The 72,089-nt window shown below is 31.7% G+C and overlaps 3 protein-coding genes across 3 annotated transcripts in view; all 3 read left to right on the top strand.

Annotated features, from left to right (window-relative positions):
• The first annotated feature begins 4,957 nt into the window (after window positions 1-4,957).
• LOC133694014 (FCS-Like Zinc finger 5-like) lies at window positions 4,958-6,344 on the top strand. The gene is made up of 2 exons (XM_062115428.1): window positions 4,958-5,366; window positions 5,901-6,344. The coding sequence occupies exons 1-2, from the start codon at window positions 5,077-5,079 to the stop codon at window positions 6,055-6,057; spliced, it is 447 nt and encodes a 148-aa protein (XP_061971412.1). The 5' UTR covers window positions 4,958-5,076; the 3' UTR covers window positions 6,058-6,344.
• A 31,424-nt stretch (window positions 6,345-37,768) lies between these two features.
• On the top strand, window positions 37,769-38,932 carry LOC133694349 (non-specific lipid transfer protein GPI-anchored 31-like). The gene is made up of 3 exons (XM_062115846.1): window positions 37,769-38,123; window positions 38,215-38,241; window positions 38,664-38,932. Exons 1-3 carry the CDS (start codon window positions 37,769-37,771, stop codon window positions 38,930-38,932), a joined length of 651 nt encoding a protein of 216 aa, XP_061971830.1.
• Window positions 38,933-61,525: 22,593 nt separating this feature from the next.
• The window catches only part of LOC133693583 (acetyl-CoA carboxylase 1-like), a 13,729-nt gene continuing 3,165 nt past the window's right edge, over window positions 61,526-72,089 (top strand). Inside the window, exons 1-28 of the mRNA XM_062114816.1 lie at window positions 61,526-61,907; window positions 62,582-62,960; window positions 63,380-63,586; window positions 63,667-63,828; window positions 64,029-64,121; window positions 64,218-64,313; window positions 64,484-64,657; window positions 65,048-65,141; window positions 65,241-65,428; window positions 65,515-65,565; window positions 65,665-65,704; window positions 66,163-66,287; window positions 66,402-66,518; window positions 66,617-66,691; window positions 66,790-66,846; window positions 66,984-67,088; window positions 67,241-67,519; window positions 67,592-67,780; window positions 67,974-68,084; window positions 68,184-68,270; window positions 68,364-68,540; window positions 69,154-69,231; window positions 69,329-69,451; window positions 69,647-69,916; window positions 70,005-70,345; window positions 70,736-70,973; window positions 71,066-71,418; window positions 71,515-71,728. Coding sequence (XP_061970800.1) covers window positions 62,583-62,960; window positions 63,380-63,586; window positions 63,667-63,828; window positions 64,029-64,121; window positions 64,218-64,313; window positions 64,484-64,657; window positions 65,048-65,141; window positions 65,241-65,428; window positions 65,515-65,565; window positions 65,665-65,704; window positions 66,163-66,287; window positions 66,402-66,518; window positions 66,617-66,691; window positions 66,790-66,846; window positions 66,984-67,088; window positions 67,241-67,519; window positions 67,592-67,780; window positions 67,974-68,084; window positions 68,184-68,270; window positions 68,364-68,540; window positions 69,154-69,231; window positions 69,329-69,451; window positions 69,647-69,916; window positions 70,005-70,345; window positions 70,736-70,973; window positions 71,066-71,418; window positions 71,515-71,728 — 4,422 coding nt within the window. The 5' untranslated portion in view covers window positions 61,526-61,907; window position 62,582. The remainder of the gene's footprint in view (window positions 61,908-62,581; window positions 62,961-63,379; window positions 63,587-63,666; window positions 63,829-64,028; window positions 64,122-64,217; window positions 64,314-64,483; window positions 64,658-65,047; window positions 65,142-65,240; window positions 65,429-65,514; window positions 65,566-65,664; window positions 65,705-66,162; window positions 66,288-66,401; window positions 66,519-66,616; window positions 66,692-66,789; window positions 66,847-66,983; window positions 67,089-67,240; window positions 67,520-67,591; window positions 67,781-67,973; window positions 68,085-68,183; window positions 68,271-68,363; window positions 68,541-69,153; window positions 69,232-69,328; window positions 69,452-69,646; window positions 69,917-70,004; window positions 70,346-70,735; window positions 70,974-71,065; window positions 71,419-71,514; window positions 71,729-72,089) is intronic.

Here is a 72,089-nt window from a genome sequence, read left to right as displayed (position 1 = left end):
TTAATAGACTACTGAATTAACATAATAAAAGAAAAAAAACTCTTTTAAGTTAATACTAACCTTAAAAACCTCACTCCATTGAAACAATGACACTTCCATTAACAATTTCATCCTTGATGTTATTGTTTGGGTAGCCTCAATAGATATAAACTTTAAATTTCATTCGTTAATTGAATTTAATTTTTTCTAAAATTATTATATATTCTTTATTTTTTAGTAGTGCATGAAAGGAAAACAAGTTTACATTAAGTAGTCGGGCATCCACTAGGTAAGGTACTTCATAGTAAATGGATCCCACTCTAAAGGACCCCTCTTAGTGTGGCAACATCGCAATCAATGAGCTCGCATCAAGAGAGGTTGTATGTGCTTCAGGTGCCTGTTCATGTTCGGCACCTAATAACTCTTGGTTATCAGAAGCACTATTAGAAAAAATAGCAGCAATCATGTCCATACAACGCACTACTGATTTTCCTTAGGCATCTATATAAATTAAAGGATTTAAAAAGGTAATAAGATTCATATTCTAAAAACAAATCCAACAATATCTCTCCTATAAGGGAGACTAACCAAAATTTTATTACCTACCTGTATATATAGTAAAAACAAATAAAACCACAAGTTAGTTGATTTTATTTATGACTAATATTTTACCCTTAATGTTGTTATCACCTAATCCTCAATCTAGTAAACTAGAAATTATCACGTAAAAATAACAAATTTGTTTACTTGTAAACATTAACCTATAACTAAACATTCTATTTCACATGAATCATAATCATGGTTAAACATAATTTCATCAGGATACCAATCCAATTTAAGCATAGTAACATCACTTAAACACTAAAACTTATACAATTCCATAGATTTCCATACTTTTCATTATTCCAAAATATACTAACAATAACTGGTTTTTAATTTTCTTCAATTAAGTCCTTAATCATGTCATCTAAACTCATAATTACATAACTTCACATTTCCAATCACAAAATACTTATAAATCCTAGAATTCACAAATTAGGGATTTATAATTCAACAATAAAACTTCATAAAAGCATCACAATCAATTCAAAAATCCAATAAAATAAATTCCAACAACAAAATTCAACAAAAATTAAAAAAAACAAATTTAATGCAAAACAAAACCCAAAAAGAGAGAAGAAAATGAAAAATCTTACATCTTAATCCAGATAAGTGAAGCTTGTACTAAGTTGGTAGACGAAACAACTCGATATGGATCAATAAACTCATTAAGTTTAAAGACATCAACTCTTGTAGTTACTTCATTATTACCATCCTCAAAAACTTGAACATGATCTTTGGGTTTCATTTTCACTATGGATAACCAATCAACTCTCGAACAATCTTTTTTAAAGGAAGGAGTTATATGCAATAAACTTATTGAAATTGTTTAGCAAAAAATAAAAAAGGTATCATTGATGTTACGTAGTCTAGCTTTTGTATTAATTTCAACCAAAACATGATGAGGATCTACTCTGATTCCTCTATCAGTGGCATCATACTAATGGCATTTGAATAAACAGATTTTATTATGCTCGCTATAATATTGCGATTAAATGATCTCTTCTAACTTCTCATAGTAGTCAACTTCAAACTCATTAAAACTCAATTCCTTAACACAAACTCTACTGTTATATGTCTTTCTATCCTAACCATACTATTTAGTATGAAAAACATGTCTATTGAAGAAATACTGGTTATAACACTTTACCTTTCTTTTACAACACAAATATAGTAGTTCAAAGTAATATTAGTATTCCCTTCCAGATAAACATGGTATAAAAGTTACAAACTTTAATAGTTAATGAGAAATGTGTACGAAATTAAGTATTCCAAGAGATAAGAATAATTAAACATTCCTTACAATTAACCACATGGAAAATTGTTCATTATGTAATCAAAAGATTTGAGATTTAGTTAGCTGTGAGTTTTGGGATAGTAAAAATTGACAATATTACTTACAAGAAATTATTAAATCTATCAGTTTATAATAGTTCGAGAGAAAAAATGTTTGAAATTAATGACATGTTAATTATTATACTTACTCAAGAAAAGGTCTTAGTTCATTACAGTTAAATAACACATAATTATGTGTATATCTAAACTCAATTTTTGTCAAGTATCTTCCACCACAATATTTTTTAGTTTAGGTCATTCAGGATGACAGAATATTGACAAGTTCCCACTCAAAAGTATTTCCTCACTGTCATCATGCCTTGAAACATGATTAATCTTTGTTATCAAGTGATGCTCGAAATAGTATGAGACAAATGTTAAGATCTCTTTAACAATATAAGCCTCATATATCAAAGCCTTAAAATGCATCTTGTTTTTTTTTTTACTTTTCTCTTAAGGTTGAACAAGTATCTGCATGGAATTAAATGAATGTTTTGAATTAAAAAAAACAATAGGAAATTTAATTGTGATGCATGTCTAATCTCTAACCTCTCAAATGGATATATCTATGTATATTAGTTGGGCTTTCAACTTTTATCTCAAATGGCAAATGTATGGGTAAATGCTCTATTGAATCGAAGAACGATAGAGAATATCATCTCAAGTTTGCATATTGTCTTGACGATATTCGTTTGAAGCATCTCTATATGTTGTGTATATAACTTATTGAAGTATATATCTCTAAAGAAGTGATTAATCTCCATGAGTGCATTCCATATCCTCTTTGGCAATAAATCCCAGAAAACTAGTGTAATGAGTGTTTGCATAAACACGTGGCAGTCGTGACTCTTCATTTCATACAATTTGCAAACCTTAAAATTCATCAATCTAGATATGTTCAAAGCATGTCCATCAGAAAAACACAAACTCTTAAGCCATTAGTAGACAATTAACTGGGTTTTGAGACTCGTAACCTATTATAATCAACTCTATATTTTTATGGTGACAAAACAAAGGTATATCCATTCTAGCCTTCATATTGTCCTTTATCTTTCCTTTCACGCCCATAACCATGTTAAAAATTTCTTTAAACATGTTCTTTTTAATATGTATGACATCGACGTAATGATAGAGAAAATTGATCTTCCTATAATGAAGCTCAAGAAAATATTTCGCTTTACTCAATTATGGGTCACACCAAAATCAAGAAACTTCTACTTACCGGATTGAAAATTAAACACAATGTCATCGTACTATGACACCACATCATATAATTCTTCATCCAATAGTAGCAGCGGTGCAACATCCCTTTCAATTCTACCAATAAAAAAGTCTTTTCTGTACTTGTAATTCATTGACAAGAACTGTTAGTGACAACAAAAAAAGAGATTTTACCACCATTTTCTAATATGAAGGCCTTGTTATTTTCCATACAGTATGGACATGCTAGTTTTTTATGCATGCTCCAACCATAAACCATTTTATACACGGGAAAATCATTGATAGTTTATATCAAATTTACCTTCATATGAAAACTTTGTTTCCTAGAGAAATCATAATTCAAAGTATTGGATGACCACAACTGCTTTAACTCATTAATCAATGGTCGAATATAGACATCTATATTTTGTCTTGAAATATTAGGACTAGGTATGACCGTAGATAAAAACATGAACTACAACCCTATACACACCTCAATAGAAAGTTGTAAATTGTAAATGGCTCAATAGATTGAATTCATCTGTATATAACCTAAGATATGTGTTTATTATCTCTATTGAAAATTGAGGATGCGCCATATTAGAATATTTCTAGGCTTTACCATCAAATAGGTGCACCATGACTCCATCCTTGCATCATGTGAATGATGCTATGCCATATACTCAACAGTCTATGAAGACATGAATAATCTTTTTAGTCTGGGAGTGATTGAGAAGTATCTAAGTTTTTTTATGTGGGACATGAGTCCATCCCTTGCCTGTTTTGAGTTTATAACGAGCATGCCCATATGTTCTACACCTAATCAACTTTATCTTTTCAAGATAGTACAACATATAGAAGTTTGGACATATATCAATTTTCTATTATCCTAAGATTAAGGGTTTCATAATGGATTTAATAACATATAAGTTCTCTTTCAGCCTATTCCTTTCACGCAAAATGCTTCCCGTCCATTTAATATTCTGTCATAACCGACCTTATTCAACCCATGATCTGACTTGATGGTGAACACCTCTGTAACGACCGATAATTCACTGTGATTTGTGCACCCATCCCATAATGGTTTGTCAGTCTTTAAAAAATTAAAAAAACTTACTTGCATCTGCATTTGATTCTTCATTTATAATTGAACATTCACCTGTTTAACCCTGATTCATTCTTATCACATTCATAATCATATTCCTATAAGGGTTACTATTATCATCTACAACTCCATACATGTTGCTAAAACTAGAAATTGACCCAACCATCTTTTCTATCATGGTCTCGTAAGGAATATATGGTTCTCCGTATGCAAATCAAGACAAGTGTTTCTCTATGAATTTTTTTTATAGAAGATGTATCATTACAACATTTGAATCAAGAAACTTTTTATTTTTACATTTTTTTTACGGACATCTAATACCATCTCTACTAATATTTTTTGGATTAGATCGTGTGTAATCCAAAAATAAATAAATTGAAGGATTTAAGTAGTTCAAAATTAGATATATGAGAATTGATTTGATCAAATTTATTACACGGGTTAATTTGACCCGATTCAGATAGTTGAGGACTTCCAGCTATGTTAAGCCAACACAAGGGGGAGGGGGGTCTATTACGTGGTAACATTTGAGCGGACACATAAACTTTCATAGATTTTTAACTGCTGTGATTGGACAATAAAAGAGTATCCGAAGTTAAGAAAACAAGAAAGAAACACCATGAGTGAAAGGGCCAACGACGTGGATTTGCCATGGTAACAAAACAGAAAATTCATCGAACGGCCCAGATTCGCTCCTCGGTTTCTGGCTCTTCTTTTATCTCCCCAATCCCCACTCCCCCTTCTTGTCTCCTCTCTCTCTCTCTCTCACCATTCCTATCTATATTTCCCTCACCGAGAGGAAACCCAAAAGCATGATATCTTGCAGTTTTTAAAGAAGTGCTTAGAGTATAACAAAGATGTTGCTGGGCAAGAGACCTCGTAATCCAATGAAAAGGACGACAAGCTTGACAGAGATCAAATTTGATCTAAACACTGCTAGTAGTGAGGCAGCCCCACCGTCAGATCATCCTCAAAAACAGGTGGGATATGGTGGAATGATAGATCAACGGTCCTCGGCTGCCACTGGATCACCAAGAACCAGCCATAGAAGGGCTTCTGCTGATTTCTTGGAGACTCCCAGCTTCTTGAGGGCTTGCTCTCTTTGCAAGCGCCGGTTGATCCCTGGCCGTGACATCTATATGTACAAGTAATTCTCCACCCCCCCCCCCCCCCCCCCGGCTATGTTAAGCTGTGTAGACTATACTACTACTACTTATTATTATTATTATTATTTTGACAATCTTATACCAACAATCAAATTACTCTATCGTTTTATAGAGTTCTTGTTGATTGTTGGTGTTTATCACTTTCAAACCCTTCATTTATCTCTGGAGATATTTTTGCTGGTTTCTTGGGATTTTCGGTTATAGTACACAAGAAAAGAGATAAGAGAATTAACCTTATTTCATTAACATACATGGTAAAAAGCTTGGTTTATTTATATGAGAATTCATTTGTTTTGTAAGAAATTACCACTCAAATTAATCCAACACATGCCATGAAATAATTTTTCTTGAGGGATCCAACCTTAGTTTAATCTCAACATCTGTCTTGTCAGAGGAAAAAAAAACGACTCTTCCTTAGATTATTTATTTTCTAATTAATTACTATGAATCCATACTGTGTAATAGTCATATAGCATCAACTTTGTTTTTAACGAAGTTAATTTGGCATCTTGTAGGGGTGATAGTGCTTTTTGCAGTCAAGAATGCAGGCAACAACAAATGAGCTTAGATGAGCGAAAAGAGAAACGCTCATTAGCATCCAAGAAAGAGGCTGTATCCTCCACCACCGCAACAGAAGTTTCCGCTAAAGGCGAGACCGTTGCCGCCTTGTAGAGTTAATTACTTGCGGTCCTTTGAAAAAGAACACTCGCTTATATATAAATATAATCCAAGTCTATATGAATGCGGGTTTTGATGCAGGCGTATATTTTGTATGCACATGGGCAAGTTTTGAAGCTCTTCTAATTTACGTGGATCCACTGCGCCTACAATTGAGTCAGCAAGCTAGAATTAATGAGTGTTGTCGTACTCCTTCCTAGTTTTTTTTTTCCTGTTTTTTCTATCGCCTTTTATTTTGTTTTGTTTTGCTAGTAATGGAAGAAAGTTGCAGATTCAGAAGATTTCCTTTTCTCAAATATCATTAATGTCATAATTATATACAGTATATCATATGTAGGTTCATGTGCGTATGTGAATGGTGGTAACATCGAGTGGGATGGTATTGATTTTGAACAAGATTCCCATCATTTTCACAATGGTACCACCTTCATCGAGTGGGAAGCGTGAGTTGCCTAATCAGGGAAATTTGCGTATGTAAACAGTAAAAATTCGTGACTAGCTAGCTAGTCTGTGGAGTGCGAGTTGATGTAGAGAACCCCTAGCAATTATTGTTTCAATCGCAATGGTTGGATGGTAAATGATTAAACAAAGACCAAAATGTTTGAATTGAATGGAGCATGAATAATCATGTTTTTCCACAATCAGTCGTCATTACTAATGCGAGGGTCGAAAAATATTTTGACATTGAATCAAATATTGATTTTGTAAACCAAAATTTTAGTTTTTCGTTAAAATACAAATTAAAAATACAACAAAAAAAATAGATCAATCTTGAAAATGCAGGGAAAACTTTATTTTGGTCTCTAAAATTTATGAATTTTACATTTTAGTCCTAAGCTTTTTTTCTTCACATTTTCTAAATTTTGAGAGAGAAGAGAGAAAGTTCCTGAAAATAAGAGAACAAAGGTCTGGCAAACTCTAGTAATGAAAAAAACGTATCTTTTATAACAATATATTTGTCTTTAAGAGATGAGTTGGAACGCGAGATAGACTGTTTTTGCAAGAGTCATATTCTTGGCCTAACTCAAACTCAAGATTCAACCCAAACCCAACCTAACTAACCTAGGTATTTAAAGAAAAAGTTTATAAGAGAATTGTTTTCTCTCTTTTCATCTTTTCATCCCCCTTCTATAACTTTCCTCTCCTATTTACAAGAGATTTTAGTTTTAAATTTAAGTTTTTGGTTCAAAAAAGGTTGAAAAAACAAATAAGTGATTTCCCTGATTTTTTATTTTTGATTAAGTATTGATTATGGAAGGTTTTAAGATGTGTTTAGGGTTTTTATATTGTTTTGATGATAGAATGATTTAGGGGATTGAATAGATGTTTTAGGGTGTTAGTTGGCCTTAAACGAACTAATTAGATGACTAGAATCATAGGTTGTTAAAGAACAGATTGTGTTATTGTATAATCTGCAGTTTTAAAGATTGGTAGATCGAGATTTTGGAAATCACGATCAACCAATTGGCTGAATCGGTCGATCGACCGACTTGTTGTTTTAAACCGGTTGATCAATTGGCTTGTTACTAATAGTCGAACCAGTTGACTGGTTGCTACCAGTTTACTGGTTGTTTTAAACCGATTGACTGGTTATTGACAGTCAACCGGTTGATCTAAAATGGTCGATCGGTTAGCTTGTGATAATGATTGATCGATTGATCATTCTGGTTGACCCGATAATAGATTTTTATCAGGTCTGTTAGGTTCGATCAGTTGTGTTATGTTCAAGATCGATCGAGTGAATCAGTTTAACTTCATATTTATGTTGTGGTCTTCACGTTTAGGTTTTTTAATCTCTTATGATACCTTGCTTTGAATTATATTTTAGTGTTTTTCGTATCCATTATAGGTTTTGCTAATGTTCATTCCAATGATTTTCAGTAGTCTCTAGTTCTGCATTCGTTTATCTTTTGCTTTCGTTTTCTGGGTGAGTGAGATAATCTTTAATATGCATGTAATATAAATAAATATGTATGTTGATTATATAATGAGTATAAATACTTAATTTCTTGAATATTTACATATGTTGCTTTATTTTTCGAGTACTCATCCATTCTTGAATTTGCACTCGTGTTCTATTGAACTAAATTCTATTTGATATGATATACAATGGTTGATAATTATACATGTATCTATTATATCTTGATATCGGTATACTTGTCAGTAACTCTATGTTAATGAAGAGTAGTTAGTTTATATACATATGATATTTTGTATACATAGCTGGTGAGAAAGAGGTAGCAGCTTGTGGCGACTGATCTTCCCACAGTGGTCACCTTTGAGTGTCATCTGGTCATATACGAGTGTCATCTGGTCACCTTCGGTGTCATCTGATCTTCGACATGTACTCCACTACATTATATTAATATGCTTAGTATGTATATTTATATCAAAATATAATGACTTTCAAATTATTAATATCTAATATGTATGTTAAATCTTATTTCCTTACTGAGTTGGTTGAACTCACCTCTTAATTTTAATATTATTTCAGGTTTTTAGTTTTGTTAGCAGGTGGACTTTGTTGAGTGTTCCTACTTCTTTAGTTTTGGTCAATATGTCTTGCTTGTTCTGCGAGGCTTTCCTTTTAGTCTTTGACTCGATGCCCTAGATGCTCTACTATTACATTGTTTTCATCAAGTTTAGATTTTTATTTCAAAGATTGGATTTTCTTCAATGTAATAAGTATTTGATTTATGAATTATTTTATTAGTTTTGAGGAATATTTGATAGATTACAAAATGTTGCGTAATTGTTTTTTATATTTTTATGATATGTATATTCTAAGACTTAGTGTAGTAGTGATGTCCTTACGATGCTGCTCTTGTGTTGCCAGTTATAGAACTTGTATTTAGGTTATGATAGTTTTGGGGTTAAAAATGAGTTTAATAAGATCCCTAAGATATTTTTTTAGGTATTTTAAAGTCAAAACAAGATGGAAAAAAGAAAAGACTTTTAGAGTCCAAAAACTCAGATATTAAACTTTTAGGTCTTGGTTTTCCAAGCTCACATGCTTCTTATCTTTTTATTTTTAGTTAGACATGACCTGTCTTTCTAGGCCCAAAGCATGCCTGACATCTTTTTAAATAGTCTTAGCCTTGAAAGGTTTTGAAAGTCAAGATAAAGCTTATTGGACTAAGAAAATGTCACATACTTTTTGTGATATTTGTATTAAAGTTCATTTTGATAAAGTAGATTGATTATGCTTTCACCAAGGCACAACTTAAGAACAAATAGGATGGTTGCCAAAAGAATTGGAGGACATGGAAAAAAGTAAATTTTTGAAAATGGTGTTGGTTGGAGTAGTGAATTGAAAATTATTTTAGCTAATAGTGGGTGTTGGTAGGCTAAAATCCAGGTTATTTTTTAGGAACTTTATCTTTTTACTTTTCTTGGTCTATTTTTTGTAGTATATAAATTGATTAAGTTTCATTAATTATATTAAATATTTTGTATATAAGAAAACATAGGAGCCAAAAAAGTTTAGGCATGCTGGAATTGAGCTAAGTTTATATGGAGAACTTGATATAATATTCAGCAACTTAGTCGCTATTAGACAGTATGTTTGGACTCCCTCATCAGGAATGTTGTATGGTGATGACGGTAGGGATTGTATAGAAGGAAAGGGTGATACTGATGAGGATTCTATTTATAATTTTGAAGATATTGTGAGTAACATGGTTGTTGAATGTAATGTTGCTAATAATAATAGTACAGGTAGTAGTGACAAGAGAAAATCTAGACAACAATCTACACATCAATATGTAAACAAAAAATAAAAGGGTTCTAGAATGAGAGCATAATTATTTTCACATTTGGATAAGCTTGTTAATTGTTTTTTGACCAATTATGGTAGCACCACTAGTAGTAGGATAAAAAAGGATTTAACATTGTCAAGGTGATGAAAAAGCTTCATTATATTCATGGAATTACCTTTGATAATGACTTATATATGTTTACTACTAAGTTATCTCGTTTAAGAAGTAAGAGAGAGATGTGGCCAACAATAAGAAGATATTGATAGAAAGCTTCACTGACTAAAACATATGTATGATCAAGTTCCAAAGCCTTAGACCAAAAAGTGCGTTGCAATTCTAATAAGTTATTCTATATTCATGTTTCATTAAAAGTTTGACATTTGAGATGCACTATGTAATGTGTTGTTACCATGTTTTCTATATGTACATGTTTTTTTTTTTTACATTGGATTGTGAATGAATAAATTAATTGAAGTTGTGTAAGGTGCAATGGATTTAATTCATTGAAATTTTAGTTGAGGTTTTCTTTAATTCATATTATGGTTTACCAAGTTATCTTATATTTACATGGAAAAAAGATAGTTAAGTTTAGCTATTATTTGCACATTGCATACTTTAAATGTTGTTGTACAAATGTTTTTATATGATGTATCATGAATAAATAGTCTATGTAGTTAATGTGCTTATTTTTGTTTTGCACTATATTTGAATGTTAATTTTTATTTTAGTAGCTTAGATGACCAATGTTATTGTTTTCTACTGGAAATATGCATGTGCTGGAAGAGTTAAGGATGAGACACATCACTTTGACCTTAGATCTTTGTACTGCTTCAAAATATTATATCTTTAGACCCTCTATTAACTTTTTATTTTTTCTAGCTATGTCTGTTTTTTATTGCGTTGATTGTACTTTGATTGTCATTAATACTATTACTTTAAGAGACATTTAACTTGTATTGTTATGTGATTGTATGGAAACCTTTTATATGTGCATTATGTTTGTATTATCATTTATAATGCAACTCTATCTAACTTTATATGAGGAAAAATAGATGAGACCTTTAGGTTAGAAGAATAGGTTTGGAAAGGTAGTTTGGCAAATTAACTAACCAATTTTCAGCATTTGAAATATTAACTATACTTGCATCCTTTCCTATATAAATATTGTGTATTGGTGAATATAATGTCACTTTCAATATTAACAAAGAATAGTTATAAAATAGAGTAACAATTTTAAAGGTATTATTCACACACACACATACATATATGTTTTCTTAAATTAACTTTTTATTGTTATAGTTAAACAATAGTTTTACAATTTCAAACTCAGTGCCAATGTTAGAATATGCTCATTAGTGTTAAAATATATCAAACCAGATTGTGATACAAGTTTTACATTTTAATTTCTCATTTGGAGAACTACATATTTAACCATAGTTTGAAATCCTGTTTGAAATCCTATTGTGGTAGGCCATGAGATGTTATAAAATTACAATTTGTTGGATTTTTTTAAAACTTCTTCTAGCCAAGGCTAATACAAAATGAAAGTAGATGACTCTTTTATATATATTTCCTTTTTTTTTAATGACTTTGGATTCCAATTGTTTTCGTACATAATGAAAAAGCCTTGTTAAATAGTCAAAACATTCATGATTTATGTGATTAAATCCATAAAAAATAATAAGAAATCTTAAAGTAAAAATTTGTATTTTTAACTTAAAGTAGTAGTTCGAGTATTTGGATCAAGTATGTAAAATCTTTGGCAATTGAAATCGGCTTGTTCCCCTAGTTTAAAACATAAAAACCAGCCTCATGCAGCTCCTACCTACTCTAGCAATTCCAGTCCATGCGCAGAGACAACAGCTGTTGAGAAGCAGCAGCCATATAATGCAGTCTCTCCTCCAGTTCCCCTAGTTGATCCTATGTTCACTGAAGCTGCCGCAGCTGGTGAACCGAGGCCTACATCTCCTGGTTGTAAAAGGACCAAAATTGCTAAGACAGAGCATTTAGGTTCTAAGCAATTTGCTACCCCTAAAGTTGTACACATTACTGAAAAAGGTGATGTTGATGTAGAGCCTCCCAAGAGGCAGTATTTAACTAGAAGCAGAGCTACTGCCACCTCTAGATTTAGTCAGCAGGAGAAGCAAAAGTGTAAGGCCCTTGTCATGCTGGCATGGATTTGATTCCAGAGCTTTTGCTTGCTTCTGGTTTGTAGTTGTTTTGGCTGCTGCTTGTGCTACTGCATGTGTCTGTTGTTGGGTAGCTGAGGCTCTACTGGCTACCTGTATAGTTTTGTGTATTGTCCTTCTGGTTTTTCAGGTTCATCAGACTTTCTCTCGGCTACTGAGTTATTAGCAGTCGTGGTTTGGCAATTGCTTGCTTTTTGGATTGCTGGTGTTGTGGGTTCATGCTCTCCAGCTAAATTGCAGCTTCTGGTTGCTCTTGGCGCTTCTGCACTGGGTTTTGCTACCTTGGTAGTTGTGGTTTTCCTTGTAGTTTTGATGTTTTGTTTAGCATGTTGATGGTGCTAATTTGGTTGTTTGTCGGTTCAAGGGAGCTTGTTCCCTTTGTTCACTGTATGTACATGCCTGTATATTTTGACTTGCTGGTTTCCAGCTGTGTTTCACTTTGATCTATACATGTTGTTACATTTGAAAAAAAAAAGTATGTAAAATCTTTGTATCTTATATGAATTAAATAGTATGTGTGTCTGTGTATAATTGGAAGTAAATTTAAATCTTCTATTATGTGGATTTATTGAGTGCATTGTGAGTGATAAAACTAAATTAAATGAAACCTAGCCCATTTAATACTACTTTTTCCATTTTATTTATTTTTCCATGTGAATGGATGTCCCATAATATTTATATGTCATTATAGATATGAATTGAATGATTTAATGCTCTATTCAAAGATACATTTGATTGGGACTATAATGATGTAATGAATTGTATTTTTTTTATCATCAAAATGTAAGTATATTAATAGATCAAAATTTTACAATGCCGGAGAACCAGCAAGTTCGTAAACATTGATTTACAAAAGCAGGGAACAAACTCCCTAATAGAACCATACAACAAAGCCGAAGCTATAAAGCTAGGATTTGCAAACAATGGTTATGTGGGGAACCATAAATACAAGGTTCTCAACCTAACACAAAGCAAAAGAATAGTCAAATAGGCATCGTGGGCGCCAATTGGAGCAGGAAACACAAAAGCGTATGCATAATTACATGAGCACCATGTAACACAGCAAATCTACGAGTGAAGCAACAATAAAAGGAACCAACAAGAAACAAATGCAATGCGGCTTGAAGGACTGCAAACTAAAGAGAAGACAACATCCCAAAAAAATTTCATCCAGGACAACCACCAATACAGTCAACTGACAGTAATTTGAGGGTGATTGCGTTCATGAAAGTGCAATATCATGAAGAATAAAACCTGAAATCTCTGAAATAGAGGGTCGACCAGAGTGCAAGAGTTATCAAAGACTCTTCTATTCCTTTCTTCCTAAATCAAGTATATAACAATGCTGAAAGAGACCCTTTTCATTCTGGCAACAACGTTTTTCCCCTTGAAATTAATGCCACGAACAACACTACTAATGGAGGACATATTCCTACAGAGCCGAAGCCAAGACTTAACCTTTGACCACAAGAGGGATGTCCAACTGCAAGCAAAAAATCGATGACTATGGCTTTCGTCATAATCCTGATAGAATAGCTAACATCAGTATCAACAAAGTGAAGCCAGTCTCGAGTTCTTAGCCTCCCAAGCAGAGCAAGCCAAAAATGAAACTATGCCTTGGTAAACACCAAGGATCCCAATCAACCTTAACCCACGACATCGGGGTTCCTCTGAATCTCAAAAACTCATAAGCATGACCTATGAAAGGCCCAAAAGATTGTCCCAACTTTGCATCATGGTGATCATTTCTGATTGCCCCCCATAATCTGCAAGAAGCTGATCTCGAAGAGCTAGAACGGGCTTCCATAAGGGAGATGAGGTTCTCTTAAAAGGAACCAACCAGATAGTGTTATCTTGCAAGTAAAAATAGTGCACCTATCTAATCCAAATAGAGTCGGGTTTTTTTTTAAAATATTCCATAGCTTTTTTGCAATGAAACAGTTGTTCCTTGCCTTGGTGTCATATAGCCCAAGCCGCTTTCACTCTTAGGCAAACAGATGTGCTTTCAGACCATTAGGGAAAATTTGCTTCTGACTGTGATACCAATCCATAAAAAGTTCCTGCAAATGCATATAATTTGGTTTATAACAGTACCTGACATGGGAAAAATGCTGAGCCAAAATTACACTATTGCAAATAGAATAGATCTAATTAATTCCAACCGCCTAACATAAGATAAGTGTTTGCCCATCCAGTCTTGAATAACAGATTCAAGTTGATGCTGGAGGGGGGAAAACTGGTTAGCTAAGAGCTTGTGGGGGTTGAAGGGGAAGCTACCTTTAGAAAAACAAGAATCTTGAAGGATACACTGCTTCACGTTGTCGCTAACTCCACCAAAGAAAACAAAAGATTTCCCTGCATTAATATGTAACCCTAAGGTCTGGCCAAAGACATGCAGCTGCTCCAGCAGAATTCAAATAGAAGATCTATCTCCCCAACATAACAGATTAATATCATCAGCAAAAGCAAAGTCACAAATACGATGAAATGCACACTTTGAGTGATAGTGGAAGTCTGGTTGTTGAGATGCTATCTTTAGCATGCAGGAGAGATAGTCCATGCAGATTAGAAAAAAGATAGGGAGAAAGAGGGTCACCCTACCGAACTCCACACTTCCCTAGGAAGAAACCATATAGGCTGCCATTGATAGCAACAGAGAAAGAAGAAGTTTCCACACACAGTATTACAAGATGGACAAAACACTGAGGGAAACTCAGCAGATGAAGAAACTCTCTAAAAAAGGGTTATGGCATTGAATCAAAGGCTTTCCTGAAATTAACTTTTATGAGGCATCGGGGGGAGGTTCTCTTCCTGCCATAATGCCTGAGAAATTCTTGAGCCAGATTGATGTTATCTATCATATTCCTCCCTCCAAAAAAAGCATTCTGAGTTGGCCCAATGATGTCTTGGAGGGCACGGCTGAGCCTTACAGCAAGAATCTTGGAGATCACTTTGTAGACCACATTACAACATGAGATTGGCTTGAATTCATTGGCAGAGTTAACATTAGCAGATTTCAAGACCAGAGCAATAATGGAATGATTAATTTGCTTAAGAATCTTTCCAGAGGAAAAGAAATCCTGAACTGCCGCACAGAAATCAACCCCAACAATGTCCTAAGACTTCTTGAAGAAAAGAGATGACTATACATCAGGACCATGAGCTTTGTAATGAATTGTATTGTTGATTGTATTACTGGTGGTGGTTGTGGAGGGGTGATAATGGCAATGTTGGCGATACGGGTGATGATGATGATAATGATAACAATAATAATAGTGATGAGGATGGTGAATCATTCTAGCAATGAGAGTTTGATTGTCATAAACTAGTATCATATACAATTGAGCTCTCTCCAAGTATTATAATAATTATATGTAAAACAACCCTTGTATGATTTCATACAACACAAGTATGAGATGGTTTAATGAAATTTCACAAATACATTGGAAATGATGTGTGAACATGTTTAGGATGGAAGCAACAACATTGCAAAGCTTGTGTTATGATTTAAAAATACAACATGGCTTAAAAGCTTTAAAAAGGATGAGTGTTATTAAAAAGATGACAATGTTTTTGTATATATTAGCATTAGGTGCTTCAAATAGGGAGGTTCAAGAAAGATTTCAGCATTTAGGTCAAACTATTAATATATACTTTAATGAAGTTATGAAAATAATTTTTTTACTTGCAATAATTATTATAAAATCAGAAGACCCTGAATTTAGAAATACATCATGGAAAATTGCAATGAATTCAAGATTTATGCCTCATTTCAAGGTAACACTAATATACTTGTTTATTATTGATGGTAAATATAAATTATTTGGATCTTTTTTTCAATCATTGAAAAAGTGAAGTATTTTTTTTTTCATGTAGAATTGTGTAGGAGCTATCAAAGACACATGTTTATGTGCTTGTGTATTTGAAAAAAAAAATTCTATTTATCGACAAAAAAGATGTATTGACTTAAAACATAATGGTTATGTATAGCTTTGACATGTAATTCACATTTGTTTGTGTTAGATGGGAAGACAATACTCATGACACATGTTTTTTTCTTGAGGCAATTGACAATCCCAATATTAAACTTCTAAAGCCATCGAAAGGTAATATCATTAAAAAAATAAATCCAAATTATTTTATGAGGAAACTTTAATGTTTTTGTAACCATTATTATGATTAATCTTTCATTGAAAAATAACTTACAAAATTCATTATTGTGAGAAATATATTTAGTAGATTATGGATATCTAAATAAGTATGAATATTTAAATCCATATAAAGATAAAAGATATCACTTGTCAAATTTTTATAGGTAGGGACAACCAAAAGGTCATGATAAAGTATTCAATGATGCATACTCAACAAAACACTGTGTGATAGAACGTACATTTAAAATATAAAAAAAAGGTAGAGAACTTTGCATAATATGTTCGTGTATCCTTACAAAATACAAGTTCATATTATAGTGGCATCAATGACATTATATGCATTAATAATAATAATAATAAAAGATCAAGATATTTTTCTTATATTATAAAAAAAATTATAATACATTAATAATATCCTTACTCAATGTGTTTAAATTTTTTTCTTACTAGAAAATACATTAATAATATCAAGATATTTTTTTTATATTATAAAAAAAATTATCTAACCTACAACATAATAAGGGTTAATAATGTAATATACACTATTACTTGCCGGGGGGATGATTGACCACTCTATTTTTTAGTAGGAGGGGTAATTAATCAAATTAACCTCCATTCAACTTTGTTAAATTTTTTTCTTGTCGTTTGTAAAATAAGATATCCAAAGGCGAGGTCTAAGAATACAAAATAAAAAAAGTGTCAATATTAATTTAACTAGAGAATTTTAATTTTAATAAAAATAGAAAAATGGAACCCATTAAATTTAAATACAATATCCAATTATTATAATCATTTGGCATTATAGCAATACTTAAGAAAGTGAACAGTTAATATTTCAATTTTTTTATCTTTTGATTTGATAAAAATGTACTCTTAAGAGATTAAATTATTTTTTCAAGGAATTTTAAAACTGTTGAAGCACTTGCTAATGCATATTAAACACATTGAGTATCCTTTTCAATATTTTATTATTATTATTATTATTATTATTATTTACCAACGGGAAAATCTACAATATTATAAGAAGTCACAAGAAGATATGGCATTTGTAAAATTTGATCGTCATCCAAATTTTGTTTTCATTTTTTAACTAATTTTATTCCACATTCATAAAGTCATGGATATTAGAGGCTTTCTCAAATAGATTATGTTCATGATGAAATTACAACTAATTTAATGGGACAATAAAAGTAAGATTGTAATGTTCCATTGTTGTATTTATAATTTATTAATAATGTAATAGCAAACTAAGAAATTCATACATGTCATTTTTAGTCATTTTACTAGTAACATCACTTTTAACTTTAATTTTGACCAAACACTTATGAAAAACTTTTTATTTAATAATAATTTCAACCATAATTTTAATCAAACACATATTTTAATCTAATCAATTATAACTAAAAATGATTTTTCTAAACTAATTTTTTTCAAACTGCAACAGTAAAAATTATCATAATACCAAACATACTCTAAAAAAAATTGAATATCAATATCCCCACTCTTTTTTGTTAATGGGCTCTAACATGATTTATGATTTCTTATTTACAATGTCTCCTTTTGAGTAGTCATAATTGTGGGAATAACCATTTAGCCATAATTGTGGCTATGACATTTAAGTATTTAGTAGTACTTTAAAAATTAATATCATAGCACTATGTATTATTTTCATAAGTTATAATTTATAATTTTTCATTATGTCTTTGTTGAGTTTGGAGAACATTGTTAGAATGTTAATATTTAAGTTCAATTGAAATAATTTTTTTAGCAATATATTTTTATTGTGTTTAGTTTGTATTCGGAAATTCATATGTAATTATTATTTTATTTTTAAGAATTAAAATATATACACTTTATAGTTCATAGTATTTGTTAAATTTTGTTTTGCATATATGCATCCACATACAATTGAAACGGATGCAATTATAACTTAATTCAACAATTTTCCGTATAGAGTAGATCATACAACCATTTCTATTAACAAAATGAAATATTAGTAATAAAATCAATTGAGGTTTTAACCATAATTTTAAAACCTGGCCCGACCCAGCACGTCAATCCGGGACTTGGCCGATCCGAGGCTAGAACTGGGCCGGGTTCAAAAAAAAATAGAATAGGAAAAAACCCGGTGTGACACGGTTAACCCAGCAAGATCCGGTCAGAAACCTGATTGCAACCTGTTAAATTTTGATTTTTTTATTAAAACGATGTCGTTTGTAACAAGTGTTTTAACAAGTGTTTGTAATTTTGACTTCACAGGGAGAAAATAAATATTAAAAAGGATAGAGAAACCGTGATTGTTTTGAAATTAATTACAGCATAAAATATCAAAGATAGAGATGCTCACAGATTCTGTTCAAGTGAAGCATTTGGTAAACAACTCTTATTAAAATCAGTGTACTAAATACTAATGGCGAATTTCTTCCGAAGGGTCCCACTTGAACAACCATTTAATTTACCCAATTGCAGGACAGGATTACGGCATCGAATAATTACGGGTTTTTTTTTTTTCCTTATAGAATCTTTGATTGTTCTTTCTTTCCTTGTACTCGCCATAAGACCCATACGTTCACGCTTTCCCCCTCCTTCCTTTGAGTTCTCTCTCTATAATTCTTTTCTTTTTCTTGTAATATACTTTTCTACACACGTATATTATTGAATGCGTGCGGTACAATGATGAGTATCTTTTTGAATTAAGATTCTTTTGTGCAGTTAGAAAAAACGAAGAATTTTTATTTTTTATTAGTTAAAAAAATTTAGAGTCTTCCCTTGGTATTTCAGTTACTAAAAATCCTAATTAATTTTTAGAGTTTGGATAAAAAAATTGAGTGTGTATGAGAAGGATAATATCACCCCTATGACACCCTATCTAAGATAAATTGCATTGTATATTTGTCTAAATATTACTAAGGTATTATTGTATTTTTTTTCTAACTGTTGCTCCGTTTATTGGTTAAAGCAAGTTCACCCCAGTAGAGTAAACCATATCTTTATAGGTTAAACCTAGCTATTCTAGGGCCACAACATATTTTCTACATTTTGTTCTTTTAATATTGAGAATACAACTTACGTATAAGTTGATATTGAAATAACAAAATTATTTTGTTTTTGTGTTGTTGAAATTTAGATCAAGTCCTCGTGACTTAAATAAATTTGTTATCAAATATACGATGCATGCAAAATATAAAAAGTATTTTTATTTTTCTTTATATTTCCAAGAAATGTTAAATCATTAAATGTATTTTTTTTTCTTTTGTATTTTTTGTATTACAATGCAAATATGATTTTTTAGAGAAATTTGATCAAGTGCAATTTAAATCATAAATGTAATTTTGATAGAATGATTATTTTGTTGTTATATATATAAAAAAAAACTAGTCTATTTAATCTTTAGAAATCACCTCATATATAAGGTCACAATCTCAATATTAAATAAAAAAGAGATATAGAGAAATGAGATTCATACTTAATTATGGACTTAACTTGCTTTTCTCAATATTTGAAATGCATCTTATCTGTAAGTTTATAATTTCTGATATTAAAAATAAACAAAAAGAAAAGAGATGATGGGATTTTTATTATAGGTTTAATATTTTTTTTTCAACACTGGAGATACATCTTATGTGTAAGTTCGTAAATCCTGTTATTAAAAATAAACAAATTATTTTATTTTGTGTGTTTAAAGGATGGGCGTTAGACCAAGAATTTTCAATAAAAAAAATACACACAGATCATCCGCCTTCCATTTTGAAAATCGCAATTTGACTATTAACTTCAAACTCACTATCATTACCCATTTTGAGGTTCTTCCTCTAAATTTATCTTTTTCCTTTCAAAATAAAAAAAATAAAAGCAATAATAACAAGAACACTAACAACTTGGAAAAAAAACAGCTTAAAGAAGGTTTTAGATATGTAGAAAAATCAAGTTGAAATTTTGGATATAATTATGAGCCTAATCATACCCCATTGTACTCAAGAATAAATAAAAAATTCAGATTCAATGTCAAATTAAATGATTATTCGACAAATTTGCATAAAACATTTAAGTCCATAAACTTAATTAGATTTTTAATAGGTCAATTTGATTTAATAATGGGCCAAATTAAAAGTTTAATTATTTTTAAGAATTAATTTGGGTCAAATTAAAATATTTAATTAGGTGTAAGGACTTAATTATACTTTTAATTGGTCAAGTTAATTTTATTAGGGACTTAATTGGTGAACAATTAAGTTTGCAAGCCCAATTTGGGCTTAATCGAGAAGATTTGAATTTTAAAGGACCAAACTTAATTTTTACGAAGTCAATTGAATGAAATTAGGGACAAAATTGCAAGAAAATCAAAGTTTAGGGTCAATTAAGGGTTAAATTGAAGAGATATATAACCAAGAACCTTTTGAAAAAAATGTTAAACTTCAAGGACTCAATTTGTTTGAAAATAGGGGTCAAATTAAAGTAAATTTAAAGTTTAATGATCCATCGAGGGTTAATTTGCATAAATTCAAATCCAAGGAAAAGACATTGAAATTCAGTGTTGGTATTTGAGTTTGGCGAGGATAAAATCGCATAAAATTAAAAGTTCGAGATCAATTAGGGATGCAATTAAAAAAAATCAAAAGTCGAAGAAATAAATTGAATTTTACTCAAATCCCTATTTAAAACCCTATAAAAATCAAAACGACGCTGTTTCACTTAAATGAAACTGTGCGTTTTGACCAAAATGATTTATTTTGGTAAAAATTGACGTTGTTTTGACCAACACAGAAACAAAAAAAAAACATAGAGATGTCGGATGACTTGTCGTCTAACTAGCTACTGTTCATCATCTTTAACCTTTCATACCCAAAAAACTACTCAAGTGGCCACTTTTCCAAAGTATTTAATGCTTCATCTCTTAGCCAAACCAGACAAACCATACACCACTATGATGACCTTATATTGTACTATACCCCAACATAATTCTTGATGGCTGACTGTCCCTACAACCAATGTGACGCCGCCCCAAAGATGCTAACTTGATCAGCCTTTAGCAGCCAAATTTACCAACTCATGATGATGACTTTGAGTCAATGGTTGAGATTCTTTCTAATTGAATCAAGGGCCAAGATTGGTCCCTAATAAAGACAATATATCTCTCTTTCCCCCTATAAATAGAAGTGGATTTTAGGCATTAAAGGGCAAGAGAGAAGACTGCAAAGTGAGCAAAAAAATCATCTTTTTTAGCATTTTTAACATTGTTTTTTTCTCTCTCTCTGTCGTCGCTGTAACCATGTTCTTCGTTGTGAATCTCAGCACCTTTCCATTTCATCATCTCACCGGCAACAGAAACAATCTTCCTGATGCAAACCTCTTCTTCTAACAACGCCAGCCACTTCAAACAAGCCTTTTCGTCGCCAACTTCTCCGTCAACAACTCCATCTTGAGCCGCCAGCACCACCCCATCCAGCCTAGGTAAGCTTCTTCTTCTTTCCTCCACCTGGATTTTCTTTCTTGCCTACATGCAAGACATGAATTAATTCATGTCCTTCAACTGTTGGCTTTCGCCAGCGGATGTATACTAGGTTGGCCACGTTTTAGCCCAGCCTATTTTTTTTTTAAAAAAAGAAAGGATTGTTGGTCCTACAGTCCGCCCAACCCAATATATATATATATATATATATATATATATGGAAAAATTTTAAATTTTTCAAATACCATTTCAAAATTATTTGTGGGTTTGTTGTGTGTTTTTCTAACAATTTTGTCTAATATCGGGCCGTAGACTTACATATAAGATACGGACCCGGAATAAAAACATCTGATTTTTACCCAAAAAAATCCAAAAATTCTTTATTTCCAAAAAAGAAAAAGAGAAGATGTTTTGTTTTCGTGCATATGACCAAATCTTAAAGTTTTTTCATGCATAATTACTAAAAAGGATAAAATCATTTCTATCATGTTTTAAATGTGAGATGGATATCGTAACAAGTTTATAATTATCCATTATGTTTTGGCAAAAATATCAAAAATCCCATAATAATTAGTTTGTTATTTGGAACGTTACAAACTAACTATATCTAAGAAATAAATGTGATCTTAGATATGGACCTTAGAATAGTTAGGACATAATCCAATAAGATAGAGACTTCCTCATGAAGAAAGATCTACCTGAACATTTAGACGAGACCAACAGATAGAAACACGACCTAAAAAAACAATCAACAAGCAATGCAACTTATCTTAGGTCAGTTGTACTGAGGGTGATTCGTCTTCCCCTTACATAACTAATCCCCTTACTTAAACTCTCGTAGATCATTATGTTTCCTAGTGACTAAATACCAGGTAGCGACTCCTGAACCCCACAATCATAACTTTATGATTAAACCTAAAACCTCCTTTAATTTCTAGGAGGTGGCTCCGCCATTCGACGTTATGCATGTTACAACACTCATAATATATTCAAATATTTTAGATTTATCAATCTAGCCAACATCTTTATAGATCTAAAAATCTGATAACATTATCATGATCATAAACAATATTGCTTCAAGATAATGTTTTCAAACATTCAAATCCACAACATTAATCACTCGAAATAAAAAAAAATTAACAATGTCAACAATTTAAAATTTCACAATTATCAACATACAATCCTATACATTCTCAAAAATCCTAAAAACTCAAATTTTTGCAACAAATCACAAATTAGAATAAACCAACACAACCATTTTTTCACAAATATATTCAAGCAAATAAACTACTCCATTACCATTAAATTATTAATTAATCATAAAATTAATCACAAGAAATCAAGTAATTCAAAATTAATCACAATAAATCAATAATTCATCATAATTTTTAACTCAAATTAAACTCATGCTAAATGGTATTTTGAAATAACATTTGAGGTTTGCGTTGACCTTTAATAGCTACTGAGCCTTTTGGAATGGTGTTGGATTTTCTAAAAACATGGTGGCGTGTGAGTTCTGCACACCACCATCATTGACAACGCATGGGCTCACGTGCCATTACCGATTGAAGAAAGAAATTAGGTGGGTCTGAAGTGACTCCTTCTCCTCTTTCTTCTTACACTAGCGATAAAGTTCACTATCACCTGTAAATACAGTAAAATCCATAAGCAAAGTTTCATCTCTCTCTCTCTCTCTCTCTCTCTCTCTCTCTCTCTCTCTCTTATCTTGTTTTCCCTATTCATAAAGACATAGTTGTTGCTAAAATGGATGAGACCTTATGTGTTCTCGAGGAGGAGTTTAGGTTGATGTGTGATTAGAGCAGCTGCTGCTGGTGACTCTTTTTTATATGTTGGCCAATGTTATAGTAAGGAAAGAAGTTGTTAGCAGCCTATGGGGGTGCTGACACTACCAGTGGACTCTACAAGTGACTGGTCAACCGTTGGCATAATGGTGCTTAATGGCGACTAGTGATGAGAACGATGGCAATGTCATGGATGAAAGAGAAGAGATTATTTTCAACAAAGAAAAAGAGAGGGATAGATTGTTGGAAAAAAAGGGATGCAATTTTTTCTTTATTATGCCAGTGATGTTAGTAAAAAAAATGAGAGCGAGAACAAGTGAAATATTCAAAACTTATGTTTTTATGAATCATTAACTAGGAAATGTAACTACATGTGATTATACATACAACTACAATATGTCCTACTAGACATGGGACACGAGCATATTTTTCATTTTTTATTTCTTGGTTCAAAATAGTTTGGTCACCTCAAAATGAAAATTTCTTGAATGATTAGTTTTTCACCTTATAGAAAGGTGTCTAAACATTGTTTTAAACAAATAACACATTATTTTTTAAAATCAAACAGCAAATTCAAATTTTCAAGATTATTTTGGCAAAGAGGGTTTTTTTACAAAAACTTATTTGGTCATAATACTTTGAATAGAGCCATGAGATCAATTATGAGGGTCAAAAGAGTAAGAATGGCCTTTTAATGTTTTTACATGGCACATCTTGGGTTTCGACCAGTTTTACCATTATACTTATACAATCAGAACAACAACAACAATAATAAAATGTTAAATATTACTTTTATAAAAATATCTCTTGATTTCAAAACAACAAAAGGATAAAGAAAAGATATATTTCATTAAAAAGATGTGATGCAATCTCAACACACATAGAAAACATACTTAAACATAAAAATAACAAAGTTATATAACAAAAGATTGACAATGCAACACTCTTTCTTAAGTCAACTTTTCCATTAACATATATGTCTTATCAGTGTTTTTCAATCACTTTTTATGTTGATTATGGTCTAGTAACAATATAGTAGATACCATTACCCTTCACAAACTCAACTTGTCCTTTACTCTTCAGCTTCTAGACTTGATACTTTAAATTCTAGCAATTTTCAATTGAGTGTCCGAGGATCCCATCATGATATTCACATTTCTCATTTAGATTGTACCACTTAGGGAATGATGGTTGTATGGAATCTGATGGAGTTAAGGTAATAATCTTTTATAAACTTTAACTTGTACTTTGCTCACCATCTTCCAGACTTGATATTTGAAATTCTTATAATTTTTAATTGAGTGGCCGAGGATCCCTTTATGATATTTACATTTATCATTTGGATTGTACCACCTAGGAAATGGTGGTTGTATGAGATATGATGGAGTTGAGGTAATATGTCTAGTGTTTAGAAAATGCTGGTAAATATATTTGAGTTATAAAGGCATTTTAATCTTTGAAATTGGCACTTGAGCGTCAATGACACAATGAGATCCAATTGGACAATATTTCCAATCTAAGAGCCAATTCTTAATTCATATTCCATCATGACTTTAGAGTTCATAGCTGGACCTTTGATTTTTCCTACTTTGAAAGCTTGTTAAATCTTTTCACCATAATCATTAGGTCTGTAAAGTGTTAGTTGTATTTCCAATTAGGAACTCAAAGTAGGGTTTCTTAAAAGTGTTAGTAAACAAACTGGCCATCTACTTTCTAGCAATAAAGGATTCACTTGAGTACCTACTCCATGCCACTTCTGGGGGTATTCCTTAAAAGATTCCCTATCACTCATTTCCATATCTTGTAGGCTAGATCTAATAAAATTTTTCTACCCTAAAATCTCTGAATTGTCGAGCCTTATATACCAAGTCATGGCGATGTCACTAAGGCTGTCTTGAAAAAGTGAGCAAGAAGTTTCTCATTGCTGACAACTTTTACCATCTTATTACAATATATCTTTCAGTGAATTAATGATCATTGAGTTTCCATGTATTTGACAAACTTGGGCACTCAAAATTCTTTTGGCTCTGCAATGTTTAGGAGTAGGTCATATAGTTTAGACTCCTCAATCACCCTTATTTTTTCCTCCAAAGCTTTCTACTTGTCACAAGCTTTTTCCATAGGTTTTTCTCTTGGAATATCTTCTCAAATCAAGTTTACCTCATGGCGTACCCTTATAAGGCTAGTAGGTTGAATATACGAGTAGTGGCATATGAATTGGGATTCCAAAGATGTTCCACTAGGGCCCGAATTCTATTGATGGAAGGGAGTCATAATTACTAGTTGCGTGGTAATTACTAGTTTAGTAATTGGGGCTTCTACATATGTTTCCCTTAATACCAACTCAAGTAGGTTGGTGAGCCTTATTACATCCTCTTTACAACTTTCCATCCTTTTCTAATGTTCAACCTCTTGATAAGTTTGTTCCTTATTTTCCATCGGTTTCTTTTAGGATTTGGAGTTATAAGTTCACTTTCAAAAGAGGATTTATATTTCAAACTTTCAAATGAAAATCAAGCAAGTTTACAAAGAAAATAAATATGAGATGCTTGCAGAAAGAAAAAGGTAAATTGAATAAAGGCTCACCCTTAAGGGATGACAATGGTTGTCATCTGGTGTCATTATTACATTAACGGAGAAATCCATATTCCTTAGTCAATTTGTAATGGCTCAAACTCTTATATATATATATATATATATATATATATATATATATATATATATATATATATATATAATGACCATTTACCATATATAAGTTCTGGAATTCAAGATGCTACATGTTGGGCTTTCCATGGTACAATTTACAAATAGGACATATATCCTAAGGATAAGTTTTATTCATTAAGTAAGCATGTGTAGTTTTTTTACTTGGTATAAAAAAGATCTCAGATCTGCATAGTAACACTCCTTATAAGGAATAGTATGAGGGAAGTGCAAGAAATGGTAAAGGCATGTATGTTTACCATTACCAAATAGACACTCAGATCTAAGTTGGGTGTTTCGTTAGCCTAAACCCCAACCAATAGTCCCCTAATTCCCCACTGATCTAAAAGCTTGTGTGTGCTCTAAAAAAAATTAAAGCATATGAAGCATGGGGTATTATTCCATATCCAATATACAAATATTTGAGCAATATGTATAAAAATGTATGTTGATAATAAATGTATAGACTAACCAAAATAAAACACAATAATCAGACAAACAACAAAGCTTACTCCATGGGAAAGTCCTAAAGGAGTTGCTATTTTGTTGCACGTGTGTTTTGTCGCGATGATCATCCTCCTAGATTAGGATTTTTATGTGTAGGTGGAGAACAAGGAGTTCTTGTTTTTTATCAGTTAAAAAGGTTTAGAGTCGCCACCTAATATCACTATGAACCCTAATTAATCTTCAGAGTCTAGATAAAGGGATTGGTTTTGCATAAAGAGGATAATTTCACCCCTAGTACACCCTACCTAAGGTAAGCTGCATTGCTTATTCGTTTAAATATTACAAAGGCACTGTTATGTTTTTTTTCTAACCATTGGTCTATCTATTAGTTAAAGTAGGTCCACCCCAATACAGTGGACCATGATTTTAAAGGTTAAACCTAACAATTCTAGAGCCAAAACATAGTTTTTGAATTTGTTTATATATATATATATATATATATATATATATATATATATATGGAATACATTTTATGTATAAGTTTATAATTCTTGATATTATAATAAACAACCCCAAAATTTCCAGCAATATATTTTGAAAATTTATGATTTTTTTTTCAAACATTTTGGCAGGGTTTCCTTTAATTTAGCCTATCCCAAGTTATCGACAAAATCAACATCAGTCCCTAATCAACCATTTCCACAATTCAATGTTTTTATTATACTCCAATATATCTCAATCAACAATATTTCACTTTCTCTAACATATCAACTCAAAGAATAATTATTTTGCTAAAATGAAGAAAGAATTATCTTAACCATGATACACAAACCATAGATTATAGACTTAATATAATATTCAAATATAGAGAAACTAATTAATGTTATTATCAACAATTTACATATCCAAAAGATTCGCTGGTAATAGAAGTAAACTCTAAAACTACTAGGAGGCACGGTATTGAGATGAACCTACATAATGATTTAAAAGATAATCATGGTCAATTAGAGCATTTTACATTTGCATTAATATATAAATATATACATTAGTTACTCACAAAAAAATTTCCACATTTACTATCATCTTCCAAGTACTATTCATAAATCAATAATCCAAAATCTAAACATGTTCACACATAGAACTTCAGTTCCAAACCAGTACAGCTGGACCACCAGTACCAGCACCAGTTCCATACCAGCACCAGTTCCATACCAGGATAACTGGTCCATCAGCTGCCCATTCACAGGGCACCAGTACCATACCAGGATAACTGGTCCACAAACTGCCCATTCATAGGACACCAATTCCATTCCAAGATAACTGGCTCACAAGTCTTCCATTTTCAGAATAAATTATCATGGGAAAATCTACCAACATTCCACATAAAATTTCATTGATCGAGGGAAATTTAAATATCTAAAGTTCAAAGAAAGAAAAAAAATATTCAAGGTATTAAACACCTACCTAGTGTTTGCGTCGTGCTAGCTGAACCTGTCTACTGAGTGGTTCTTGTAGCCACATCCAGTCCTGCAGGTTCATTTCATTACCAATTAAATTTTATTTCAACAAAATCAACTTGTCATTAATTTAATTATTTCATCAACAACATTACCACAAACCCACTTTATTTATCAAACCAGCAAAACAACTCATTGTTAATTTATATACTTCGTTAACACATTACCACATAATTCATTTAATTTTCAACAACAATATCAACTCATCACTAACATAATTTCTTCATCATCAATATTACCACATAACTCATTTAATTATCAATCGACAATATTAACTCATCACTAATAAAATTTTATCATCAATATTACCACATAACTCATTTAACTATCCAACAACAATATCAACTCATCACTAATATAATTCCTTCATCATCAATATTACCACATAACTCATTTAATTATCACTCAACAATATTAACTCATCACTAATATAATTCCTTCATCATCAATATTACCACATAACTCACTTAATTATCACTCAACAATATTAACTCATCATTAATATAATTCCTTCATTCTCAATATTACCACATAACTCATTTAATTATCATTCAACAGTATTAATTATTGATTCAATATTTTCATTCATTTTTCTTTCTCTAGGCTGAAACCTCTTCTCAAAAGAACCTATAATTATTTTTTCTTCAATTTCACAAATTGAAACATTATCCACTATTATTTCATTTATTTAAACATTAATTCATCATAATTTCATAGATTAACCCATTCAACCCCACAACTCATACCATAATTATACACTAATACAATTGAATAAAATCTTAACATACTAAATATATCAATTTAATTGAGAGGAAAATATTTGTTACCTTTTAATTCAAAGAAATAAGAGATGGAAAGCTTGAAATCACCATACAAATTTCTTTCCTCCTTCCCCCTTTATTTTCCTCTCAATGCCTCCCCTCTTTAATAAGAATCCTTTGTTCCCCTTTTGAGATTTTCTTGTTCAAACCCTTCCTAATAAACTTTAATCACTAGTTCTATCTCCTTCTTTTTTATTTTTTGTGAATTTATTTTGGATGAAACTTGATAAATTTCACTCAATTGTTCTCCCTTTCAAGCCCTAACATGGCCAGCCACATGCTCCTTATATTCCACTCCCCACTTGTTTATATATTTATAAGTTCTCCCTTTTTTTCATTTAAGTCCTTCCTTGTTTTATTTTAAAATCATTTGGCCCAAAAATTTGACTTATTCAATTTAATCCTTGTCCCACATTCACCTTATTAGATAATAATTTCCACTACATTAACTTCTATATATATATTTTCCCTTACTTTTTGTAAATCAAAATACAAGAATTTACCCGGGAGTTACATTTCTTCCCTTCTAAAAATAAAATTTTGTCCCCGAAATTAAATTTCTTACCAGATTTTAAGAACAATCCTGGGTATTTGCTCCTCATTTCTTCTTCTCACTCCCAGGATTCTTCTTCCATTTGTGAACCCCTCCACAACACCTTGACCAGGGAAATCTTTTTATTTGAGCACTTTTTTTATTTGATCAAGAATTCTCACTGGTTTGACTTCCATAGTTAATCCTTCATTAACTTCTATTGAAATTTGTGATAGCACCCGGATTGGATCTATTTCAGCTTTTCTTAGCATTGATACATGAAACACATCATGTATTTTGACCAAATACTGAGGCAAGGCTAGTTGATAAGCTACTAGGCCGATTCTTTTCACGATTTCATAGGGCTCGATGTATCTTGGCGCTAACTTCCTTTTCATACCAAATCTTAACAAGTGTTTCCAAGGAGCAACCTTCAAGTACACCTTATCCCCCATATTAAACTCAAGAGGTCTTCTTCGTCTATCAGCATAACGTTTTTGTCTATCTTGAGCTGCTTTCATTTGATCCGTTATAATTCTAATCTTCTCTTATGTATCCTAGACAAACTCGAGCCCCATTAAATTCTGATCCCCTACTTCTTCCGAACATACTAGAGTCCAACATTTTCTGCCATACAAGGCTTTATATGGAGCCATCCTTATAGTAGCCTAATAGCTATTGTTATATGTGAACTCCACGAGAGGTAAGTGATCCTCCCAATTTCCACCAAACTCCATAGCACATGCCCTCAATAAATCTTCTAGGGTTTGAATTGTCCTTTCAGATTGTCCGTCAATCTGAAGATGAAAAGTTGTACTCATATTCAGTTTCGACCCTAATGCACGCTGTATGCCAGGCCATAACCGAAAAGTAAATCGAGGATCTCAGTCCGATACTATTAACAAAGGCACCCAATGTAATCTCACTACTTCATTGACATATAATCTAGCCAATTTATCAACTGGGTCGGTCATCTTCATTGGTAAGAAAAGAGCAGACTTGGTCAGTCGGTCTACTATCACCCAGATAGCGTCATTACCCTTCTTCCCTCTAGGTAACCCAGATACAAAATCCATTGTAATGTCTTCCCATTTCCACTATGGTATTAACAACGACTGTAAGGGCTCTGTTGGCTTCTGATGTTCCACTTTCACTTGTTGGCATACAAGACAACTGGCTACAAAATCTGTTATCTGTTTCTTCATATTTGACCACCAATAGAATTCCTTTAGGTCATTGTACATTTTTGTACTCTCAGGGTGTATATTGAGTCTTTTTTCATGAGCCTCTTTCAATAATTCCCCTTTCAAAACTTGGTCTCCCGGTAAATACATCCATTTTCCCATTAATACCATCCCATCATCCAAGACCCAGAAAGTAGTCTCAATACCCAGTTTAATGTTCTCCTTTACTTTATCAACTTTTATATCATTTTGTTGCGCCTCCAACACTTTCTCTCGAAATGTCGATTTTACCCTCAATTGAGCCAATAAGGAACCTTCTGGTCCAACCTCCACCTTGGCATCAATTTTTCTTAATTCTATTAGTTCTTTTTCATCATAATCATTTAGTGTCTGTTTGGGAACGGTGCAAACCGCGTTCCCAAAAAATATAAATTTTTTTTTTAAAAAAATAAATTTTTTGTATGTTTTGGATTGTTTTAACATGCTGATCTAAAAAATAATTTTTAAAAAATAAAAAAAAATCATTTTGATACATTTCAGCATGAAAAGTTATTTGAAAAGTAACTGCAACCATACTCCCAAACACCCGTGCATCTGCTACCACATTAGCTCTTCTTGGGTGATAATCTATTATACAGTCATAATCTTTAATTAGCTCCACCCATTGTCTTCGTCGCATGTTTAACTCATTTTGAGTCATCAAGTATCGTAAACCCGTGACCCGTACAAATAATGTCTCCAAACCCGTAAAGCAAAAATTACTGCAACCAATTCTAAATCATGGGTTAGACAATTTGTTTCATGAGTTTTCAACTGTCTTGAGGCATAAGCAATTACCCTCCCGTGTTGCATCAACACGCATCCCAAACCCTTCTTGGATGCATCATTATATATGACAAACCTTTCCATTCCAGAGGGTAAAGTTAACACTGAAGCAGTGGTGAGTCTTCTTTTTAGCTCTTAAAAACTACTTTCACATTATGATGTCCATTCCCACTTCATTTCTTTCCGGGTCAAACGGGTCATTAGAGCCGCTATTGTAGAGAACCCCTCGATAAACCTCCAATAATATCCTGCTAGCCTGAGAAAACTACGTATCTTTGTCACATTTATGGGCCTTTCCCATTTTAACACAGCTTCCACTTTCCTTGGATCCACCAAGATTCCTTCAACTAAGATAACATGCCCCAAGAAAGTCACTTATTTTAACTAGAATTCAAATTTATTCAACTTGGCATATAGTCGATGATGCTCTCTTAGAGTCTGTAGTACCTCTCTCAAAAGTTTTTCATGTTCTATATATGAACTGGAATACACCAAGATATCATCAATAAACACCACAACTGACCTGTCTAAATAGGGCCGGAAGACCCTATTCATTAAATCCATAAATACCGCAGGAGTATTTGTGTGTTGATTTCAAACTTTCCATCTCTTATTTATTTGAATTAAAAGGTAACAAATCTTTCCATATTTTTATTATCATTGCATGATTACATTAAAAAAATAGATTAAAAACATTAGTGTTATTCATTTAGTTTTTAATACATATGCGGCATAATAATGAAAAAAATTATTTCTTTTATTGAAATTTACTTTTATGACTCTAAAATATTTTTACTTCAAAAAATAAACATTATAATAAACAAATTACTAAAAAATAAATCACATTAATAGGATAAAGATATTTTAATTAAAAAAATACCTTTTATATCTTTATTTTAGATCGTCCAAAGTTTTTTATTGTTATTATTCTATTAATCACCTTCAATTTTTATTAAATAAAGTACATTGCTAAAAACAAATTGAGAAAAATAGATTAATTAGAAAAAGAAGATTATACTTGCCAATTATTTCTTTTCTTAAAAAATAATTATTTAAGCTAAAAAAGGCATTAATATTGCTCATACCTCCTCCTCCTCCTTCTTCTTCGTTAAAAATAATTTTTATTTCGATCTACAGTAAATGCGGACAAGTTGACTAGTTGTAATAGATGATGTGATTGAGTGATTTTTCCCTTGGTATCGATGGTCTAGCGAGCTAGCAGCAAGTGCTTGACATAATATATCAATTAAAACGTTATTTATTTGTCACGAGATGGGATTTTGATGATATTCTTATAGCTAATTAAGAGCAATAATTTGAAGATATTTTAGTAATGCCAATGCTCTTGGCCTGCCGACATGCTTACAAAGTCTAACAGGTTCAGTATACTTGTTTTGACAGGCTAACTTGTTTTGATTCAAAACTTATATAGAATAAGAAGTTAAAACAACAGGATAAACGAGTTATATTGAATCATCTCCAACCAAGTTTAATTTGAAATCAGGCTAGGCAAAGGCCTGAGTAGCTGTTATTAGATTAATTGAAATTCATTGTAATAAACTAATTAAAATATATTTTAATTATTATTTTATTAAAAAAATAAAATTATACCATTTCTTTGTAGTATTAATTAGTTTCATACTCGCCTCGCCCTACACTGGAAGTTAGATCAAAAGAAATTTGAACCTAAAAATAAATATCTAAGTGATGGGGAACTCTTCGGCATTGTTTTTAAACTCGACCTAGCTGGTCAATTCTAAAAACTCTCCTCGACTCCTTTCTTATCCCAGATTTTAGATTAAATTGTGTGAGAGTACAACCTGGATGATTAGTAATTAAAAAGCATGGTTTGGCTTTAAAATAATTTCAAGATAACATTTCTTTTTTAATATTGAGATAACAACATATTAAATCAACTCGGACTGTGTGGCTTAACCGAACCTACGACTCGAATCATGGACTTCACTAGGTTTAACAACTTTTTTCTTAACATGATAACAAAAATAGACATTTGCAAAATTAAGCATTAATCGAATGTCATGATGTTTTTTAGGCTATGATAATCTAATGGAAAACAAATTGAAACAAATTATGAATACTAATTCAAAATCATCAAATATTGAATGATAAAATTGAAAAAAAAAAGGTCATAAAGATTCATTTGAAAGAAAAAAAAATGAAAGATGCAATTTAAAAATAAGAAAAGTATTTAGCATTGTTATTAAACCCAACCTAGAGGGTCAACCTTGAAGTCCTTCGACCCGACTCTTTTTATAGCTCAAGTTTAAAATTAACACTCATGGAAGCTCACTCTACGTGATTTAGTTACTTGAAGAGTCCAAAAGCAAAACCAGAAGACCAGTAAAAATAGGGTTTGGCTTTTAAAAAAAATTCAAAATGATATCTTTTGTTTTGAATATTGAGACAACAACATATTGGATTAATCTAGACTTTGCGACTTAACTCATAAAATCTACAACTCGGATCATGAACTCCACTCGGTTTAAAATTTTATTTTTTAAAATATTTTTGTATTTAATAATATGATAACAAAAATAGACACTTGTAAAAATTGAATATCAACCAAAAGCTAGGATATTTGTTGGAAAAATTAAGAATGCGATAACCTTATAGAAAGTAAATCAAAATAAATTATGATGATCAATTCAAAGTCAATAAAATATTGAAGAATGAAATTAAAAGAAATAAATTTGCAAGTTAGAATTAAAAAAAAAACATAAAAAAAGGTGAATAATGAAGCACTATCAACCTGTTCAATTATTTTCAGGGGGTAGTAGTAATAAACTCTCCTTTTTTACAACCCTTCATGATTATTTTTCTATTGTTTCTTTAATTTTATTAGATTATTTTCCTACACATGTGTATATATATTATTATATAATCAAATAAAAAATATATTTCAAAAAAATAAAATTATCAAACCTAATTGAATTCATGACCCAGGCCAAAAGTTTGGTGAGTTAATCCAGGTTGACCTTGATGGATCCAAAACATTGTAATCTCAGTATTAAAAAAAAAATTAAAATGACATCATCTTGAAATTTTTTAAGTCAAATAAGTTTTGATTGGGTTGTTCATAACACGCTTGGGCCTATATCAATCGAGTCACATCATATTAGCTTCAACCTGATTTAGTTTACATCATATTAGCTTCAACCTGATTTAGTTTGAGACCTGGTGCAGGTTGGTCTGCCGAGATAGGCTTAGTATGATAATACAACCCAAATATCTTAGTGTCAACGAACGAGCAGTATTTTAATACAATTGTGTTAAAATTATTAAAACATATACTTTTTTTTATTTGAACTTGCTTTTATAATTGGTAGGAAATATTGTCCAAAAAACAAATATTCTAGTGAAAAAAATGTTGGGAAAAAGAATGTGTGTTAATAAAATAAAAGGGTTTTAACTAAAAAGATATATATTTTTTTATCATTATTTCCTTTTTTTTATTAAATAAGGAATTTCTTTTGATATTTGTTATAATTTTTTTTTCTAAATCTCTTTTGATATCTGTTCTAATTTTTTTTCTTGTTTTTATTAAATAAAGAACACAAAACAAAAAAAAATGTATGATATTTTGATAAAAGAAAAAACAGCTTAATTAGTAAATGAGGGATTATATCAACAAATTATTTTTCTTATATTGAATTTAAATTGTTAGTTTTCTTAAAAATATATTGACATATAAGTGAGTAAAATATTTGAATGGTTCATTGTGATACGAGATCTGATATCTTAATTTATATTTATTTCTTAACTTCTTGATTTAATTTTTTTTATTGGTAATAACTTTTTTTTAACATTTATTGAATCATATAATCATGAATTTATTTTATTAAATTCAAGCATCCAATTTTAAGCTAACTGTTTAATTTTTTTATGCTAAAAAACGTTGCTCTTGTATATGTTTTTTTTTTTTTGTGAAAATTTGCCGAAGCAAAGTACAAGTTGAATAATTAAAAAATAAAATGAAAAGCTAATCTTCTTAGTAAAAATAAAAAAATATATGTGAATGCAAATATTCTACTTGAGCTGCCTTTTTATTTTATAGTTTTTATTTATTTTATCTTAAAGGTTAATTTTTGTTGCTAAAATTAAATGATTTTTGGTTTTATAAATATCATGAAAATACAAATTACTTATATAAAATAAAAGTTAAAAACATTTAAATACAATTACAATAATCTCTTTGAAGTATAATAAAAATTAAAAACAACAATTAAAAAGGTTAATTACTATTTTAGAAATGGTTAAACTGAATAATTTAAAAAGTAAAAGAGTGAGTATTATTTAAAATATGAAATAAAATAATTAAAAGTAAAAAAAAAAAGAAAAATGAGTTGTTAATGCTAATTAAATACTTAAGCGATAAGCTAATATTCCTAGTAAAAGCAAAAGTTAGATGCACATGCAAATATTTTACCCCGATTATTCTTTTTTTATTATTTTATGTTTTCATTTATTTTATCTTAATTAGAGGTTAATTTTGGTTTTTAAGAACAAACATTTTTTTTAACATAAATGCATCATAAAAGTACAACTTATTTATTAGATATAAGAGAGAGAAAATTTGCAGACAAATCACAATAATTGTTTTGAAGCATTATGAAATTAAAGAAAGAAATAAAAATATTAATTAATATTTTAAATAAATAAATTATTAAGTTTTTTTAAAATAGAGTGGGTATTGATTTTAAATTTTAAAACAATAATGAAATTTTAAAAAAATAAGGTGAGGCACACATACTTGACTGGTTTTTTCTGAAAGAGCGGATGTTGTTCGCTCCACTCTTTCTAAACATACAACATGTCGACATACTTTGCTGGTTTTTAAAAATAGAGTGGGTATTGATTTTAAATTTTAAAACAATAATGAAATTTAAAAGAACAAGTTGAGGCTCACATACTTTGCTGGTTTTTTCTGAAAAGGCAGATGTTGTTTGCTCCACTCTTTCTAAACATATAACATGTAGACTACTATGCCTAATTACTCGTCACTCGCTAGAACATTTTTTTTATAACCGAAATTGAGGTTCAAGTTTTCTAACCGCAAAAACTATTTTTCAACTTATTTTTATTTGAAAATCACTTAAAAACAACATAGAAACACTAAATCTATTTTTAACTCCAAAACACCCTATTATCACTCTAAAAACAAAAAATAAATGAATAAAGTTTTTTTATGGACTTTGATCTAGTTTTTCCAGCTTGATTAAAGAGAAACATAACCTTCATTGAACTATCATAAAAAAGATTGATGAACTTATCGACATCAAGATCAATATCTTTACTAACCAGAATACCAGAATATGATCATCTGAGCACCTTGTCTCTCCTTTAACATTTTCTAGCAACTTTCTCTTAGCTCCTCTCAATATCCAGGAATTGAAATGTGAAAAAATAAATATTGAACAAAAATATAAATTGCTAAAATAAGTGATAAAAAAATACATAAACTAAATAAATACATAAATTAATTGCTAGGGATGAAAATGAAGTTACTTGTGCCCAATTGTAAATGAGGTTTTTTTTTTGTTAAATTTGATCCTTGTTAGTATAATTTTTTTTTAACTGTAATCTAAAATTCTACTTCACAAAATCAATTTTAATTTGTCATTGAAATGTTACTTGATACTTCTTATATATGCGAGATCATGCAAATTCAAAGAAATCTAAACACAAAAAAATCATGCTAATATTATTTAGAAGGATAAAATCATAAATAAATAAAAAGTTTAATGATCAAAATGCTACTTTGATCCAATTCTTTTAGTTTATTTGTAATAATTTAACTTGTATAATGAACATGAGTATCGAGCCCACACCATATATACACAATCGTATCAAACTCCCAACCAAAAAAAAACTAAATTACAAGTGGAGTTGTTCTCCTTGCTATCCTGTTTAGCAATCCTGGAAAAATTGTTGAAAATTAGACGCATTAGTTGGTGCGAATGCATAGATTAGGTGTTTCAGGTGATATTGTGATGCTGTATGGATGGAGTAATCATCTAAAGGTACAAGAACTCTAGGGTTACTAGAACACTAGTTTACTTAAATAGATGATGAGAAGTTAAAATTTAGAAAGTGTAAAACTAAAATCCCAAAATAAAAGCGGAATTTAAACTACTGGTAGAGAGATTCATGGAGATTCTCAAATATAATTTATTTTTAAGTTATTTATTTAAAGTGATAAATATAAACCAGCATAACAAACCCTAGACACCCACACTTTTTCTTATTTTCGTTTCTTAATTATAGCCTCTCTAGATCACCCTCAACCTAGAAACAACAGCAAAAATGAAGAGAAGTCTCTTCATTGGTTGCATTTTGGCCACACTGGCTGTGCTAGCAAACAGTGCTCACCATGAATCATCACCTCGGAAATCACCAGCACCGTCACCATCAGCAGATTGTACCGATGTGGCATTTGACATGTTGGATTGTATAACCTATTTGTCGGATGGTAGCGAAGCGGCGAAGCCCACTGCTTCTTGCTGTGCTGGGTTTGAAGCAGTGCTTAGTCTGGATGCTGAGTGCTTATGTTTTGCATTGAAGCATAGTGCAGATTTTGGCGTTGCTTTGAATCTTACCAGGGCTGCAGCTTTATCTTCTAAGTGTGGAGTTTCTGCTCCTCCTCTTAGTAAATGTGGCAGTGAGTAATCTAATACCTGGATCGTTTTTCTTAGCATGTTTTATTTGATTGATTATTTATCTATTTGATGATGTGTTTGTTTTGCATGCAGTCTCTGTGCCTGCTACCGGTGGACCTGGTACGTAAGTTTTGGATTAAGTTTTTCGCAATTTCAATCTGAAATTGTTCTATCTTGCTTTCCTTTGATGATAACTAACAACATGAAAGATCTACTTTGTGTGTATTCAGCTAGTAAAACAGACAGACATGAATGGCGTGGGATTTGGAATTGGATATTTAATGTTTCCTAATTTGACAAATAAGATAACAAGCCCGCGGGCCCTTTCATGAACAATGAATTTTTTTTAAAAAAAAATCAACGAATTTAAAGTGATGAAAAGGTGTAGTGTAGAGCAGAGATTATCATCAAGCTCCTGATTATATTGTCACGCCCCGTAATATTTAATTATTTAAACTCTTTTGTAAAGGAAATTCTTTTCCCTGTTAATTATTGTTTACGACAGCTTAAACATTTTTATTTTGTGGAAAATGTTTATGCAGCTAACCCTCCATCCTCCGTTCCAGAGCCAGCTCCACCGACAGAATCTCCACCGTATCCTGTTATAGAGCCACCAACAAATAACCAACCTTCAGCCCCAGCTCCGGCACCATCGAACAGTGATGATAATGGGGTTTCAGCAGCAGCTCCAGTAATTATTGAAGTTCCAGCACAAGCACCAGCGAAAGGGATGGCATATTCTATCCCTGCTCCCTTTTCGGTTCTCATTAGCTGCGCTGTTGCTTCCACTCTTCTTTTCCTGTGGGTTTAGAATGTCATTAGACGGTGACTTTTATTTTGCTGTTTTTATTATTTAGGCTGTTCTTTAATTCTTGGCCATGTTTGATAGGATGCCTTCCTCTGATCTTGTTCTGTCACATGGTAAATCTTTGGTTTCTTGAATTTGATTTTGACTTTTGTTTTTTACTTGTAATAAAATTTATTAGGCCCTTTTAAATTCAGAATGCTTTATTTTTCTATAATTTAGTATCTTTCGTGATATATATATATTATCTTTTTGGAAGTTAAAATGATAAGAAAAATCAAATCTAGATAGGGAAAAATGTAATCATAATTCACATTTATGTGTTAACCCAATTTTACGCGCTGCATAAATCAGTGAACCATAAATTTTATAAATACCAAAAACTCTAAAATATGTAGCTGTAGATATAGTTTATTATAAATTACTATAAGAAAATCACTCTTTTATCCACAAGTTGAAAAAAAATAATAATGATATTGAGGGTGTTTTGGTTTTTTAGTCATTGAAAGGTTGTTTAGGGATATGTTAGTATTTTTTATTTTTTATATAGTAAAAATATGGTTTTGTCCCGAAATTTAACCATTTCTTGAGCTGTTGCCTATGGGTTTTTTAGTTTTTTTCAAAAACATTGAAATAATTAAAATACTTATTTACCCTTGAAGTTAAAAAAAAAAATTAGTTATTGACTGAGGGCTGTTTTGGTTTTTTATAGTTTGAAATACAATAGAAATACTATTATTATACCTTTAGAAAAGACAAAAATCAAGGCATGTGTCTAAGGGTATTTGTGTACTTTCACTATGGTTTTTTTGTGACTCTTAGGTTCATGAAGGGCATTCTAATATTTCTATATTGGGAAACAATTATTTTATTCGAAAAAGGTGTTGTCGCATCACGTTCACGCGCTAGTTAGTACGTAGGTGTCATCCACGGTGTTTGGAGGGCGCGTGCAGACCTAACCAGTGGCCAAACCTACATTTTCACCGTGATATTGAATATGTTGTTGTATCCTCTTTCTTCTAAGGCAGCACATGTCGATGTATTATGGTTGGTTTCTTACCGATGGTCGTTTCTTTTTTTTCTTCATTATTTCTTTCTCTTCTAGAGAGAGTGCACCTTTACCCCTTTTTATCTTTAAATTTGTCAATTTCAGTCCTTTTGTTTTTTATTGTTTATTGTTATCCTTTGTCTTATTATAATAGTTTAATTATTTTTAATTTAATCATTGAATTACAATTTGTCATATATTATTTTTTCTAATTCAATCATTATTCTTTTGATTTCTGATTTTTTTTCCTGGGCTCTTTTGTTAAAGTTTTGTTAATTTTCAATATCATCCTTCAATCAAAGTTTATGTTTTTTTTATTTTTTTCAATTTACCGCTCATTCTTTTGATTTATTTTCTCTTTTGTTAAAGTTTAATTGTTTTTAAATTAACCCTCCAATTTAAATTTTTTTGATACCCTCAAATTTATTTTATTTCAATTTTCTCCCTTATTCTTTTAATCACAATTTTTGTTTGATGGGGAATGGGTTTCGTTTTTTTTTCCCTCATGTTTCATCTTTTAGCCTTTGATTTGATGAGCGTATGGTTTCAGAGCTTTTTAATTTGTGATGCTTCAAGTCTATTGCTATGAGTAACAAGTTTGACAAGTTCATGTCGTTCGGGAATTTTTTTTCTCAATTTCTTTTACAATTTTAGTATTCAACATTATTGTTTTTTTAAAATAATTTTGTGGTTATCTTCAATTTATTCTCTATCAGTTTATTTTGATCTCATAACCTAAATCGTGAGTTTTGTAAAATTGTTTTGAATAAAAGTTTTTTAAGAATGATTTCTTTTATATTTAATTTTTGAATAATTCTTTTTATTTTATACAGATGAATTTTATTTTATAAAAAAAATATATTTATTTTTAAATAAGATTTCTTATATGTTTAGTCTTGCATAATGTTTTCAGTTTTGTATTTGTTTGTTTCCATTATCTTTTATTGATTTTAATAAGCAAATTCAATAGACACAAACGAATAAATATCTCATTTTGCAGGATCAAATATCTTGGTTTACATTCATTCATCTTTTAATTTTTTCAGATTTTTCTTTTGGTTATTGTTAATAATTTATTTTTATTAACATAAATAATTATCGGTTTATTTGATTAGATGATTGTATGAGTTTTTTATTTATATTTTAAATTTTTTTAGATGATAGCTTGTATACTCAAAGGGTTTTTTTTAAAATTACAGCCAATGAAAGTTATAGATAATATCTGTTTGTTACCTAGCTATAAGAGGGTTTTTTTTTTTTTTGAAAAAACTTCTAAATCTCCAATTTAGGGCAGCCCTTTGAATTGGGCACCATCATGGAAGTACTACCTCATCTAAATTTACCAGCTCAAGATTTTAAAGGCCTTTTTTACAGTTTTCTTCGAAAGTTTTTATTGATATAAATGACTGTTCTATGAACCCTTCAACCCTGTGAAGACTCAATCAAGATGGTTTTCTAGTACGTATCTCAATTCTATTTTTCTTTATTCTATATAGAATAAACTTTATTTTATAGAAGATTGTCCATATATGTTTTGTACCTGCAAATTTCGATGGATAATTCTTTTGGGCTCACAAACCTGTATTGTCCTCGCAAATGCAGTGTTTTATGATTACACTTGAAGAACTAGCGGGGAAAGAAAAGCAAATGAAGAGCGGAAGCAATGGATGCTATCAAAAGAAAGGGACTAACCAAAAGTGGGGTTAGGTATATCATTATCCAAAGCCAAGTCAGCCGCAGCCCTGGTCAACATGTTTATTAGAGAGAGTCCAAGCATTGCATCGAATCTAATGTTGATTGATATCTAGCACAAGCATAGAAGGCCCGGCAGGTAGTTTGACTATTTAAGGAGTGCCTACGTGATCTTTTAACATATATATATATATAATGATCGAGAAAACTTGAACTTGTGACCATTAAAAAGCACTCAAGACATAACTAGTTAAGCTATTTCTCAGTATTATATAATTTTTTAATATTGTTTCTTTAAATATTGACTCTAATATTTAAATTTAGAAAGTTAAAAAATATAACAAAGTTTCCTAACCTTCGTACCAACTTCTTATGGTTTGGATTTTCTCCAATTTAACATTTAATATGCATATCCCAACTCCTATGCAACGTTTCTATTGTTAGATGAATGCAAGTAGGCTATAGCTCTTTTTTTTGCCTTTTTGTTTGTTTGTAATATCTAATTTTCTAACCATTTTAAGTTTTTCATTTAAAACTTATTTTTTTTTAATTTTTTCTTACTTCTATAGAGATTTTAGTGGAAATTCATTCCATGGATCTTGATAGATTGAAGGTGATTTGATGGATACAATGCTTAACACGAGGAAATAGCGCCTACAAGATAGCACAGCTGCTAATAGTCGCCACTAGAAGAAAAATCAAAATTGAAAATGCATTTATAGTTCCCTTTCCAACGTACCTACTGTAGGAGCATTCCAGGCTGATTTCAAATGCAAAAGAAGAAGGCATCGACATTACAAATATGTTTTCTGGTACCATGAAACTTGTCAACTAAGAAATAGAGAGATTATGACCAAGACTAATATAATGAATATATAAAATATATTAATGGATAAATAAATAAAAAAAGAAGTTATAAACATTAATTAAAAAATAAAGTGGCAAGTTAATTGTTTTAGTAAGAAGAAAAGATAAATACGAAAAACTAAACCTATAATTCTTTTTCACAACCTGAAATAAAATGAAAATCCATTTTAACATATTTTATATGTGAATAAAAAACTAAATTGGTCATGAGATAAGTTGCTCTAAGGAGAAAATGACAAACAATCAAGTTTATAAAATGAAAAGAGCCCTTGTAACTTATAAATAACATTAGTAATAACGTCCATAGAAAATCAAGCAATTGTTTTCATCTTACTAGACTTCAAAGGGATAATATGATGACTAAGAGAGATAGTAATAAGCATTTATAGATGTTTAATCATCAACATTACCATCCCAATAAGAATCACTAAATTATATAATAAGAGATCATAAAAGGAAGATGTTTAATCATCAACATTACCATCCCAATCAGAATCACTAAATTATGTAATAAGATATCATAAAAGAAAGTAAAAGATAAGCTAAAATAAGTTGTACCATGAACAGAACATAAAATACATTTATTCACAAGTAAATGGTCTTTAAATGGAGCATTTATGAATTGACAAAACTTTTTAACAATAAAAGAAATATATTATCATGTAAAAGTAAGATATTGAAAAGCCTAAATACCTAATGATACAAAACAAGGTTAAAATAAGCAAAATCACTCTTATAAGTGGTGGAAAGATAAGAATCAATAACTATCGATATGGAAACTGATTGACATTGGAACATACCAATCTTGTGCATAATGGCAAATAAATACCAAGACTAGAAAAATAATAGCCCATGAGAAGTGTATCATAAATTAATACCAGAGATGCAACTTAGATAACTTGAGTCTTGAATAAAGAATTTTACACCACTATAGGTAATAAACCAAGTCACATAAGAAGGATGGGTTTTTCTAAGCTTATACATGTAATGCCTGCATGTTTGAACATGGAATCAAACGTCACGGTTCAGAATTGCGACATATATTAGACCGTTTTAGCTATTGTCTATTTTTGGAAAATTTTATGTTTTTGAGCTTGAAAAAATTTATTAAATCATAGTTTTTTTTTAATCTAACTTTTAGAGAGTTAAAATGTTTACAATTTTTACAAAATTTGGATAGACTTTCCACTATATAGAAACTATACCTAAAATTTTATCTTGTTTAAAAAACTTGTAAAAAGCCACAATAACCCCAATCAACAAATTCTATCTAATCTCCACAAATTCTTATATTTCATAATCATAAGTAGCCCTAGGAATGCATAAAAAAACACATATACATATAAAATGAATAAAAAATAATTCAATAATACAATATGCAAGTAATCCTAAAATATATAAACATAACTCGTCTATTTATCTACGTGAACGTCATCTACTTGATGATCCAGACTCATCAGTAGTACAAGTGGATCCAACTAATGTACTTGCCTGAGTGACCTTGTTCTCTACAACAACTTTATTAAAAATTAACCTCTCTCCAAAGGTATCAAGTCTAATGCGGCAAACATTTAACTACTAGGACACAATGATGTGAACTTTTGTTTTTTTGTTAGTATTACAAAGATAAGATGTGGCCTCTCAACCCTCCCGTAGCATGAAGCCAACCTAATATTAATAAAATATTAATATTAAATTAAAAGATCAATACATAAAACCCAATGTTTAACAAATATTAATCATGAAAATATTTGATTAATTACGAGATTTTGAATCTGTTAGACATGTTGCTCATACTGCATGTATCCAAGTTGAGAAACTTGCTCGGGATCTAGAATAATGACCTGACGTGTGATACTCATGTACCAAATCATATACTCCTCATCTATAATCACGTGATGCATCTCTATAAATATCTCATTCCTACGTGCATCCCACTATGTTACATAAGCTTCACGTTACCTTAACCAATCATAACCATCATTTATACCTCGACGAGTTATAGCGTGCAATGCATCACTCATGTCGATATCAATTGGAATGTGTTGTTTATAGCCAAACTATCACATTACCCAGTCTGGACAATGTAGCTCGACCATCTAAAAAATATCTGCGAGATCACTGATGTCCACATGTTCATCCCATTAGTGCAACACAACCAAAGCAACTGGTAATCTTTCATCTAAATAAGGTGTCCATATGACCTATAGAATATATATTTTTTAAATATTAAACAACAATAATTTGGTGAATTGTAATGATTTTTATTAAACAGATGATTGAAAAAAATACCTAGATAACAAGTTATCTATCTAACTTACTCCGATAAAATACCAACACATGTGTTGAATTATTTTCAAATACTCTACTAGCACACCCCCTAGCATTAAAAATATGTCACTTTAATTGCATTTTTTAAAGTTACAATTACATAATATAAATACACATAATTGCAAAATAACATTGCAATACATGCATCTAAGTGAGAGATGAAGTGTAACCCCCATAGTCTAGAAACCACAGACGATAATCGGGGTTTCTATGGTTTGCCAATATGAAGACGTTCTCATGACCATAATTGTTATTCGTGTTAACAACAAATATTCTATATAGTATTTCTCGCTTCATAATTATTAAAGTAATAAACATTCCCCAATATGTTTAACTTCCTTCATACATGCAAGACATAGATGTTTATACAACCATGGCAAGACAGCAGATCTTCAGTTATATGCGGGGATGGCGTCAAAATCATCCAAGAGAATCACTAAGTAATACACTACTAAATAGATAGAGTGTATATGTTATGGCATACCTACACAACACATTAAAATTATCATAATAATTCACGCAACTTAACAAATAATCAACATATTATATTTATAATTTATTTTACCTTCACATGACCTCCTCATTAGCATCAGCTGATGATGTCATAAATGTCTTCTCAATCCACTTAAAACGTATGCTACCCTTCTTTGATTTAGAAAGATGGGTGTTAATCTAGATGGTCGCTCGCATAGCACAATCCTATTACAAACACCAGAAGATGTGATTGTTTGTCCATCAATGGGCAGTCCAAGCAAAACCACTACATCTTTTAGTATCAATGTCATATCTCCATGCTTAATTAAGATTATACTTTTTCTTTGTGAAAAAATTTTATAAATTAATTAATATGCAGTGTAACTTCTTCTTTTTTTATGGTAATGAATTTTTATTTATTGCTATTAAACTTATTACATTGGATTTTTTTGCGTAATTGATAGATAAATCATTTTCTTAGAACATTAATTTAAAGATTTATTGCAAAAGAAGGGATATGACATTGACATCTTTTAGTGTCTGTCATAACCCAATTCTGGGTTATTCCCCAAAAAAATCAATTTCTTTTTCAAAATAAAAATTAAAAAATAAAATAAAGGTTGACAATCGTGGAGAAAGCAGATCAAGAAAGACTGAAAAAATAGGCAAAAATCAAGCTGTAATTTTTGGAGGAAATTCAAGACCTAATTGTACCCCATTATGCCCAAAAATGGAGAAAACAATACAAATTCAAGGTTAAATTAAATGATTATTTGATGAATTTGCATAAAAATTAAGTCCAATGACATAATTAAAGTTTTAATAGGCCAATTTGATTTAATCATGGGCCAAATTAAATTTTAATTATGGTTAAGAATTAATTTGGGTCCAATTGAAGGATTTAATTAAGTGGAAGGACTTAATTATACTTTAAATGGGCCAAATTAATTTTATTTGGGGCTTAATTGGTGAAAAATTAAGTTTAGGAGCCTAATTTGGGCTTAATTGAGATGATTGGAATTTTAAGAGATCAAATTTAATTTTTACCAAGTTAATTGATTGAAATTATGGGCCAAATTGCAAGAAAATTGACGTTTTGGGATCAATTATGGGTTAAATTGACAAAATTCACAGTCAAGGACCAATCTGCAAAAGACGCCAAAATTGGGGGGCTAAATTGACAAAATTCGGGGGTCAAATTGAAGAAATTGAAAGTTTAATGGTCAATTAGGGGTGAAATTGGGGTTCCAATTGAAGTTTCGAGAAAAGGCCAATTTGCATTAAATGGAACGTTTAGGGTCCAATAGGGGTTCCATTGAAATCAATTGAAAGCTGGAGGACTACTTTGAACTTCAGCAAAATCCCTAACTTTAACCCAAAATGGCGTCGTTTCTACTTTAAAAAAAAAACAGAGGACCAGACGACGTGTTGTCTAGTTAGTTGTTCATTGTCTTCCCCGATTTTTACCTGAAAATGACAGCTTAGGGAGCTACTTTTAAGGTGCATTTAATGCCTCATACGTCCACCAAAATTGACAAATCTTGCACCAAAATGATCACCTGAACTCCCTCTATCCCTGAGTATTATCTGTTCAAGCCTATAAACGTCAAAACTGCTCTGATGGCTAGCCTGAAGTAGGCAACTCGAGCAGCCTTGGACTGTCAAATTTAGCAGTTCGAGGTGCACATTTTGAACCAACGGTTGAGATGCTTACCAACCAAACCAAAAGCCACAATTTGGCACCATTAAAGACAAAATGTTCCTCTTCCACCTCCTATAAATAAGGCAGCATTTCATGGCCTGAGAGAGGAGAAAGTCGGGTTCAAAGTCGGCCAAAAAACCAGTCCCTTTGCCCTTATTTCTGCAGTTTTGCTTTCCCTCTCTCTCTCCGCCGTTCCAGCCACCAACCAGGGCCACCACCACCTTCTACATCACCATCTACACCACAGGTAGCTAGCCCAACCACAAGCCGACCATCCCCACGCCTAAAACAACCACCTTTTCTTCCTCTCTCACATTTTTGCAGGAGTCTTCCTCTTCTCCCCATGAACGACTCCGACCACCATTCTTCAAAGAAACGCCGCCAGAACCACTAGCCAAGCCTCTTGATCACGGCCGAGACTCGTGCTTCGAGTGAGCTGCTCCTCCATCAAGCTCCGTTTTCTACAACCATTTTGGTTGCATGCAGAACGTGAACCACTATTCACGTTCTGCAAATAATTAAAATTGCTTTTGGGCAGGGCTAGTGTTGGCCCAGCCCAAATGTTTGGACTAGGTCCAGCCCGGCCCTAAAAATATTTTGAGCCGAGATCGACCCAATTTTTTTAAGCCGATATCGGCCCACAGTTTTCTAGGCTAATGCCTGGCCCCAGTTTTCTAGGCCGGCCCGACCCACATGCTTTAATAATATTTAATTATTATATTATATTATATTATATATTTTTTTCAAAAAACAAAATTCAAAAATTCTTTGAAAAAAACTGTGATTTTCTCAAATATTTTTCTATCAATTTTGCATAATATCGGATTGTATATTTACACTGTAAAATACAAATCTGGTATTAAAATACCCGGTTTTCTCCGAAATATTTCAACAAAAAAATATTCAAAACATTTTCAAAAAAAATCTCTAAAACTTTTAAATCAAATTTCCTTTAAAAAAATTTATTTTCATACATATGGCCAAATCCTAAAAATTTTCCAAGCATATTTTCATTAAAAGATTGCATCTTTCTCATGTTTTGAAAATCTAAAAAATGGATATCATAACCAGTTTATGATTATCCATTAGCATTTGGCCAAAATATCAAAAATCTTTTTCCAATATTTTTCTTTTAGGATCCAGATATAGACTTTAATATTTGTGATGGTGTAAAATTACACGATAAAGTTCACCCTCAGGTATTAAAAATACAAGGTTTAAGTAAATGCGATGCTAAAATTCAGACTTTAGAACGGTTAAGATTGAACCCAATAAGATAGAGACTCTCTCATGAAGAGAGATCTGCCTTGAACCTTAGAAAAGACCAACAAATAGAAACCTGACTTAAAAAAAAAAAACAATCAAACAACAATGCAGCTTACCTTAGGTAGGGTGCACTGGGGGTGATGCATCTTCTCCTTGCACAACTAGTCCCTTACTCAAACTCTCGCGGACCATAGGTTCCTAGTGACCATAATACTAGGTAACAACTCCTGAACATTAATCATAATTTTATGAGTAAATCTAAAACCCTTTTCGACACACAACACGTTGCACAGGAGGCACGACAAAGAGTCTCTGCCATCACCAGACGACGTCACAGTGCTCGCGCCATCGCGATAGTGTCAATGTCATAATTTATTTTTTCTAAAAACAAATTTAGATACTATGTTGTTGGAGGACAACGTGTTGTATGTGTTTCCAAATTATAACCATAAGAGAGGTGATTAAAAAATTAAGCAGTGAAATTTTAACCTAAAAAATTTTTCAACTTATTTTAACCTGAAAATACCTTAAAAACATCCATAAAAAAATTATCAACAAAAAACAACCTTAATTGGTCCAGAAACACATAATTAAACAAAAACAATTCTTTTGAGTGGAAAAAACATAGGTGGCACTCAACATGAAAAACAAAATAGTTAGGCCTTCATTGGACTCGGATGGGATGAAATTCGAGACTGAATTGAAAAGTTATAAGAGTGTAAGGGAATAAATTAAACAAAAAGAAAAAAAATATCTAGCACGTTATTGTGTGAAGAAGACCATTGTATTGAAGAGGCATATGTGATTTCCCGATACGAACACATGTTAATGTTATACCTTTGGTGTGGCTTTAGTAATTTATTTTTCTTTTCTTTCTTTTCCTTTCCATTATTTTTATGCTCAATTTCTTCACTTTTTTCCTTGTAGTGACATAAATTTCAAAGGGAGATGTCATTTTTTTGAATTTTCATTCTAGTTTCATCATCTTCAATCTTTTAATATTGAAGAGCACTCAAGACCTCACCAGTTGAGTTATCTCTCAGTATTATGTAATCTTTTAATATTGTTTCCTTAAGTGTTAGCTTTAATATTTAAATTTAGAAAGTTAAAAAATCTAACAAAGCTTCTTAACCTACGCATCAACTTCTTATGGTTTGGATTTTCTCCAATTTAACATTTAATATGCATATCCCAACTCCTATGCAACGTTTCTATTGTTAGATGAATGCTAGCATGCTATAGCTCTTTTCTTGGCTTTTTTGTTTGTTTGTAATATCTAATTTTCTAACCCTTCTAAGTTTTTCATTTAAAACTTAATTTTTTTTAATTTTTTCTTACTTCTATAGAGATTTTAGTAGAAGTTCATTCCATGGATCTTGATAGATTGAAGGTGATTTGATGGATACAATGCTTAACACGAGGAAATAACGCCTACAAGATAGCACAGCTGCTAGTAGTCACCACTAGAAGAAAAATCAAAAGTGAAAATGCATTTATAGTTCCCTTGCTAATGTACCAAATGTAGGAAGCATTCCAGGCTCATTTCAAATGCAAAAGAAGAAGGCATCAACATTACAAATATGTTTTCTGGTACCATTAAACTTGTTAACTAAGAAATAGAGAGATTATGACCAAGACTAATATAATGAATATATAAAATATATTAACGGATAAATAAAAAAAGAAGTTACAAACACTAATTAAAAAATAAAATGGCAAGTTAATTGTTTTAGCAAGAAGAAAAGATATAAATACAAAAACCTAAACCCATAATTCTTTTTCACAACCCTAAATAAAATGAAAATCTATTTTAACATATTTTATATGTGAATAAAAAACTAAATTGGTCAGGAGATAAGTTGCTCTAAGGACAAAATGACAAATAATGAAGTTTATAAAATGAAAAGAGTTCTTGTAACTTATAAATAACATTAGTAATAACGTCCATAGAAAATCAAGCAATTGTTTTCATCTTACTAGACTTCAAAGGGATAATATTAGGACTAAGAGAGATAGTATAAGCATTCATAGATGTTTAATCATTAAATTACCATCCCAATCAGAATCACTAAATAATGTAATAAGAGATTGAGAAAAGAGCCCTTGTAACTTATAAATAACATTAGTAAAAACGTTCATAGAAAATCAAGCAATTGTTTTCATCTTACTAGACTTCAAAGGGATAATATTAGGACTAAGAGAGATAGTATAAGCATTCATAGATGTTTAATCATTAAATTACCATCCCAATCAGAATCACTAAATAATGTAATAAGAGATTGGGGAAGTAAAACATAATATAAAATAAGTTGTACCATGAACAGAACATAAAATACATTTATTCACAAGTAAATGGCCTTCAAATGGAGCATTCATGAATTGACAAAACTTTTTAACAATAAAATAAATATCTGATCATGTAAAAGTAAGATATTGAAGAGCTCTAACCATCTAATGATACAAAACAAGGCTAAAATAAGCAAAACTACTCTTATAAGTGGTGGAAAGACAAGAATCAATAACTATGGTATGAAAACTGATTGACATTGGAACATACCAACCTTGTGCATAATGGTAAATAAATAACAGGACTACGAAAAGAATAGCCCTTGAGAAGTATATTATACATTAATACTAAAGAAGCAAGTTAGATGACTTAACTCTTGAATAAAGAATTTTACACCAAGATGGGTAATAAACCAAGTCACATAAGAAGGATGGGTTTTTCTAAGCTTATACATGTTTGGCCATCCAGGTAAGGCCTGTGTGTTTGAACATGGAATCAAACATTGTGGTTCAGAATTATGACATATATTAGACCATTTTAGCTATTGTTTATTTTTGAAAAATTTTGTGTTTTGAGCCTGAAAAGGTTCATTAAATCATATTTTTTTTAATCTAAGTTTTAGAGAGTTAAAAATTTTATAATTTTAATAAAATTTGGAAATAGTTTTTCCTATATAGGAACTATACCCAAAATTTTATCCTGTTTAAAAAACCTATAAAAAGCTACAATAACCCCAATCAACAAATTATATATAAACTCAATAAATTCTCACATTTCATAATCATAAGTAGCCCTAGAAATGCATAGAAAAACATATATATATATATATATATATATATATATATATATATATATATATATACAAAATGAATAAAAAATAATTCAATAATACAATATTCAAGTAATCCTAAAATATATAAACATAACTCATCTATTTATCTACTTGAACGTCATCTACTTGATAATCCAGACTCATCAGTAGTACGACTGGATCCAGCTCATGCACTTGCCTGAGTGACTTTGTCCTCTACAACAACATTATTAAGAGTTAACCTCGCTCCAAAGGTATCAAGTCTAGTGCGGCAAACATTTAACTACTAGGACACAACGATGTGAACTTTTGTTTTTTTGTTAGTATTACAAAGATAAGATGTGGCCTTTCAACCCTTCTATAGCATGAAGCCAACATAATATTAATAAAACATTAATGTTAAATTAAAAGATCAATACATAAAACCTAACGTTTAACAAATATTAATTATTAAAATATTTGATTAATTATGAGATTTTGAATCTGCTGGACATGTTGCTCGTACTACAAGTATCCAATTGGAGAAACATACTCGAGATCCGGAGTAATAACCTGGCGTGTGATACTCATGTACCAAATCATACACTCCTCATCTGTAATCACGTGATGCATCTGTATAAATATCTCATTCCTACGTGCATCCCACTATGTTACATAAGCTTCATGTTAGCTTAACCAATCATAACCATCATTTATACCTCGACGAGTTATAGTGTGCAATGCATCACTCATGTCGGTATCAACTAGAATGTGTTGTTTATAGCTAAACTATCACATTACCCAGTCTGAGCAATGTAGCTCGACCATCTAAAAAATATCAGTGAGATCACTGATGTCAACATGTTCATCCCATTAGTACAAACAACCGAAGCAACTGGTAATCTTTCATCTGAATAAGGTGTCCACATGACCTATAGAATATACATTTTTTAAATATTAAACAACAATAATTTGATGAATTGTAATGATTTTTATTAAACAGACGATTGAAAAAAAATACTTAGATAACATGTTATTTATCTAGCTTGCTCCGATAAAATGTCAACACATGTGTTGGATTATTTTCAAATACTCTACTAGCACACCTCCTAGCATTAAAAATATGTTAGTTTAATTGTATTTTTTAAGTTACAATTACACAATATAAATGCACATAATTGCAAAATAACATCTTAGTACATATATCCGAGTGGGAGATGAATTGTAACCCCCATTGTCTAGAAAACCATAGATGATAATTAGGGTATCTGTGGTTTGCCAACATGAAGATGTTCCCATGACCATAATTGTTATTTGTGTTAACAACAAACATTTAAAGTCTAGATAGTATTTCTCGCTTCATACCTATTAAAGTAATAAACATTCCCCAACATGTTTAACCTCCTTCATGCATGCAAGACATATATGTTTATACAACCATGCCAAGACAGTAGATCTCCAGCTATATGTGGGGATGACATCAAAATCATCCAAGAGAATCATTTAATAATACACTACTAAATAGATAGAGTGTATATGTTATGATATATCTACATAACACATTAAAATTATCATAATAATTCACGAAAACTTAACAAATAATCAACATATTAGATTTATAATGTATTTTGTACCTTCACATGACCTCCTCGTTAGCATCAGCTGGTGATGTCATAAAATGTTTCCTCAACCCACTTAAGATGTATGCTACCCTCATTTGATTCAGAAAGATGGGTGTCAATCTAGATGATCGCTCGCATAACATAATCCTATTATAAAAACCAGAAGATGTGATTGTTTGTTCATCAATGGGTAGTCCAAGCAAAACCACCATACCTTTTAGTGTTAATGTCATCTCTCCATGCCTAATTAAGATTATACTTTTTCTTTGTGAAAAACTTTTATAAATTAATTAATATGTAGTGTAACTTCTTCTTTTTTTGGTAATGACTTTTTATGTATTGTTATTAAACTTATTACATGGGATTTTTTTGCATAATTGATAGATAAATCATTTTATTAGTGCATTAATTTAAAGATTTATTACAAAAGACCCTTTTGTTTTTTAATGAGGTTAACTAGCAAGGCTACATACATATTTTGTTTTTAAAAAAAAAATGAAATTTGATTAGTGTGGACTCCTTCATAGTTCGTTGTGGACTTACATAGTTAAATTATCATTTTACCCTCTATAATTGAAATGTTATAACATGTTTCCAAGGATAATATGGTCTTTTTCATGGGACACATTTTCTATTACAAGATTGAATGAGGGTAGAAAAGTCTTTCAACCTTTTATTTGCATCGTATAATGTCTAAAATACCTTTAAAAGTCGAATTTCCTTAATTGTTTGAGCATGGGAATTTTTTATTTTTTGAGCACATTGTAATTACTAAAGTATTCTTAGAAGCAAAAAATCTATAGCTAAGATTAAGAGGCTTTTTGGTTTTTTTATTATGTTTTTTTGTTAATAACATGTGGGGTTAAGATCGCTTCAATAATTTCATAAATTAAATTAAAAAGAGATAGAAAAGTTGTTGGCACGTGTAATGCACATGCTAGAGTGTAGGAGGTGCCCGTGTTCTATTTTGTGGCATGGGTGGTGCCTCCTGGTGGCAAAAAAAGTCAATCATCATCTTGTCTGATGGAGCATGTGGAGGCACATCTATGAGGGCGGCACGCTAAAGCCGTATCGTTGTGGTTAAGCGGTTACTAGATTTTTTTCTACCCCCTCTTTTTCTCTCCCTTCCCCTTAGAAAACGAGCTAGCCCAACCAAAACTAATGAGTTTTCCTCCATTTTCTTTTTATTTCAATTGTGACCCTCATTCTTTTTATTGCCTTTTATTTGTTTTGAATTCTTTTTTTATTAACTTTTTTCAATTTCATCCCTTAGCACTTTATCCTATTTGGTATATATATCAAATTTGATTCTTAGTTTTTTATTGTTATTTTAAAAAAAGTTTGTTTTCAATATTATCCCTTATGATTTAATTTAATTTAATTTTTATGTGAGATTTAACCTGTATTCTTTTAATTGTTATTTTTAAAATTAATTTTATTTTTTCAATTTCACCCTTCAATTTCACCCTTCAATATTTGATTTGTTTAGAATTGAGTTTCATTAAAAAAAAATTTGTATGTAGTGATCCTAATCTCATAACCTAAGTCACGAGCAAGAAATTTTAACCTGGATCGATATTGATCTTTTTTTTTCACCGATTTTATTTTTTGATTTCATTATTGAACATTAGATTTATTAAATATTAAACATCTTTAAATTTTTTTGTTTTGCTTTCTATGATGATATACCGGCCTCATGGTTTAGGTCACACATTTTTCATACTAGCTTGGATTGGCTCAAGGTTTTTATATCATTTTATTATTATTTTATATCAAATTTGTTCCTCATTATTTTCATATATTTTTTTTATCATTTTTAAATTTGATTTTATTTCTTGGTCTTTAATCTTCAGCATTGGATTGTTGAGGATTGAGTTTTGTTATTTTTTTCAATGCGGTCATTCTTGTCTTATAACTCGGGTCACGAGTATGAGAAGCGAGCTTGAGTGGACACTGGTCTTCTTTTTTAATTTTTTTCTACACCTATTTTCTTTCTTCATTTCTTCCCTTTGACTTTGAATTTCTTAAATATTGATTTTTTTATATGCTTTTTATGAGAATGTCCCGACCTCACGATCTGAGTTATTATACCAACTTGGATTGAGTGAGAGCCTTTTTTCATTTTTCAATTTTTCTTTTCCTTTCACATTAAGGTTTATAACTGAATTCACAAAATTTTATTTTGCTTTAAAACATGTTGGCAATGCTTTAACATCATTTTTTTAAGTTATGAAAGAAATCCATTTGGCTCGCAGCGAAACACTGACCTCCTATCTAGTACTATTGATTTTTTAGATGGTAGTTTCAAATGGTCATGTTTCTCAAATTGTACATATTTGTGTGTGTGTGTGTGTTGTCTCATTAAAGCTTTAGTGAATGATGAAAATGTGTATCATTAGTAAGCTTAAGTTATCAAATAACTATCAAACTAGTTAATGTGACTTGTGCTTTGTCACATGTCATATATTTTTTTTTCCTATATAAATAAATTGTATATGCAAGATTTTTTAATGCATTTCTGTAATTAAAATTTTTTTAAGTGCAAATCAAAAACTTATGCATACATGTAATCAAATAAATAGAAAATTATTTATGCTAATAAAAAAAAAGCATTAACGATAGCTGAAAATAAAACTGGAAAAATTGAGAGATAATATAGATCAAGATATTTAATCTCACAATATATGACATTTACCTAGTTGTGTTCACTAAATTCTGTTTATTAAAATAATTTTTTATTCAATCAAATGATAATAGAAATAAACACACACATTAAATTGATTGAATAAAAGAGAAGAAAAAAAAATATTATGCAAAGTTGCACATATTAGAAAAATTATCTAGAAATAAAAAAAATGTTTTCAAAAATCAAGTTCATATATACAAAATATTACAAAAAATTATAGATGAATCAGAAACATCACTTAAAAATATTAAATGCACAGAAAATAATTTTTTAAAAAAACTCTTTATCCAAAAAAGATTAAATAAGCAAATAAAAAAAATACAGATGTGTGATATTAACTCAAACATAAATTTAAGAAAAGACATTAAAAAAAAGTATCAATAAAAAAAAATAAAAAAAAGAAAGAAATAATAATCGTAGTGTTATGGTTTAACTTGTCAAACCTATGATCCAGATCATGATATCAACTAGGTTAAATAACTTTTCTCTCTTAAATTTATACCTTCTCTCTCTTTATATATATTGAAAGAACAATAAAGACCCAAAAAAGAGCTCAACATGCTCATGTCATTCCAAGGAAAAGGCCATGCACATGAGTGGGCCTTCAAGTCAAACACCTTTTATTTTAGGGGTCAAAAAAGAGCTCAGCGCATCAAGGCTTAGTTTTATTATTTTATTTTATTTTTTACAGGGGAGGATGACTTCTCATCCGCCTTTTTTTTTTGAAGAAAATACACATGTGACATGTTGCTTGTGAGCTTAGATTCTAACCACCACTTACTAGGCTAAAAAATCGAGGCAACGCTTCTTTTGCTAAAAAAAACCTATTTTTTAAGTAATTTTAACTCAAAAACACCTCACTAACATTGTTGAAACACCCATAAACCAATTCATCAACTTAAAATACCCAAACAATGTTCAAAAACTTGAAATCAAATCGGGTTAGATTTATCTTTCTTGACTTAAATTTGTTTTTTCAAGCATTATTGAGGCTCTAAACAACTACTATCAAACTCTTATCATCTCATGGAACTTGTGGACACTAAAAAAGAAATCCATTTTGGCTATTAGAAATACCTTGAGCAGTGATTTTCTTTCTTATCACTGGAATCCAACGACCCTTGTCTCTCTCATCTCTCTAATTAGGTACTGAAAATAATACAACTAAAGTTTTGTACCAAAACTGATTTTTTTTAAAAAATTAAATGGACCTAAATTGTATAATTTGTGTAATTTTTAAAATTTGAGGATCGAAGTATTTTTTTCATGAAATTTTTGGAACGCCACCTATGTTTGATGTCTTTTTTCATTTCAGACCCTTTTCTTCCAATTCAACCATTGCCTATGAAATCAAAAGCAATTAGACTTCAATAAGGATTAAATTGTCTAAAATAAAACTTTAAGGACCAGAATGAATTGTAAAAAATACATAATATGTCCATAGTGTTTTGTTAGTGTATGAAAAATACCATTTATAATGAAAAACCCAGACCCTTTAGTGTTTTATATAATAGAACTTCTATGTGAAAAGGAAGTCTTTGTTTTGGATTTTCATCTAAACACGAAAATTACATTATGGTTTAAAACGTATACATGTTAAGATGTTAATATCACATTTGATACATGATGAATATTTTGGACTAGAGCCTTGAGATAGAGCAAAAAATGGTAATAAGTAAAATATTAAAGATATGTGGTAGGAGTTGATTGGGTCATATTGGGACAACTTCTACACGATTTAATTTTAATCTTAAGCTAGGTAAGGAGTCGAGTTGGGAGATTTTAAAGTTGACCTGTTAGGCTAAGTTTAATAGAAATGCCAAATTAAAAAAAACTAAGAGCCATGGATAATTCATCGTAATAGAATAATTACCATTTTACCTTTTCAATAAAAAATCAATTAACTTGATAATGGGGTAAAATAGATTTTTTCATAGGATCCATTAGTCATTATGAGATTGATTAGGGACAATTTGATTATTTTTTTGTTTAATTGCATAGTATAATGACTATATTACCCTAAAAAGCAAAAAAATTTAAAAGGTTAAACGGCGCAATTCAATCTTTTACGTTTCAGAAGCACACTATAAAAACTATATTACTTTTAAAAGTAAAAATGGTTAAACTTACATCTAGGGAATTTTTAGTATTCTAAAATTAGTTTTTTGTTTTTTTAATAAACAAGTTGACATGAGAGCGATTTGGTCTTTTGAAGGCACTTGTGATGCATGTGTTAACGAGTAGGCAATGCATGCAACGTTATCCCATATCCAAACATTGTTTTTCAGGGTAATATTAAAAATGTCTTATCATGCTCTTTTTTATGTGCAATGCATGTACATGATGGCGCGGTGGTTGACCTCCAATAGACCCTTTTCTTCTTCTCCCTCTTTTCTCTTTCTGCCTATTACCAAACTATAAAAGTGTCATTTGATTTTTTTTTTCAATTTCATCCTTATTCTTTTAATTTCTATTTTTTTTTATCATTTTTGATTGATTTTTTTCTTTAATTTTTCCCCTTGTCATTTGGTTTCATTTAATTTTTATCTCAAATTTAGTTCTCATTCTTTTGATTGTTGTTTTTTTTTTCTCTTTTTCCTAATTGAATTTTGTCTTCACTTTCATCCTCCAACATTTGATTTCAAATGATCTTTATGTCAAATTTGGTCCCCATTCTTTTAATTATTATCTCTTTTCTTTTGGATATTTTTTATTGTATTTTTTTCAATTTCATCCTTCAACCTTTTGATGATTTATAATTTTGCTTCATTATTTTTTAAGGCTTGACTTCTATGGGTTAGTTCCAAGCTCATGATGAAGGTCAAATATTTCCAAGGTTAACACAGATTGATTTTGGTTTTTTTTTAATCTTTTTTAAATTGATTTTTTTTCAATTGAGTCCTTCAATATTTGATTTATTAGGAATTTGTCTTTCTTTGTTGTCAAATTTGTTGTCACTTTATTTATTATCATTGCATTTTTTTATTCATATTATTTAAATTAGCTGAGTTTATTAAATACAATCAAGTTAATGACCCGAGTCTCAATTTTTTTATGATTTTTTAAGAACTCTTGCATCGTCTTAACATCTTTTTCTACATTTAGAAAATTTTAGGCCAACTTGCAATGGTCCTTTTTAAAAAGCAATTGATTTCAAATTCTTGTGAAAGGGTGAGATTAAAAAGGAAGGGATCAAAATGAAAAACACAATAGACATAGGTAGCGTACCACAAGTTTTAAAAAAATACATTTTGTTCCTCCAACTTAAACAATCACGCAAATGATACAATTTCGGTCCCTCAAAATTGTTCCAATTCTATTTTAATACAAAAGGTTTATTTTTTTTTATTTTTTGGTCCGTGGTTGAGAGAGGAGAGAATGAGAGGTCACTAGATTCTAGTGGTAGAGAGAAACCTGTTGTTGGCATCGATTTAGACCACCAAAATAGAGGATATTGGTGTCAAATTGTTCCATTTGATGAGGAGAGTTCATATTAGGAGTTTTTGTACCTTAAAAGTTCATGGAAAAAAATAGATTTAAGCTCGGGTTGATTTTTGATTTCGGGTTGAGTTTGGTTTTTTGAGGTATGGACAAGTTTGTTATGGTTTATAAGGTATTTTATAAGTGTTTTAGGTTAAAAACCTGTTGAAAAAGAGTTTTTTGGGTCAAAAGAACATAGGCCCCGATTTTTTGGCCACCATAGTGGTTAAAAACAGGTAACATGTCTGCTGTTTTGTTTTTAAAAAAGGCAAACGACATGTCATCTGCCCCAGGTGTAGATAAAAAAAGGGCCCAGTTGCACGAGCCTTTGGTGAAATGTGTCAAGCAAGATAGTCAGGCCTAGTAGCGTTTGACCCTGTATTTCCCCTAATTTTTTTTTCAATTGATGCTTTTTTTTTTAAAAAAAACTTATTTATATTGACACTAATACCCCTTCTCTTTTTTATTTTGTTTAGAGAGCCTCTTTTAAATAATGATGGTTTTTTGGTTATGCGTTTAATTTTCGGAGAGATTTTTAAGATTTGTCTTTGATTTTGTTTTTATCTTTTGTATAGATAAACTATATTTTTGAAAATAACAAATATTTATTTTCAGATGATATTTCTAATATGTGTAATTTTACATGTTATTCATTTTTTTTATTTTATTTAAGCAATTTAATATGTTTGTCTATTATGGTTTGATTAATTTGCAAACATGATCAAGTAAATATCTTATCTTTTAAGATTAAATATATTGATCTACATCTATTTTTTGGTTTTTAAAGTTTTGTTTTTAGGTGTCATTAATGATTTTTATTTATCTATTAGCGTATATAATTTTTAATTTATTTTATTACATGTGTGCATAAACTTTTTAAACTACAAAAATACATTGAATAATCTGCATATATAACTTTTTATGAAAAATAAAAATACTTAACCCGCGGTAAAAACATGGAAGTAGTAATGATAAGTGTCCTATAACGCGTGAGGAGATGAACAACATAGAACTCTATTAGATTTCTTCTTCATAATTGACTTGGCAGGGTACTTGATATTAAAATAAAAGATAAATAATCCAAGAAAAACAATACCAAAACAAGTAGGTGGTAGGTGGTGTGATAAGACAAAACTAACGATTGAAGGTGAAGCTGTCCATTCATCAGCTCGACTGCTCTAAACCCATTATTTAAAGGATATATATATATATATATATATATATATATATATATATATATATATATATATATATATATAGTGACTCGAAGCACATAACCAAGCTTTAGCTATTTTAGTAATATGAAACATAAACATCATTAGAGAGGTGGGAATGCGCTTCCTGCATGACCGCAAGTAATTCCCATAAAAAAAAAAAGAAAAAGAAGAGGGATCTAAACTGATAAAAAAGGAAAAAAAGAAGGAAAGAAAGAAAGGTAAGGATAGCATGGATAGACGACCTAACAGCCAACCATAGCCGAACCGCCTCCCCCAGCAAAATTAATATTCAACCATGACACCAATCAAACCCTTCACCTACACACTTGCTGTCTCCATCAACGACTCCCTCTTCATTCTACCAACAAAAATGATATGCTCAGATTAGTTATGGTCTTAAACATGAGAGAACAATTAAAAAAAAAAAAAAAGCCTCGAAGACCACCCCCACACACAAGCACGTGCACATTGCTAAGAGGTTATTTAAGGTTGCCATGCAATTCACATTTCATAATTTTTTTTAAATGATTTGATATTAAAAATAATTTTTAAAAATATAAAAAATATTATTTTAATATATTTTCAAGTTTTTTCTTACCCTTCACATGTGCCTATAGTTAAGAGGCTATTTGAAGTTGCAATACAACTCATATTTTATGAGTTTTTATTTTTAACTTATATTTTATAAATTTTTATTTTTAAATTGTTTTGATGATTTGATATTTATCAAGTGGAGTAGGAATGTATATCTGCCCAGTTGCGTATTTAAGATGGCAACCCATCCGAAAAGAAATTCTCATCCCATCCGAAGAGGACGTGTTTACTTTTTCCTCTCTTTTCTTATAGGTTAACAGATGCTAGAGATTGAAAGGAAGTGAGAAGTGAAAAAAAAAAGTACTGTACTTTCTTTCCCTTCTATTCAACGAGTGTTGTTAAAAACAGAAAAAAACAAAACCCTTTACTAGATATATAATAATCGGATTCAAGTGAAGATTGAAAGGCAAGATTGGTGAATATTTTTGATGTTAATGACGTTGTAAGATTGGATCAGAAAGATATTAAGAAACTCAATGATCATTGAAAAGAAGGAGGAGGAGAGGTGGTAGATGGAACTAACATAAATAGAAGAGAAAGGATTATGGCATAGTGAGGGGAAGGGCAGGTGCCGCGTGCCCAGTAGCATTAAAAAAAGCCGTTGGAACTTATGAAGGCCTACCTCTCCAACTCAAACCTACCCTCCTGCAAGCTTCCTCTTCCCCTGTTAATCAATTAATAAACTCATGCTATATATATACTTTTTTTTTTCTTATCAAAACACGAACAAAATGTTGTATTATTTATTTCCAAGATTTGTCTGATGTCGCAGAACTTAATATAAGATGACATTACATGTGCCGCGAATAATAGCACAAAATCACATTCCTGCGTCGTGTCTCCCTCTCACTCCCCTCCATTCTCTCTCTGCTTTCGTTCTCTCATTAAACGCTTGAATTGAGTTTCATTTCATCCCAGCTTACAGGTTTGTTTCCGTTTTTCCTTACTTGGGTTACTTGTTTTTGGCTTGAAATGTCTACTTGGTGAGGTTTACTTGAAATACAATCATATCATGATCTCGTTCTATTTTGGTTTACAAGAAATGTCAACGTAGTGGGGTTTAATGGGTGGTTTTGTTTGATATGTGAATTTGGGGGCTCTAATTATCTACTTTTTGTGGGTTTAATGATTTTTTTTAAGCATCTTTTGTTTGTCATCATTGCTTCTAAAGATCTTGTATCCGTGAATGTGATACTATGTACTATTAGGCCGTGTTTGGTTGCTTATAACTAGAATTCGAACATGATGGGACTAGGTCCAGTTTTACTTGCTTAGACATGAACAGGTGTTCATGCCGACACAGAATGGAATGGAAGCATAGTCTTACTATAATTGGGCTGTTTAGTTCATGTGTTCATATTTATTTTCAAATTCACTGTTTTTTTTTTCTCTTCTGATTTGTCAACTGTTGTTCATTCAATTTGAAGAGAGCCTAGAGTGAATTAATGTTTGAAGAGATTATACTATCAAGAAAGTTTTAGCTCAATTAAAATTTAAAGCTTGTTCAAGAATTAAAATGAAGTGAATAAGAGCAACTCTCTGTGACCGGACTATCAATCAATTCCACGAGCTACCGGTAACGTCATTTCTTCTATGCAGCATGTCAGTATCACTAAGGAGACCGCCTATAACCTTGGGTGTGGGGCGTGGAAATGGATACATAAATGGGGTAGCTTCAATAAGGAGCCCCGCTACAATATCCCTAGTGGATCAATTCTGCCATGCCCTCGGAGGGAAGAAGCCAATCCATAGTATTTTAATTGCAAACAATGGAATGGCAGCTGTCAAGTTTATACGTAGCATTAGGACATGGGCTTATGAAACATTTGGTACTGATAAAGCTCTTCTGTTGGTGGCTATGGCTACACCAGAAGACATGAGAATCAATGCAGAACATATTCGAATAGCTGATCAGTTTGTGGAAGTTCCTGGTGGGACAAACAATAATAACTATGCCAATGTACAGCTCATTGTAGAGGTGTGTACCCTGAACTCAATCCATTTTTGTGCATTCAAGTTATATTGTTGTTTTAGTTAAAAGTACAACAAAGCACATAAAGACAACTGAATTGGCGCTTTTTAGCAGAAATAGTTTTGTTCACATGAAGTCTGAAATTACCGAAGTCTGATTTTAATTGGATAAAAAAGGTGAGGTTGGTTAGTAAATGAATTGTACAGTATGGGTGAGTAATGAGGCATGTGAAATAGAATCTCTTGAAGTCCCTCTTCTTGAAGTATCTCAGAACATCAAGAAGATTAATTGGCAACTATGGCGTGTGCTGTTATTCGCACTTAGCTATGGTTTGTTCTATCAAATTCTTGTTGGTTTTAATAAAGAAATACGAGTTCTCATTCCCTTGTGGTTCTTTTTCCCAAATTGTAATATGTGCTTGCCAGATGGCAGAGATAACACATGTTGATGCGGTTTGGCCTGGTTGGGGTCATGCTTCTGAGAACCCTGAGCTTCCAGATGCTCTGAATGCAAAGGGGATTGTATTTCTTGGCCCCCCATCTACATCAATGGCAGCACTGGGAGATAAGATTGGCTCATCTTTGATTGCTCAAGCAGCAGATGTTCCTACCCTACCATGGAGTGGTTCTCGTGTAATTATCTCTCGCAAGACATGCTGTGTTTTTTTTTCAGGGTCATTCCACATCTAAGATACTTCAATTCTGTCTTGCAGGTGAAAATTTCTTCAGAAAGTTGCTTGGTTATCATCCCAGATGAGATATACAGGGAAGCATGTGTATATACAACTGAGGAAGCAATCGCTAGCTGTCAAGTTGTCGGTTACCCTGCAATGATAAAGGCATCATGGGGTGGTGGTGGTAAAGGCATAAGAAAGGTATGCTTCACGCATGGCTGTATTGTGATTTCTGACAACGATTTACTTGTGGAATATTGCATTCTAACTTTCCCTGTGCGCCATTCATACTCCTCTATGGTTAGAAAGCAAGGCTGATCATATTACCTATAGGTCTCTTGGAATGGACACTGACATGCGTTATTTATATCGCCTACTGAACTAGCTCATATATTTTCTAGGTTCATAATGATGATGAAGTCAGAGCATTGTTCAAGCAAGTTCAGGGTGAAGTCCCAGGTTCCCCGATATTTATAATGAAGGTTGCTTCTCAGGTCAGATTATCTACTGCCTTCTAATTTGAACATAGTCCTTTCATACTGTTATTAAAGGGATCTTATTCTGGTGAACAACTTTGAATTGTTTCTTAGAGTCGACATTTGGAAGTCCAGTTACTTTGTGATCAGTATGGAAATGTAGCAGCTTTGCATAGCCGTGATTGCAGCATTCAGAGGCGGCACCAGAAAGCAAGTTCCTTTCTTAGAGCTAAGCTTAAATTTGGTTTAATAACTGTCTATTTGGTTTCTTATTTTTGTCTTCTTCATCATAATATACAATGTATCAGCCTTAGCATTGTCTCCAAGGAGCATGTCCTCATAAGATCTGACAGTCTTGCATGCTCATGTTTGTTAAATAGATAATTGAGGAGGGTCCAATTACTGTTGCACCACCGGAGACAGTAAAAAAACTAGAACAGGCCGCACGGAGGTTAGCGAAATGTGTGAATTATGTGGGAGCAGCCACTGTTGAGTATTTGTATAGCATGGACACTGGCGAATATTACTTCTTAGAACTCAACCCTCGGTTACAGGTATGCTGACTTTTTAAGATGCAAGTTTAGCCTGGTGCTGTCCTCATTAACTATCATTTCATGTAGTCATTTTACCTCTTTTTTTTTTGTTCTTTCTGTTGCATTAAGATGTTTTAATCCAAGAATACATTTGAAGAGTATATGGAAGCATATTAGACTAGCAGGAATGTTTTCCTCTCTCTGGTTAAGTCATTTTAGGATTACAATGATCTTCTTGAAAGGACTTGCTTTCATGATGATAATAAACTTATAAGCATATTGGGTAGCAGCTTCTTACCTCATTTCCGTTAAGTTCTGATATAAGTCTCATCTTACGAGTGAAATGGCCTACTAGTTTCACACTTCAAATGTTGGATTTTTCTAAAGACCTTTAGACTAATTTCAATGTAGGTGGAGCACCCTGTCACTGAGTGGATTGCTGAAATAAATCTACCTGCAGCCCAGGTTGCAGTGGGGATGGGTATTCCTCTCTGGCAAATTTCGGGTATGACACTAATGGATCCACAATTTCACCAAGGCCTTTTTCCTTGGCCATTGAATATATGTTTTTTGGTATTGTTATTTATACTTCTCATTTAATTAGAGATAAGGCGATTTTATGGAATGGAATATGGTGGAGGTTATGATGCATGGAGGAAAACTTCATTGGTTGCCACCCCTTTTGATTTTGACAAGGCAGAGTCCATAAGGCCAAAAGGTCATTGTGTAGCTGTACGTGTGACGAGTGAGGATCCGGATGATGGTTTTAAGCCTACAAGCGGAAAAGTACAGGTGAGCATCATGGGGTCCTGACCAGTCATACTTGAAGATCAACAATTTGTTATACACCCATATTGACTTACATGGCCTTGTAACAGGAACTAAGTTTTAAAAGCAAGCCAAATGTGTGGGCTTACTTCTCTGTTAAGGTAATTTTTATTGTCATTGTCTTTTGATTTTTCTCAAAATAATTCTGTTGACAGAACCTTGGTTTTCCTAACTTTAGTGATCTGAATTATCATCTGCAGTCTGGAGGAGGCATTCATGAATTCTCAGATTCTCAATTTGGTAAGCATCAGCTGTCAACTGAAAAAATTAAATAAAGTAGATGCAAGTTGATGAGTAGCTGCAATAAATTGTCTTTTACAAGTTTAATTGTTTATTTGCTATACGATCAAATGAAATTAACTGGCTGTTGCAGGAGGTCTGATGTCTTATACTCCAACTTAGCCAAGATGATTTTTAGGTCTCTTTGAGCTTACATGTGAAAACTGAAAGAAAGCAGTTTTAATTTCTTTTCAACTGCACAGAGTTGCTAATGGAAATCTCTAGAATACATTTTTGAGTTGAAATGTATGATTGTAAAATTGCTGGAGAAGTTATAGAAATTGGTAATCTTTACCTTGATTTGTATATCTTGGTATAACAGTGATTGATTATAATCCTCAACAGTGACTGTTTTCCATCAATTTAGTCCACATTCTGTGTCGTGCAGTTCATTGAGTGTTTGCCAAACTTTTCCTCAGGACATGTTTTCGCATTTGGGGAATCTAGAGCTTTGGCTATAGCAAATATGGTCCTTGGACTTAAAGAAATTCAAATTCGTGGAGAAATCCGTACAAATGTTGATTACACAATTAATCTTTTACATGTAAACTCCTCACCTGCTCTTCATCCATTTCTGCTCACCGTCCCGTTCTTCACAGAATTTGATAAGAAAGTTGCTTCAGAAAAACAAACTGACACAGATTGAAATGCTATACAGGCTTCAGATTACAGAGACAATAAAATCCACACAGGTTGGTTGGACAGTAGAATTGCGATGCGTGTTAGAGCAGAGAGGCTCCCATGGTATCTCTCTGTTGTTGGAGGGTCTTTATATGTAAGTAGTAGCCCATTGATATGAAAACTGGAATCATAAAATCTTGCTTTCGCTATATTTGTATCTTGCATTTATGTTTCAAATTTTGTTTGCTTCAGAAAGCATGTGCTAGCAGCGCAGCTCTGGTTTCTGATTATATTGGCTATCTGGAAAAGGGGCAAATTCCCCCCAAGGTAAATTGATCAAGAATAACTAATTGGTACTCACTTTGTGTTTATTAATATTAACATGTGCTGATCCTGTTTACAACATATGCCGCTCATGTTTACAGCACATATCTCTTGTTAACTCTCAAGTTTCATTGAACATTGAAGGAAGCAAATACACGGTACATGTTATTGTTATATTGTTATACATTTTATACTACTCAAATGAAACAACTATTTTTTTTCTTGTTAAGAATTTTTGAAGATTTTTGCCTCATGGGCTCTTATAACATGCATCATTCACATTTTGAAAAACTAGATTGACATGGTTAGAGAGGGGCCTGGTAGCTATAGATTGAGGATGAACGAATCACAGATTGAAGTAGAGATACATACTTTACGTGATGGAGGTCTATTGATGCAGGCAAGCATTCATTTTCACCCATAACATTTCTATAATTATGGTCTTGTGGATATTGCACAGTTGCTTGTGTTATCAATACTCTCTACAGACAATTTTTTCGTCAATATGTTTTTAACTCTTCAATGGCGCCAATTGCTTGTATTTTGATACAGCTGGATGGGAACAGTCATGTGATATATGCAGAGGAAGAAGCAGCTGGAACTCGCCTCCTCATTGACGGAAGGACTTGCTTGTTACAGAATGATCATGATCCATCAAAGTTAGTGGCAGAGACACCATGCAAGTTGCTGAGGTATTTGGTTTCGGATGGTAGTCATGTTGATGCAGACATGCCATATGCTGAGGTTGAAGTTATGAAGATGTGCATGCCTCTTCTTTCACCTGCTTCTGGAGTTATTCAGTTCAAAATGTCTGAAGGTCAAGCAATGCAGGTAAATAATGTTCCCCTTTGGAAATATAATTGCTTAGTTTAGTACGAGGTTAAGAAAAGCGTTTTCTTGTAGGCTGGTGAGCTTATAGCAAGGCTTGATCTTGATGATCCATCAGCTGTAAGAAAAGCTGAGCCTTTTCATGGGAGCTTCCCGGTTCTGGGCCCTCCAACTGCAATTTCTGGAAAAGTTCATCAGAGATGTGCTGCAAGTCTTAATGCAGCCCGGATGATTCTTGCTGGTTATGATCATAATATTGATGAAGTAAGTATTCTTTTACTATATAACAATTTCAATTTGGAGTTTAAACCTAATTGTGAATCATCAGTCTCTCTCATCTTTATTTGTGTTGCATTTACGCTATCAATTCATAAACTTGTAATGCCATATGCTTGCAAACATGTTTACATTAAATCCTATTACTTACGAGTTCATGTTTCAACAACAACAATGATAGGTGGTGCAAAACTTGCTTGTTTGTCTTGATAGTCCGGAACTCCCTTTCCTCCAATGGCAAGAGTGCTTGGCTGTTCTCGCAACCCGCCTTCCCAAAGATCTTAGAACTGCGGTGAATATTTATCATGTGGCTTTGATCTCCAATATCATGCTCATCATTTTGTCTAGACTTGCACTAGTATCTGATTTTGTGTTGGTTTAATTTTTTCAGTTGGAAGCAAAATTCAGAGAGTTTGAGGGAATTTCAAGCTCCTTGAACATTGATTTCCCTGCCAAATTATTGAAGGGTGTGCTTGAGGTGATTTCCTTTTTTAGGTTCCTTGTTTTGAAACCCTTTTTGCTCCTCCTTTGATGTGCTCAATATACTTGGAACGCATACATATTTCTGCAGGTCCATTTATCCTCTTGTCCAGAAAAAGAAAAAGGAGCTCATGAAAGGCTCGTTGAACCTTTGATGAGTCTTGTGAAGTCTTATGAAGGTGGAAGAGAGAGTCATGCCCGTGTTATTGTTCAGTCACTTTTTGAAGAGTATTTATCTGTTGAAGAGTTATTCAGTGATAACATCCAGGTTAGTGTGGTCAAATGAAACACGAGTCTTTCTATGGAACTGGTCCTTATAAGTTGAGAATCTTGTTCTGATTACTTGGGATTGGTAATATCAATGTTATATGTAGCATCGTGATTCTTGAATACGCATCATGGCTTCAATTAGAGTACAAGATTGATCTTTTATTTGTTTGGTTCCAAGCTCTAAGTCATGACTTTCCTCTTTTCTTTAATCATTCGAGGCAGTCTTATTTTACTTTGTTTTTTCTGTATTGTTCTGTTCTTCCATTCTCTTTGTTTTTCTTCCCATTATCCTTTTAAAGTCATCAACGTCTATGTTCTTGTTAATAACTGTATGAACATATCTTGTTGTTCTTGCTTGCTATTTCTTTTGTTGTCCGCCTAAACCTGGTTTAAATTCATAAGGCACAACAGTTGGATTTATGTCACTGAACTTTCAGTGGGACTCAAAGCTTGGTCCCCACTCCCTTACTTTAGGTTACATTTTAGTAATTTTTTTGCATGCAAGCAAAAATTATCTGGAACATGGTGGGTGACTCCACAATAAATTTTCTTTAATTTATTATTATCTTTTAGGTCATTAATTGTTTTTTTCTATTTGTATCTTTCTTCAGGCTGATGTGATTGAACGTCTTCGACTTCAGTATAAGAAAGATTTACTGAAGGTTGTGGACATTGTACTTTCTCATCAGGTATCACATTTATGATGCGTTCAGATGGATTGCCTCTTGTCTCTTTTTGTTTTCTATCAAAATAACTTCAACTGAATCTTCCTAAACGGGCTTGCAGGGTGTCAGAAGTAAAAATAAGCTAATACTACGCCTCATGGAACAACTTGTTTATCCCAGTCCTGCTGCATATAGGGACAAACTAATCCGCTTCTCTCAACTCAACCATACAAATTATTCTGAGGTATATATATATAAAATCTCTCTTGTTTTAATTTGTTATCAGTTTAATTTTTTAAAATCAGTCCAGACTTTTCTGCAAGAAGAGGATTTTTTTTTTGAGTTATTTCCTCCTCATGTCATTTACTAATAGTCATTTGCTATTTTCAGTTCTCATAGTAAGAAAATTATCAATATTTAATACATTTTGTATATGCAGCTTGCACTAAAGGCTAGTCAACTGCTAGAACATACCAAACTGAGTGAACTTCGTTCTACCATTGCAAGAAGCCTTTCTGAATTGGAGATGTTTACAGAGGATGGTGAAAATATGGATACTCCCAAGAGGAAAAGTGCCATTAATGAACGAATGGAGGATCTTGTTAGTGCTCCTTTAGCCGTTGAGGATGCCCTTGTGGGTTTGTTTGATCATAGTGACCACACCCTTCAGAGGCGAGTGGTAGAAACTTATGTCCGTAGACTATACCAGGTGCCATATTACAAACTTTTACAACTTTCTGCTTGTTATACTTCTGAGTGACCATTTCTGAAATTAACATTCTTTTACCTGCCATCAGCCCTATCTTGTGAAGGGGAGTGTCAGGATGCAGTGGCACAGATCTGGTCTTATTGCTTCATGGGAGTTCTTGGAAGAACACATTGAGAGAAAGAATGGCTTTGAAGATCAAATGCCAGATAAACCACTAGTAGAAAAGCACCGTGAGCAAAAATGGGGAGCTATGGTTATTATTAAATCTCTTCAATTTTTGCCAGCTATCATTAGTGCCGCATTACTGGAGACAACCCATGATCCTCATGAAGTAGTTTTAAATGGATCTGTAGAACCAACTGGCTTTGGTAATATGATGCACATTGCTTTGGTGGGCATCAACAATCCGATGAGTCTACTCCAGGATAGGTATACTGGTTGTTTTGAGTTTTCCCTGCTACAGTTTTTCATAATGCTGCATTGGTAGCAGTTTGTTATACGTCCTTTAATAGTACACATTCCATTTAGGATCTAAAGGCTAGTTCCACTTTGAAAAACATTTAAAAACTTATTAAATTCTGGCAGGTTTGATTTAAATTCATGTATAGCATCAATGATTGCAAGTCCTATTTTGTGAACAAAGCAGTTACTAAGTTACTACAATACATGAAAGGAAAACTAAAAGAACACACACACACACACACACACACACACACACACACACGTGTGAGGAACAATTTTCTTCTAGTTATTATCCTAGGGAGTAGATCCTTTGTTTAACCTAGCTCCTTATTGGCACTGCCCCCTGACTCTTTGCAGTGGTGATGAGGACCAGGCTCAGGAGAGAATAAAAAAAATAGCCAAAATACTTAAGGAGCAAGAGGTGAGCTCCAGTTTACACAGTGCAGGTGTTTGTGTTATTAGTTGCATCATACAGAGAGACGAAGGGCGAGCTCCTATGAGGCATTCCTTTCACTGGTCAGCGGAAAAGCTATATTATGCAGAAGAGCCTCTGCTGCGTCACCTAGAACCTCCGCTATCCATCTACCTTGAATTGGTTTGTTTGTAGACCCTTTGTTTTAATTAAAGAAAGAAGAGATCAATTCACATCCTTCGATCTGAATTTTATCACAATCTGTTTTTATCCAGGACAAGCTTAAAGGCTATAAAGATATACATTATACTCTATCCCGTGATCGGCAATGGCATTTGTACACTGTTGTAGACAAGCCAGGGCCAATCCGGAGAATGTTCCTTAGAACACTTGTAAGACAGCCAACAATGAATGAAGGGTTTACTGCATATCAAAGGCTGGGAATAGAAACAACTGGTACCCAATGGACTGTTTCCTTTACTTCAAAGAGCATTTTGAGGTCTTTGGTGACTGCACTGGAGGAATTGGAGCTTAATGTGCATAATGCTACTGTCAAACCTGACCATGCTCATATGTACCTTTGTATCTTACGTGAGCAACAAATAGACGATCTTGTGCCATACCCAAAGTAATTATTGTCTGTACTCTTGTTAAGTTTATGTTCTATTTCAATAAGTTAGTAAGCTTTTTGCACGGGTTCTCATGTTTGAGATATTGTCACCAGGAAACTTGACATAGATGCTGAGCAAGAAGAAGTGGCAGTAGAGGCAATCTTGGAAGGATTGGCTAGGGAAATCCATGCGGCTGTTGGTGTGAGAATGCATAGATTGGGTGCTTGTGAGTGGGAAGTGAAGCTCTGGATGGCGTCATCTGGACAGGCAAATGGTGCATGGAGGATTGTCGTCACAAATGTGACTGGTCACACCTGTGCTGTGCATGTAAGTATATATACCATTTGGCAAGTGTTCTGAAGAGGCCTTTCTTCTCAAGACATGCATTTCAAAGGAGAAAACCCTTGGTTAATTTCATATTAGGGGTGAGCATTTGTTCATTGGGATATGAAACTGAATTTGCAAAAACTGGAATATTCAAATGGGACCTGACCGAGCCAGCTAAAAACTGACTAGTTTCAGGTTGGTTTGATTCGGTTATTTTTTAGCTCAAACCTCAAATAGCCATTTTTTAAGGGTAATTATGGATAGGCCATTTTTCTGAAATGCTCAATTGGCCCATACCAGGGACGATAACCAGGGTTTTGGTTGCTGCCCCTAATCGACCCTGGCTTAAATTTAAATTTCA

Source organism: Populus nigra, chromosome 5 (genome assembly GCF_951802175.1).
Source record: "Populus nigra chromosome 5, ddPopNigr1.1, whole genome shotgun sequence".
NCBI classification, from domain to species: domain Eukaryota; kingdom Viridiplantae; phylum Streptophyta; class Magnoliopsida; order Malpighiales; family Salicaceae; genus Populus; species Populus nigra.
Note: the sequence above shows the minus strand (reverse complement) of the source record. Positions and strands in the feature narration are given on the sequence as shown.

Coding starts and splice junctions, on each gene's coding strand:
- LOC133694014 (XM_062115428.1), top strand. CDS start 5,077: ATGTTGCTGGGCAAGAGACCTCGTAATCCAATGAAAAGGACGACAAGC. Junction 5,367..5,900: donor CGTGACATCTATATGTACAA/GTAATTCTCCAC, acceptor GGCATCTTGTAG/GGGTGATAGTGCTTTTTGCA.
- LOC133694349 (XM_062115846.1), top strand. CDS start 37,769: ATGAAGAGAAGTCTCTTCATTGGTTGCATTTTGGCCACACTGGCTGTG. Junction 38,124..38,214: donor TCCTCTTAGTAAATGTGGCA/GTGAGTAATCTA, acceptor TTTTGCATGCAG/TCTCTGTGCCTGCTACCGGT. Junction 38,242..38,663: donor GCCTGCTACCGGTGGACCTG/GTACGTAAGTTT, acceptor ATGTTTATGCAG/CTAACCCTCCATCCTCCGTT.